The 72,089-nt window shown below is 40.4% G+C and overlaps 3 protein-coding genes across 3 annotated transcripts; 1 reads left to right on the forward strand and 2 right to left on the reverse strand.

Moving 5' to 3' along the window:
• Positions 1-543: 543 nt before the first annotated feature.
• LOC121476623 (olfactory receptor 52K1) lies at positions 544-1,495 on the reverse strand. The gene has a single exon (XM_041730741.1). The coding sequence runs from the start codon at positions 1,493-1,495 to the stop codon at positions 551-553; it is 945 nt and encodes a 314-aa protein (XP_041586675.1). The 3' UTR covers positions 544-550.
• A 31,108-nt stretch (positions 1,496-32,603) lies between these two features.
• LOC121476168 (olfactory receptor 52K1-like) lies at positions 32,604-33,548 on the reverse strand. The gene has a single exon (XM_041729899.1). It carries the CDS (start codon positions 33,546-33,548, stop codon positions 32,604-32,606), a length of 945 nt encoding a protein of 314 aa, XP_041585833.1.
• Positions 33,549-58,498: 24,950 nt separating this feature from the next.
• Positions 58,499-59,446, forward strand: LOC121475987 (putative olfactory receptor 52P1). Its single transcript, XM_041729685.1, has one exon. It carries the CDS (start codon positions 58,499-58,501, stop codon positions 59,444-59,446), a length of 948 nt encoding a protein of 315 aa, XP_041585619.1.
• The last annotated feature ends 12,643 nt before the right edge of the window (positions 59,447-72,089 follow it).

Raw genomic sequence — 72,089 nt, forward strand, 5'->3', positions numbered from 1 at the left:
TCTCTCTCTCTCTCTCTCTCTCTCTATCTATCTATCTATCTCATCTTTTTTTTTTTAGAAGTGGAGCTATCCAAATGTAGAGCCAATAACATTAGGTGGTGGTAGGCTAATAGAATGGCAGAGATCTGGATGTCAGTTAGAGAAGAAATGGAAGCAGCTTTAGTACAGAAGTGGCCATTAGGTCACAAAATTTGTGGTTCAATTCCTCATTCATAGTCTACACGAAGAGTTCAACAAAACCTCAACTTCTTGTGCCAGTCTCAGTCAATATTCCTATTATATTTCACCTAGATGGCAATAGCATTTTGGAAGCTTCTCTGCTTTCCTTCATTGTGAGATGAGTCTATGAGAATAGAAAGGTCAAATCTCTATCAGACAGGCTAAAGTTTGATCTGACCAGATCTGTGAAGAATGAAACCTCATTTTCCTTGCCATACTAAAGAATTACCAAACATGGAGGTTGCAGTTTTCCTACTTATGATGTTTCCCCTTCATCCCAATCCAGCATCCACTCAGTACTGAACTAGTAGGTAAGGAAGAAAGTATGCATCTACACTTTCTTTCTCTGGAACAGATTGAGCACATGATCACGAATCTGCTTGGTCTTGACACCATAGATGATGGGATTGATCATGGGTGGAAAAAGAAGATAGAAAATAGCAAGTAGTATGTGGACATGAGGGGCAGCCTGGCGAGCCACACGATGCATGACTGAGGAGATGACCACAGGTGTGTAGGTAGATAAGATGGCACCTATGTGAGACACACATGTCCCAAAGGCCTTGTAGCGGGCCTCTTGAGAGGCAAGCTGTAAAACTGCCCGAAGGATGAAGATGTAAGACAAGATAACAAACAGCAGGTCCAACACCACTATAAACATGGCCACAGCAATGCCATAGATATTGTTGAAGCGAGTATCCCCACAGGCCAGCCTCACCACAGCCATATGCTCACAGTAACAGTGGGCAATCATGGTGCCTCGGCAGTAGTGGAAGCGTCTGAGCAGAAAGGGGAGTGGAGTCATTAATGTCACAGCCCGAGCCACAGCTGCCATACCAATCTTGGTGATCAGGGGCCTAGTCAGGACTGTGGTGTAGTGCAATGGCTTGCAGATGGCCACATAGCGGTCAAAGGCCATGGCCAGCAGCACTGCTGACTCCATGATAGAGAAGGAGTGGAGAAAGAACATCTGGACCAGACAGCCATAGAAGCTGATCTCCCGATCTCTGAACCAAAAAATAGCCAGCATTTTGGGAAGTGTTGTAGAAGAGAGGACCAGGTCAATGGCTGCCAACATGGCCAGAAAGAAGTACATGGGCTCATGGAGGGCTGCATCAGCCTGAATAATGAAGAGAAGGGTGCAGTTGCCTAGCAGGGCCAGAGTATAGGCAAAGCAGAATGGAATGGAGATCCAGACATGCAATTGCTCCAAACCTGGAATTCCTACAAGCAGGAAGGAAGCTGGATGGGTTGTGGTGATATTGAATGCTGTCATAGTTTGTAGAAATTTTCCTTGTCCGTTTTCACGGGGCTGCTTCACCTTCTATATATATCTCCTTAGGAGAATTAGCTTTTGTTCCCATTGCTAGACCTTAAAATTAGTTAGTAGTCTTCTTTGATATAATTAAGCATAATCCATATTATCCTCAAGGGACTTTGAAATCATGGAGTAGATAGAACATTAAACATCATTAGAACTGATATCACAAGACAACTTACATAAAGGAATGGAGAAAAGGTAACGTTTTCTGTGTTCATGGTAACATCAGGAATACCCTGATAAAAGAAGTGAAAATGTTTACATTAATTCATTTCTTTAGAATATATTTGGGTATCATTCTACATGATAATTAAGCTAAGCTCACAATAACAAAAAACCATTTTCTGTCCTGAAATCTTAGGTTTCACATGTCTATATAAGTAAAATAAAGCTTGTAATTTCTAATGCCCCTATTAATCACAAAATCTGTTTTCTGTAGCTCTACTCTATTGGATATGGTTACCACTAGCCCCATGTGACTGTTTAAATTTGTTCAAAATTTTGTTTAAAATTATTCAATATCTCAGTCACACTTTTTAAGTGCTCAACAGCCACCATGACTAGTGATGACTACCATATTGGACTACTCAGATAAAATATTTCCATCACTTACAGAAAGCTCTACTAGAGAGAACTGCTCTGAAATATATCTTTCTGAGGGGGGCACTTATGGGATGAGCACTGGGTGTTATTCTATATGTTGGTAAATTGAACACCAATAAAAAATAAATTTATAAATTAAAAAAAGAATATCCTTGATGAAAGACTAAAACTAACTGATTTTATTAAATCCAAAAAATATCCTTCAGTTCCTTTCCACATCCACAAATCTCTGCCCTGCCTCCAGCTTAGAAAATACGGAGCTGTATCTTTTGCTTCTCTATCCAAATTCATGTTAAAATCCCTGTTCATGTGGCTCTCCCTCCACTCATTTTTATCTTTCCCTCTAGATCATTTTTTCTTTTTTCAAACCATTAAACATTGGAGTGCCCCAGTTTTTATGCAATCTTTTCTCTTACAAGATCTAGGTAATGTGGGCTTTTTTAAGCATTGAGATAATACTTAAAACATGATGTAGGTATCACTGAACAAAGTAAGTTCTGAAAAAAACTAGGTCTCTTTTCAATCTAAGAAAAGAAATTCCAAAAACTTAATATGTCTAAGATATCATAGTTAATAGGCAGCTAAAGGCTTTTCTAAAAAGCACTAAATTTCAATATTAATATGACAGAAATCATCACTGCATAATTTTATTGTTTTTTTCATGTTCATGATTTGATGACAGTTCAAACTCATGCTTAAAGATTGTATTGTGCAAATATCTGATATTTGTATTAAGATATTAAATATTACCAAAATTTCCAAAAAAAAAAATAGGCAGCTAAGTTTGAGTTCTAGATTTCTCCAATTCCAGTATCCTAAATAACTAGGCTATATTCTGCCTATCTAAATGCCAAATAAGTAACACACACTCAGCATATCCAAATTAAAAACTTATTTCTTCTCATGAGGTATGGAAGATTTTTAGAGCCTGAAGTTCTTGGATCAATTGACTTATACTTATTTTACTTATACTAATTGCATGACCTTGCACAAATCCCTTATCCCCAAGCCCTTGCTTCCCCCTCTACAAATGAGCAATAGCAATCCCCTTGTTTTATGTAAGGATCATAGGGGAGGATAATAAACAGGATTATGTATAATCCTGTTTACTTATACTAATTGCATGACCTTGCACAAATCCCTTATCCCCAAGCCCTTGCTTCCCCCTCTACAAATGAGCAATAGCAATCCCCTTGTTTTATGTAAGGATCATAGGGGAGGATAATAAACAGGATTATGTATAAAACCCTTTTGTTCAATTAGTGTTTGCTGAGCCTTATTTGTTTAAGTATATATTTAAGTATATATTATATTTAAGTATATCCATATAAAGTATGTAGTTCCATAGAACTACACTTTAAAAAATTAATTGCCTCTCTTCATAGAAAACATATAGAAAATACTTAAATACGAATTCAACCTTCTCTCAAATATCATTTGGTAATCAAACATATTCTAGTCTGTATTCCATTCTCATTACTTTCCCAAAACTGCTCTCATGGGGACCACCAAAAACCTTTATAATGATGGTGCCATTGTAACTTTCTTACTTTCATACCATTTGACTTCTCAGTAACTTTTATCTGAATTGACAATGGTCTTCTTAAAACCCTCTTTTCTCTTGGGTTGATACTACCATTTCCTACTTCATTAGCTTGTCATTTAAATCTCCTGTTTCTGCCTTACCTCTGAATATTGAGTTTCTTCATAGCTTAATATTGAGTTCCATTCCATTTTATATTCACAACATATTTAGTAAACTTATTCAATAAGTTTCTGAGAAGGGTTAAATATTTTTACTAAATTGGTTAAGGATAACTCTAAAAACAAAACAGGATGATGCCTTAGTAAAACACATTTACTCAAGGTTTGAAAAGGATAATAAAAGAACATAATTACTAAATTACATAGTATAATAGAAGGTATTTTTTTAAAAGGGGGAAGGTAAGAAGAAATCCTGAAGCTAGAAGAGAAAGAAGATAGCAATTTTAAATCAATCATAGTAGGCCTTATCTGGAAGGGAATTTAGGCAAAGATGAAATGAGGTAAGGAAATGGCTTGGTTTCTAGTCCAGGCAAAACCTGGGATTCCATATAGATAATTTTACTGGGGAAAAATGGGATGAAAGAATGAAACAGGAAAGCAGAGAATCCATCCAGGCATTATCTGTGAGCTGGGTAAATGCTGTGATCAACTCTGTCCAATTCCAAAAAAAGAACCACGTAGAAGGCACCTACATAGTTGTCTACTGGAGATATGAAAGAGCAGTATATTCATCCACATTCACCCCACCCAGGGCAAGTGTTGACCCAGAGGGTGTTAATTTCTTCACGCTTCCAGGTTCATACATGCATAAGCATAGCTGAGCAGTCAGTCTACTTCAGGTGCCCCATACAATGGAGCAGAGAAGCCCAGGGGCAGGATGCAGATGAGTAAGGTGAAGTCAGGCTATACCTGCACTAAAGTGGTTGTCACAGCATTGGCCAGAAAAAAAAAAGGTGAATGAGAAGAAATGAGGCATAAGAGATGAAAAATATAGAGAAATATCCCCCAGTGGCAAACTCTAAGCAAAAGAAACAGTAAGAACAAATGTTCTAAAAATATGCCTAATGTTCAAAGCTCAGCTATCAGGCCAGTGTGGTTAGATGGTGTGAATAAGTGAGAGATATATAGAGGTCATAAAGATAGAGCTAGACCACACAGAGCATTGAAGCCCTTTGCAGAGCTTGGCAAATGTTCATTTCCTTCAAAGACATCTTTAGAGCAAATAAATGACATATTTGACAAAGTTTACGTTTCCTCTGGCCTCCATGATGAAAATTGCATGAAAGTGTAAGGGTAAAAGTATAAAAGATTCTGGGGGCTATTCTAGAGATGAGGGAAGGGTGAATATTGGCTAAGAACCAGAATGTCCATGTATGTAGTAAGAAGCAATCAGATTTTGCATATATTTGAAAAAAGAGCTATGCAATCTAACCAACTGGGGAGGAGGGGCAAGATGGCGGAAGAGTAGGGTCCCCAAATCACCTGACCCCACCAAATTACCTAGATAACCTTCAAATCATCCTGAAAATCTACGACTTTGGCCTGAGATTTAAAGAGAGAACAGCTGGAACGCTACAGTGAGAGGAGTTCTTGCTTCTATCAAGGTAGGAAGACGGGAGAAAGAAATAAAGAAACAAAAAGCATCCAAGGGGGAGGGGCCCCGCGAGGAGCCAGGCTGAGGCCGGGGCGAGTGTCCCCAGGAAAGGAGAGCCCCGTCCCGGAGGAGCAGGAGCTGCACCAACCTTCCCGAGTGGAAAGGCGCCCGCAGGGAGTTAGAGCAGGACCCAGGAGGGCGGGGATGCCCTCGGGCTCCCTGGGACACTAACAGGCACCTGCGGCACGCAGGAGAGTGCCCCGAGCTCCCTAAGGGCTGCAGCGCGCGGCGGGCGGGATCCGGGAGCAGCTCTGAGGGGCTCCGGCGGCGGCTCCGCGGAGGGGGCTGCGGGGCGGGAGCGCGAATCCAACAGCGCAGGCCCCAGAGCACAGGGCGCCAGGACACAGCCCAGGATCCGGCCTCCCCCCGGGACAGGCAGAGGCCAGGAGGGCCCAGGACAGCAAGGACGCTCCTGCCCGGAGCTGAGCAGATCAGCGGCCCCACCCCGGAGCCTCCAGACGCTGCAGACAGAGAGCTCCGGAGATACTGCGGGAGCTGACTCCAGGGCTCCAGAGCTGCCCCGCTACTGTGGCTGCTCCTCCTGGGGCCTCACGGGGTAAACAACCCCCACTGAGCCCTACACCTGCCGGGGGCAGAGCAGCTCCCCCAAGTGCTAACACCTGAAAATCAACACAGCAGGCCCCTCCCCCAGAAGACCAGCTAGACGGACCAATTCCAGGGGAAGTCAAGGGACTTAAAGATACTCTCCCGTGTTTTTTCTTTGTTGTTGTTGTTTTTTTTCTTTTTAATTTCTCATTGCTTCCCCCACCCCCTTTTTTTACCTTTCTTTCTTTTTCTTCTCTTTTATCCTTTTTTCTTCCTTTTTTCTTTTTTCTTTTTCTCTTTTCCTTCCTTCTCCCTCTCTTTTTCTCCTTTTCCCAATACAATTTGTTTTTGGCCACTCTGCACTGAGCAAAATGACTAGAAGGAAAACCTCACCTCAAAAGAAAGAATCAGAAACAGTCGTCTCTCCCACAGAGTTACAAAATCTGGATTACAATTCAATGTCAGAAAGCCAATTCAGAAGCACTATTATACAGCTACTGGTGGCTCTAGAAAAAAGCATAAAGGACTCCAGAGACTTCATGACCGCAGACTTTAGATGCAATCAGGCAGAAATTAAAAATCAATTAAATGAGATGCAATCCAAACTAGAAGTCCTAACGATGAGGGTTAACGAGGTGGAAGAACGAGTGAGTGACTTATAAGACAAGTTGATGGCAAAGAGGGAAACTGAGGAAAAAAGAGACAGACAATTAAGAGACCATGAAGACAGATTAAGGGAAATAAACGACAGCCTGAGGAAGAAAAACCTACGTTTAATTGGGGTTCCCGAGGGCGCCGAAAGGGACAGAGGGCCAGAATATGTATTTGAACAAATCCTAGCTGAAAACATTCTGAATCTGAGAAGGGAAACAGGCATTCAGATCCAGGAAATAGAGAGATCACCCCTAAAATCAATAAAAACTGTTCAGCACCTCGACATTTAATAGTAAAGCTTGCAAATTCCAAAGATAAAGAGAAGATCCTTAAAGCAGCAAGAGACAAGAAATCCCTGACTTTTATGGGGAGGAGTATTAGGGTAACAGCAGACCTCTGCACAGAGACCTGGCAGGTCAGAAAGGGCTGGCAGGATAATTCAGGGTCCTAAATGAGAAGAACATGCAACCAAGAATACTTTATCCAGCAAGGCTCTCATTCAAAATGGAAGCTCTTTATCTCTCCTTCCAAGACAGGCAGGAACTGAAAGAATATGTGACCTAAACCAGCTCTGCAAGAAATTTTAAGGGGGACTCTTAAAATTCAGCTTTAAGAAGTTCAGTGGAACAATCCACAAAAACAAGGACTGAATAGATATCATGATGACACGAAACTCATATCTGTCAATAGTAACTCTGAACGTGAACGGGCTTAATGACCCCATCAAAAGGCGCAGGGTTTCAGACTGGATAAAAAAGCAGGACCCATCTATTTGCTGTCTACAAGAGACTCATTTTAGACAGAAGGACACCTACAGCCTGAAAATAAAAGGTTGGAGACCATTTACCATTCAAATGGTCCTCAAAAGAAAGCAGGGGTAGCCATCCTTATATCAGATAAATTAAAATTTACCCTGAAGACTGTAGTGAGAGATAAAGAGGGACAATATCTCATACTTAAAGGATCTATCCAACAAGAGGACTTAACAATATATAGGCCCCGAATGTGGGAGCTGCCAAATATTTAAACCAATTAATAACCAAACTGAAGAAATACTTAGATAATAATACACTTATACTTGGTGACTTCAATCTAGCTCGTTCTACCCTCGATACGTCTTCTAAGCACAACATCTCCAAAGAAACGAGAGCTTTAAATGATACACTGGGCCAGATGGATTTCAGATATCTACAGAACTTTACATCCAAACTCAACTAAATACACATTCTTCTCAAGTGCACATGGAACTTTCTCGAGAAGAGACCACATACTGGTCACAAATCGGGTCTGAACCGATACCAAAAGATTGGGATCGTCCCCTGCATATTCTCAGACCATAATGCCTTGAAATTAGAACTAAATCACAACAAGGAGTTTGGAAGGACCTCAAACACGTGGAGGTTAAGGACCATCCTGCTAATAGATGAGACGGTCAACCAGGAAATAAGGAAGAATTGAAAAGATTCATGGAAACTAATGAGAATCAAGATACAGCCGTTCAAAATCTTTGGGATGCAGCAAAAGCAGTCCTGAGGGGGAAACAAGCATCCATCCAAAAACTGGAAAGAACTCAAATACAAAAGCTAACCTTACACATAAAGGAGCTAGAGAAAAAACAGCAGATGGACCCTACGCTCAGCAGAAGAAGAGAGTTAATTAAAATTTGAGCAGAACTCAACAAAATCGAGACGAGAAGAACTGTGAAACATATCAACAGAACCAGGAGTTGGTTCTTTGAAAGAATTAATAAGATAGATAAACCATTAGCCAACCTTATTAAAAAGAAGAGAGAGAAGACTCAAATTAATAAAATCATGAATGAGAAAGGAGAGATCACTACCAACACCAAGGAAATACAAACGATTTTAAAAACATATTATGAACAGCTATACGCCAATAAATTAGGCAATCTAGAAGAAATGGACGCATTCCTGGAAAGCCGCAAACTACCAAAACTGGAGGAGGAAAAAATAGAAAACCTAACAGGCCAATAACCAGGGAGGAAATTGAAGCAGTCATCAAAAACCTCTCAAGACACAAGAGTCCAGGGCCAGATGGCTTCCCAGGGGAATTCTATCAAACGTTTAAAGAAGAACCCATACCTATTCTAGTAAAGCTGTTTGGAAAGATAGAAAGAGATGGAGTACTTCCAAATTCGTTCTATGAGGCCAGCATCACCTTAATTCCAAAACCAGACAAAGACCCCACCAAAAAGGAGAATTACAGACCAATATCCCTGATGAACATAGATGCAAAAATTCTCAACAAGATACTAGCCAATAGGATCCAATCAATAGCATCTCTATACACTAATAATGAGACTGAAGAAAGTGAAATTAAGGAGTCAATCCCATTTACAATTGCACCCAAAAGCATAAGATACCTAGGAATAAACCTGAGCAAAGAGGTAAAGCATCTATACCCTAAAAACTATAGAACACTTCTGAAAGAAATTGAGGAAGACACAAAGAGATGGAAAAATATTCCATGCTCATAGATTGGCAGAATTAATATTGTGAAAATGTCAGCGTTACCCAGGGCAATTTACATGTTTAATGCAATCCCTATCAAAATACTGTGGACTTTCTTCAGAGAGTTGGAACAAATTATTTTAAGATTTGTGTGGAATCAGAAAAGACCCCGAATAGCCTGGGGAATTTTCAAAAAGGAAACCATAGCTGGGGGCATCACAATGCTACATTTCAGGTTGTACTACAAAGCTGTAGTCATCAAGACAGTGTGGTACTGGCACAAAAACAGACACATAGATCAATGGAACAAAATAGAGAACCCAGAAGTGGACCCTGAACTTTATGGTCAACTTATATTCGATAAAGGAGGAAAGACTATCCATTGGAAGAAAGACAGTCTCTTCAATAAATGGTGCTGGGATAATTGGACATCCACATGCAGAAGAATGAAACTAGACCACTCTCTTGCACCATACACAAAGAGAAACTCAAAATGGATGAAGGATCTAAATGTGAGACCAGATTCCATCAAAATCCTAGAGGAGAACACAGGCAACGCCCTTTTTGAACTTGGCCACAGTAACTTCTTGCAAGATACATCCACGAAGGCAAAAGAAACAAAAGCAAAAATGAACTATTGGGACTTCATCAAGATAAGAAGCTTTTGCACAGCAAAGGATACAGTCAACAAAACTAAAAGACAACCTACAGAATGGGAGAAGATATTTGCAAATGACGTATCAGATAAAGGGCTCGTTTCCAAGACCTATAAAGAACTTATTAAACTCAACAGCAAAGAAACAAACAATCCAATCATGAAACGGGCAAAAGACATGAAGAGAAATCTCACAGAGGAAGACATCGACATGGCCAACATGCACATGAGAAAATGCTCTGCATCACTTGCCATCAGGGAAATACAAATCAAAACCACAATGAGATACCACCTCACACCAGTGAGAATGGGGAAAATTAACAGACAGGAAGCAACAAATGTTGGAGAGGATGCAGAGAAAAGGGAACACTCTTACACTGTTGGTGGGAATGTGAACTGGTGCAGCCACTCTGGAAAACTGTGTGGAGGTTCCTGAAAGAGTTAAAAATAGACCTGACCTACGACCCAGCAATTGCACTGTTAGGGATTTACCCCAAATGTTCTGATGCAATGAAACGCTGGGACACCTGCACCTAGATGTTTCTAGCAGCAATGTCCACAATAGCCAAACTGTGGAAGGAGCCTCGGTGTCCATCGAAAGATGAGTGGATAAAGAAGATGTGGTTTATGTATACAATGGAATATTACTCAGCCATTAGATATGACAAATACCCACCATTTGCTTCAATGTGGATGGAACTGGAGGGTTTTATGCTGAGTGAAGTAAGTCAATCGGAGAAGGACAAACAGTGTATGTTCTCATTCATATGGGGAATATAAATAATAGTGAAAGGGAATATAACGGAAGGGAGAAGAAATGTGTGGGAAATATCAGAAAGGGAGACAGAACACAGAGACTCCTAACTCTGGGAAATGAACTAGGGGTAGTGGAAGGGAGGAGGGCGGGTGGTGGGGGTGAATGGGTAACGGGCACTGAGGGGGACACTTGATGGGATAAGCACTGGGTGTTGTTCTGTATGTTGGTAAATTGAACACCAATAAAAAATTAATTTATTAAAAAAGGAATCTGACCAACTAAAATGTAGGTCATGAGAGAAGAAGGAATAAAAAATGTGAGATATTTGACTTGAGCACCAAAAAAAAGAATTGTTCTCAATTGAGATGGGGGAAGGTTGTGGAGAAGGGGATCAAGATGTTAACTTTGGACATGTTGTTTGAGAGGTTTTTATCAGAAATCTAAGTGAACATGTTACCTCATATATATCCTTATATATTTGGATATATAAGACTGGAGTGTGAGAGATTTTGGCTGCTGATATAAACTTGGGATCATTGGAAGCAGATACAATCTTGATGATCTCAGTCTCATAGATATTAAATGTTCATAAAGAGCAGAGAACCAAGGGCTCAATTACAACATCAAGAACTAGGGCAGAAAGATGGGGTACCTGAATGGACTTATTTTTCCACTGGCATATCATCAGAAGTGCCAAGAACAGTGCCTGCTGCATAACACTCTATATAAATGGTTAATGTTACCACATATCTGTTGCATCTTAACCCCCAGTAAATATGCAAAAACAAACAGTTCGCTTTACTTCTTAGTAAGCCAGAAGAATGTACAGACTATCTACCTTCTGAACATAACTGATGACCCTATGACCTAACCACCCTTCTCACAAAGAAAGTTATCTGTTTTATCCAGTTTCTTCCTCTAAATACAGGGTGTCCAACAGTGCCTGAACTCTATTTTTGTTGAAGCTCATCAAAAATCTACCTCTCTCAAAATCAGAATCTCAGAGTAGGAATATGAATGGAGCCAGTCCTCTTCCCCTACTATCCAGAACCCAGGAACCTGTTTTGTAGTGAATATTTTATCCTTTCTGTACTGTTTCAAGAGCCAAAATGTCGACACTAGACTACAGAACTTACCTGTCTTCTCCTGAAAGTGCTTAGATGGGTTTCCATACACATAAAGTACTCAGTTAATGCTTGCATTTATTTTGTAGGCAATAAAACATATATTAAAAAGATATCAGAATGATGAATTTGAAAGATTAAGACCCAGAGACAAGAAGATAGTCACTGACCTAAAGTCTTTCAAGGATGTGGCTTGTGGGAAAAGAACCTATAAGAAATGTATCCCTCTGTGCCATTCAAAAGGTGCCAGAATGATTATTACCCCATCAGCAATTCTGGAATAACTTGGAACTCAGAAAAATGAGGGGAAAAATAAAATTTTACAAAGTGTCTGCCTGCCTGCTCTAGGCAGGCCCTTGGGTATAGTAAAAGATTTTAAAGATTATGGATATTTTTATCTATATAATTTCAAGGGTATGGACTCAGTTTATACATGTAAGATGTTCACATGTTTTCTTGTCTTCAAGATTTAAAAATGTATTTCCAAGTATAAATATTGATGTATAAAATGATTGAATTCAGAGGCTATAGCAAAATGTGAGTTTTTATTAGAGAGGAATATGAGAAGGTAATTATCATTAGGAAGTATTTGGTAATGACCATTAAGCAAGAATCAAAGTTTACACTGTTGTGATTTATGCCCACTTCTGAAACCAGCTTCTGTTCTTTCAGTCTCTACCGTACAGTCTCCACTGTATCAAAATACCTCATGTGGATCTCTTTCAAAAAGAGTAGGAGACAGTCACATTTGTTTTCTTTCATTTCTTTGATTTATTTTGATGTATTATGAAAAATCTTGAATTTCCAGGAGTATATTCCTATTGCAAAGATTGTTTTGTCTCCATATATTTGAAATGACATTGCAAAATTATGTCCCGTAGAGCTTATCTCTGTGGCAGAAATCATTTTAAAGACTACTTTTTAAAATAATGAATGGATAAAGAAGATGTGGTTTATGTATACAATGGAATATTACTCAGCCATTAGAAACGACAAATACCCACCATTTGCTTTGACATGGATGGAACTGGAGGGTATCATGCTGAGTGAAATAAGTCAATCAGAGAAGGACAAACATTATATGGTCTCATTCATTTGGGGAACATAAAAAATAGTGAAAGGAAATAAAGGGGAAAGGAGAAAAAATGAGTGGTAAATATCAGAAAGGGAGACAGAACATGAGAGACTCCTAACTCTGGGAAACGAACTAGGGGTGGTAGAAGGGGAGGTGGGTGGGGGGTGGGGATGACTGGGTGATGGGCACTGAGGGGGGCACTTGACGGGATGATCACTGGGTGTTATTCTATATGTTTGCAAATTGAACACCAATAAAAAATAAATTTATAGATAAAAAAAGAAAGAATGGGCTCTTTTCCTCCCTACCTTAAGCTCCAAAAGAAACAAAGATAATAAATTGGCCAAATACTAAAAATAATACATTAATTAATTAATTAATGTCAAATAAATGGTTCCTTATCTTTTCCCTTAATACTTATTTCCTAGAAAGAAGAGACTGTTAGACAGTGGTCGAACCAGCATGTTTCAATAAACACATCATTATTCAAAAATATACATTTCTTACCTCTCCCTGTACCTTCCTAGTTCAGGCTTCATTTTCTCTCTTGATTAATCCAGAAGCTTCCTAATTGGGACAGGGATACTGGTGAGTTTGGGAGAAGAAATGACAGGTGAGAGGTGACAGTATCCACACAGAAATAATTAGCCAAAGTTTCTTGGAGGTGAACCAGTGTTTGGCATAGAAAGGAAACAGCCATCCTCTGTATTGGAGGGAGTTTCTGGAGTTTATAGACAGAATATTTGGATTAGACTGTTAGTACTAATACCTCCTCAGTTCAAGAGCCAAAATAGAGGCAATAAAGGAATTGGGGAGCGAGAGCAGGGAGCTGATGCCTAGGACCAAGACTAGCTGTGGGAGGAGATTAGGAGTGCCCTTTTTCTTTCTCACTCTCCATACCTGTCACCTCTTTCTTGTTTCCCTTAGTCCAGGCTCTTTTCCCAGTCCTCAGTTTGAAGTAGAATTCTTGGCTCTATCCATTAGCTTCATGCAACTTCAGTGGGAGGATTTAGAGGAGAGAGCTGGGAAGGGAGCAGCTGGCTTTATGTTTGTAAGCCTCTGATGATCTCTGAAAAGATTGTAGAAGCAGAAACTACTGCCACGAGGAGGGTCCTCAGGGGCTCATGGAAGGCTCTGACCTCTTCTTTAGGGGATTAACACAAGGGGACATCCCTGACCCAGGGCTTTCACCCCTGGAGTTTCCTGCAGCCCTGGCCACCTTCTTTTTTTGTGGTACAAACCATGCCTCCCAGGGGTCATGCTTAACTCCCCAGACACTGAGCACTTCAGGTAGATCTTGCTTGTGCCTCGGTCTTTCCACTTACCTCAACCTCCTCCTCGCAATGTGTCCCAATAAAAAGAGCCTCATACATATAAACTGCAACCAACTCTTGTCTAACTGTGACCTGGTGGGGCAGGAACTCCAACCTAACCAAGCAAAAATATCTGATAGATCTTATTTTGCATGCATCCTACATATTAACTGAAGCTAGGCATTGATTTCCAGCTTGTAACTTTGGAATGACCCTTCCCTGATCTCAGATCTGTTTCCTTATCTTAAAATAGAAATAATAATCCCAATGGTTGGGCAGCCCAGGTGGCTCAGTGGTTTAGCGCTGCCTTCAGCCCAGGGCGTGATCCTGGAGACCTGGGATCGAGTCCCATGTCGGGCTCCTTGCATGGAGCCTGCTTCTCCCTCTGCCTGTGTCTCTGCCTCTCTTTCTCTGTATGTCTCTCGTGAATAAATAAATAAAATATTTTAAAAAATAATCCAAATTGTTCCTATCAAGAAGCCATGATGATGAGGATGTGATTACTTATTTATAAATAATAAATAAATGTATTATTTATAAATAATATATTTGGGGATTATTAATAAGGAGTGATATTCTACCTACAACTGACTTCAGTGCTATTTTTCAAAGCTCGAAGAAGGAAAATAGTTTATACCAGGGTCTGCCATGGACTTTGCCGACTACAATTTTCCATAATATTTTCTTTAATTTTGAAAGATGCTCCTTTAATTTTGTCTTTATTTCATCTTTATTTTGTCTTACTGTGAAACTATGAGAGCTATCCTCTTAAGTGTCATTAACAAATTCTAAGTGTACAATACATCATTGACTATAGGTACAATTTTTGTACAGATTCATCTTAACTGAAACCTTATGCCTAACAACTCCCGATTCTCCCTTCCCACCCTTCCCCCCCACTCCCAGTTTCTGGTAACCATCATCCTAGTTCTTGATTTTATGAATTTGACTATTTTATATACTTCATATTAATGGAATCCTGCAGTGCAGTATTTATCTTTCTAGGGCTCGCTTGTTTCACTTAGCATAATATCCTCAAGATCTATCCATATTGTTGCATATTGCAGAATGTCTTTTTTTATAGATTTATTTTTTATTGGTATTCAATTTGCCAACATATAGAATAACACCCAGTGCTCATCCTGTCAAGTGCCCGTCACCCAGTCACCCCCACCCACCGCCCACCTCCCCTTCCCCCACCCCTAGTTAGCTTCCCAGAGTTAGGAGTCTCTCATGGTCTGTCTCCCTTTCTGATATTTCCCACTCATTTTTTATCCTTTACCCTTTATTCCCTTTCACTATTTTTTATATTGCCCAAATGAATGAGACCATATAATGTTTGTCCTTCTCTATTGACTTATTTCACTCAGCATAATACCCTCCAGTTCCATCCATACCAAAGCAAATGGTGGGTATTTGTCATTTCTAATGGCTGAGTAATACAGAATGTCTTTTTTAAGGTTGAATAGTATTCCATGAAATATGTATTCCACATTTTCTTTATCTGTTCATGGATAAAGGCCTCTAGGCTTTTTCCCACATCTTAGCTATTGTGAATGTGCTGAAACGAATGTGGGAGTGCCAATAATCTTTTCAAGACCCTGATTCCAGGGTAGTAGGATGGCTCAGTCAGTTAAGCATCTGCCTTCAGCTCAGGTCATGATTCCAGGGTCCTGGGATTGAGCCCCACATCAGGCTCCCTGCTCAGTGGGGAGTCTGCTTCTCCCTCTCCCTCTCACTCTGCCTGCAACTCCCCCTACTGTGTTCTCTCTGTCAAATAAATAAATAAAATCTTAAAGACCCTGATTACAATTCTATTGGATATATATCAAGAAGTGCTAGATCAGGAGGAGGGGCAAGATGGCGGAAGAGTAGGGTCCCCAAAATCACCTGTCCCCAACAAATTACCTAGATAACCTTCAGATCATCCTGAAAATCTACGAATTCGGCCTGAGATTTAAAGAGAGACCAGCTAGAATGCTACAGTGAGAAGAGTTCGCGCTTCTATCAAGGTAGGAAGACGGGGAAAAAGAAATAGAGAAACAAATGGCCTCCAAGGGGGAGGGGCCCCGAGGAGCCGGGCTGAGGCCGGGGCGAGTGTCCCCTGGACAGGAGAGCCCCGTCCCGGAGGAGCAGGAGCTGCACCGACCTTCCCGGGCGGAAAGGGGCCCGCAGGGAGTTAGAGCAGGACCCAGGTGGGCGGGGATGCCCTCGGGCTCCCGGGGACACTAACAGACACCTGCGCCCCCCTGGGAGAGTGCGCCGAGCTCCCTAAGGGCTGCAGCGCTCGGCGGGACCCGGAGCAGCTCGGAGGGGCTCGGGCGGCGGCTCCGCGGAGGGGGCTGCGGGGCGGGAGCGCGAATCCAACAGCGCAGGCTCCGGAGCACAGGGCGCCGGGACACAGCCCAGGATCCGGCCTCCCCCGGGACAGGCAGAGGCCGGGAGGGCCCAGGACAGCAAGGACGCTCCTGCCTGGAACTGAGCAGATCAGCGGCCCCGCCCGAGAGCCCCCAGGCCCTGCAGACGGAGAGCCCCGGAGCTACTGCGGGGGCTGACTCCAGGGTCCCAGAGCTGCCCCCGCCACTGTGGCTTCCTCCCGGGGCCTCATGGGGTAAACAACCCCCACTGATCCCTGCACCAGGCAGGGGCAGAGCAGCACCCCCAAGTGCTAACACCTGAAAATCAGCACAGCAGGCCCCTCCCCCAGAAGACCAGCGAGATGGACCAGTTCCAGGGGAAGTCAAGCGACTTAAAGTATACAGAATCAGAAGATACTCCCACGTCTTTTTTGGGATTTTCTTTGTTTGTTTGTTTGTTTTGTGTTTTTTTTTCTCTTTCTTTTTGATTTCTGAGTGCTTCCCCCACCGCCTTTTTTTTTTCACCTTTCTTTCTTTTTCTGTCTCTTTTTCTTCTCCTTTTTCCCCTTTTTTTCTTCTTTCTCTTTTTTCTTATTCTCTTCTCTTTCCTTCTCTCTCTCTTTTTCTACTTTTCCCAATACAACTTGTTTTTGGCCACTCTGCACTGAGCAAAATGACTAGAAGGAAAACCTCACCTCAGAAGAAAGAATCAGAAGCAGTCCTCTCTCCGACAGTTACAAAATCTGGAATACAATTCAGTGTCAGAAAGCCAATTCAGAAGCACTATTATACAGCTACTGGTGGCTCTAGAAAAAAAGCATAGAGGACTCCAGACACTTCATGACTGCAGAAGTAGATCCAATCAGGCAGAAAATAAAAATCAATTAAATGAGATGCAATCCAAACTAGAAGTCCTAACGGCGAGGCTTAACGAGGTGGAAGAACGAGTGAGTGACATAGAAGACAAATTGATGGCAAAGAGGGAAACTGAGGAAAAAGAGACAGACAATTAAGAGACCATGAAGACAGATTAAGGGAAATAAACAACAGCCTGAGGAAGAAAAACCTATGTTTAATTGGGGTTCCCAAGGGCGCCGAAAAGGACAGAGGGCCAGAATATGTATTTGAACAAATCCTAGCTGAAAACTTTCCTAATCTGATAAGGGAAACAGGCATTCAGATCCAGGAAATAGACAGATCCCCCCCTAAAATCAATAAAAAACCGTTCAACACCTCAACATTTAATAGTGAAGCTTGCAAATTCCAAAGATAAAGAGAAGATCCTTAAAGCAGCAAGAGAAAAAACGTCCCTGACTTTCATGGGGAGGAATATTAGGGTAACAGCAGACCTCTGCACAGAGACCTGGTAGGCCATAAAGGGCTGGCAGGATATACTCAGGGTCCTAAATGAGAAGAACATGCAACCAAGAATACTTTATCCAGCAAAGCTCTCATTCAAAATGGAAGGAGAGATAAAGAGCTTCTAAGACAGGCAGGAACTGAAAGAATATGTGACCTCCAAATCAGCTCTGCAAGAAATATTAAGGGGGACTCTTAAAATTCCCCTTTAAGAAGAAGTTCAGTGGAACAATCCACAAAAACAAGGACTGAATAGATATGATGACACTAAACTCATATCTGTCAATAGTAACTCTGAATGTGAACGGGCTTAATGACCCCATCAAAAGTCGCAGGGTTTCAGACTGGATAAAAAACCAGGACCCATCTATTTGCTGTCTACAAGAGACTCATTTTAGACAGAAGGACACCTACAACCTGAAAATAAAAGGTTGGAGAACCATTTACCATTCAAATGGCCCTCAAAAGAAAGCAGGGGTAGCCATCCTTATATCAGATAAATTAAAATTTACCATGAAGACTATAGTGAGAGATGAAGAGGGACACTGTCTCATACTCAAAGGATCTATCCAACAAGAGGACTTAACAATCCTCAATATATATGCCCCGAATGTGGGAGCTGCCAAATATTTAAACCAATTAATAACCAAACTCAAGAAATAGTTTAATAATAATACACTTATACTTGGTGACTTCAATCTACCTCTTTCTACCCTCGATACGTCTTCTAAGCACAACATCTCCAAAGAAACGAGAGCTTTAAATGATACACTGGACCAGATGGATTTCACAGATATCTACAGAACTTTACATCCAAATCAAACTGAATACACATTCTTCTCAAGTGCACATGGAACTTTCTCCAGAATAGACCACATACTGGGTCACAAATCGGGTCTGAACCGATACCAAAAGATCGGTATAGTACCCTGTATGTTCTCAGACCATAATGCCTTGAAATTAGAACTCAATCACAACAAGAAGTTTGGAAGGACCACAAACACCTGGAGGTTAAGGACCATCCTGCTAAAAGATGAAAAGGTCAACCAGGAAATTAAGGAAGAATTAAAAAGATTCATGGAAACTAATGAGAATGAAGATACAACCGTTCAAAATCTTTGGGATGCAGCAAAAGCAGTCCTGAGGGGGAAATACATCGCAATACAAGCATCCATGCAAAAACTGGAAAGAAATCAAATTCAAAAGCTCACCTTACACATAAAGGAACTAGACAAAAAGCAACAAATAGACCCCACCCCCAGCAGAAGAAGACAGTTAATTAAAATTCGAGCAGAACTAAATGATATCGAGACCAAAAGAACTGTGGAACAGATCAACAGAACCAGGAGTTGGTTCTTTGAAAGAATTAATAAGATAGATAAACCATTAGCCAACCTTATTAAAAAGAAGAGAGAGAAGACTCAAATTAATAAAGTCATGAATGAGAAAGGGGACTTCACTACCAACACCAAGGAAATACAAACGATTTTAAAAACATATTATGAACAGCTGTACGCCAATAAATTAGGAAATCTAGAAGAAATGGACGCATTCCTGGAAAGCCACAAACTACCAAAACTGGAGCAGGAAGAAATGGAAAACCTGAACAGGCCAATAACCAGGGAGGAAATTGAAGCAGTCATCAAAAACCTCCCAAGACACAAGAGTCCAGGGCCAGATGGCTTCCCAGGGGAATTCTATCAAACGTTTAAAGAAGAAATCATACCTATTCTACTAAAGTTGTTTGGTAAGATAGAAAGAGATGGAGTACTTCCAAATTCGTTCTATGAGGCCAGCATCACCTTAATTCCGAAACCAGACAAAGACCCCACCAAAAAGGAGAATTACAGACCAATATCCCTGATGAACATGGATGCAAAAATTCTCAACAAGATACTAGCCAATAGGATCCAACAACACATTAAGAAAATTATTCACCATGACCAAGTAGGATTTATCCCCGGGACACAAGGCTGGTTCAACACTCGTAAAACCATCAATGTGATTCATCATATCAGCAAGAGAAAAACCAAGAACCATATGATACTCTCATTAGATGCACAGAAAGCATTTGACAAAATACAGCATCCATTCCTGATCAAAACCCTTCAGAGTGTTGGGATAGAGGGAACTTTCCTCGACATCTTAAAAGCCATCTACGAAAAGCCCACAGAAATATCATTCTCAATGGGGAAGCACTGGGAGCCTTTCCCCTAAGACCAGGAACAAGACAGGGATGTCCACTCTCACCCCTGCTATTCAACATAATATTGGAAGTCCTCGCCTCAGCAATCAGACAACAAAAAGACATTAAAGGCATTCAAATTGGCAAAGAAGAAGTCAAACTCTCCCTCTTTGCCGATGACATGATACTCTACATAGAACCCAAAAGCCTCCACCCCAAGATTGCTAGAACTCATACAACAATTTGGTAGCATGGCAGGATACAAAATCAATGCCCAGAAATCAATGGCATTTCTATACACTAACAATGAGACTGAAGAAAGAGAAATTAAGGAGTCAGTCCCATTTACAATGGCACCCAAAAGCATAAGATACCTAGGAATAAACCTAACAAAGAAGTAAAGGATCTATACCCTAAAAACTATAGAACACTTCTGACAGAAATTGAGGAAGACACAAAGAGATGGAAAAATATTCCATGCTCATGGATTGGCAGAATTAATATTGTAAAAATGTCAATGTTACCCAGGGCAATTTACACGTTTAATGCAATCCCTATCAAAATACCATGGACTTTCTTCAGAGAGTTAGAACAAATTATTTTAAGATTTGTGTGGAATCAGAAAAGACCCCAAATAGCCAGGGGAATTTTAAAAAAGAAAACCATATCTGGGGGCATCACAATGCCAGATTTCAGGTTGTACTACAAAGCTGTGCTCATCAAGACAGTGTGGTACTGGCACAAAAACAGACACGTAGATCAATGGAACAGAATAGAGAACCCAGAAGTGGACCCTGAAATGTATGGTCAAATAATATTCGATAAAGGAGGAAAGACTATCCATTGGAAGAAAGACAATCTCTTGAATAAATGGTGCTGGGAAAATTGGACATCCACATGCAGAAGAATGAAACTAGACCACTCTCTTGCACCATACACAAAGATAAACTCAAAATGGATGAGAGATCTAAATGTGAGACAAGATTCCATCAAAATCATGGAAGAGAACACAGGCAACACCCTTTTTGAACTTGGCCACAGTAACTTCTTGCAAGATACATCCACAAAGGCAAAAGAAACAAAAGCAAAAATGAACTATTGGGACTTCATCAAGATAAGAAGCTTTTGCACAGCAAAGGATACAGTCAACAAAACTAAAAGACAACCTACAGAATGGGAGAAGATATTTTCAAATGACATATCAGATAAAGGGCTAGTTTCCAAAATCTATAAAGAACTTATTAAACTCAACACCAAAGAAACAAACAATCCAATCATGAAATGGGCAAAGACATGAAGAGAAATCTCACAGAGGAAGACATGGACATGGCCAACATGCACATGAGAAAATGCTCTGCATCACTTGCCATCAGGGAAATACAAATCAAAACCACAATGAGATACCACCTCACACCAGTGAGAATGGGGAAAATTAACAAGGCAGGAAACCACAAATGTTGGAGAGGATGCGGAGAAAAGGGAACCCTCTTACACTGTTGGTGGGAATGTGAACTGGTGCAGCCACTCTGGAAAACTGTGTGGAGGTTCCTGAAAGAGTTAAAAATAAACCGGCCCTACGACACAGCAATTGCACTGTTGGGGATTTACCCCAAGGATTCAGATGCAATGAAACACCGGGACACCTGCACCCCGATGTTTCTAGCAGCATTGTCCACAATAGCCAAACTGTGGAAGGAGCCTCGGTGTCCATCGAAAGATGAATGGATAAAGAAGCTGTGGTTTATGCATACAATGGAATATTACTCAGCAATTAGAAACGACAAATACCCACCATTTGCTTCAACGTGGATGGAACTGGAGGGTATTATGCTGAGTGAAATAAGTCAATCGGAGAAGGACAAACAGGGAATGTTCTCACTCATTTGGTTAATATAAATAAGTGAAAGGGAATATAAAGGAAGGGAAAAGAAATGTTGGGAAATATCAGGAAGGGAGACAGAACATAATGACTCCTAACTCGGGGAAACGAACTAGGGGTGGTGGAAGGGGAGGAGGGCGGAGGGCGGAGGGATATGGGTGACCGGCATGGAGGCGGAAAATTGACAGGATGAGCACTGGGTGTTTCTCTGTATGTTGGTAAATTGAACACCAATAAAAATTAATTTTAAAAAAAATAAATAAAATAAAATAAAATGTCACAACCAGAAAAAAAAAAAGAAGTTCAGTGGAACAATCCACAAAAACAAGGACTGAATAGATATGATGACACTAAACTCATATCTGTCAATAGTAACTCTGAACGTGAACGGGCTTAATGACCCCATCAAAAGGCACAGGGTTTCAGACTGGATAAAAAAGCAGGACCCATCTATTTGCTATCTACAAGAGACTCATTTTAGACAGAAGGACACCTACAACCTGAAAATAAAAGGTTGGAGAACCATTTACCATTCAAATGGCCCTCAAAGGAAAGCAGGGGTAGCCATCCTCATATCAGATAAATTAAAATTTGCCCCGAAGACTATAGTGAGAGATGAAGAGGGACACCATATCATACTCAAAGGATCTATCCAACAAGAGGACTTAACAATATATAGGCCCCGAATGTGGGAGCTGATAAATATTTAAACCAATTAATAACCAAACTGAAGAAATACTTAGATAATAATACACTTTATACTTGGTGACTTCAATCTACCTCTTTCTACCCTCGATACATCTTCTAAGCACAACATCTCCAAAGAAAGGAGAGCTTTAAATGATACACTGGGCCAGATGAATTTCACAGATATCTACAGAACTTTACATCCAAATCCAACTGAATACACATTCTTCTCAAGTGCACATGGAACTTTCTCCAGAATAGACCACATACTGTGTCACAAATCGGGTCTGAACTGATACCGAAAATTGGGATCGTCCCCTGCATATTCTCAGACCATAATGCCTTGAAATTAGAACTAAATCACAACAAGGAGTTTGGAAGGACCTCAAACACGTGGAGGTTAAGGACCATCCTGCTAAAAGATGAGAGGGTCAACCAGGAAATTAAGGAAGAATTAAAAAGATTCATGGAAACTAATGAGAATGAAGATACAACCATTGAAAATCTTTGGGATGCAGCAAAAGCAGTCCTGAGGGGGAAATATATCGCAATACAAGCATCCATTCAAAAACTGGAAAGAACTCAAACACAAAAGCTAACCTTACACATAAAGGAGCTAGAGAAAAAACAGCAGATGGACCTTATGCCCAGTAGAAGAAGAGAGTTAATTAAATTCGAGCAGAACTCAACAAAATCGAGACCAGAAGAACTGTGAAACAGATCAACAGAACCAGGAGTAGGTTCTTTGAAAGAATTAATAAGTTAGATAAGCCATTAGCCAACCTTATTAAAAAGAAGAGAGAGAAGACTCAAATTAATAAAATCATGAATGAGAAAGGAGAGATCACTACCAACACCAAGGAAATACAAACGATTTTAAAAAACATATTATGAACAGCTCTACGCCAATAAATCAGGCAATCTAGAAAAATGGACGCATTCCTGGAAAGCCACAAACTACCAAAACTGGAGCAGGAAGAAATAGAAAACCTGAACAGGCCAATAACCAGGGAGGAAATTGAAGCAGTCATCAAAAACCTCCCAAGACACAAGAGTCCAGGGCCAGATGGCTTCCCAGGGGAATTCTATCAAACGTTTAAAGAAGAAATCATACCTATTCTACTAAAGCTGTTTGGAAAGATAGAAAGAGACGGAGTACTTCCAAATTCGTTCTATGAGGCCAGCATCACCTTAATTCCAAAACCAAACAAAGACCCCACCAAAAAGGAGAATTACGGACCAATATCCCTGATGAACATGGATGCAAAAATTCTCAACAAGATACTAGCCAATAGGATTCAACAACACATTAAGAAAATTATTCACCATGACCAAGTAGGATTTATCCCCGGGACACAAGGCTGGTTCAACACTCATAAAACCATCAATGTGATTCATCATATCAGCAAGAGAAAAACCAAGAACCGTATGATACTCTCATTAGATGCACAGAAAGCATTTGACAAAATACAGCATCCACTCCTGATCAAAACACTTCAGAGTGTTGGGGTAGAGGGAACATTCCTCAACAGCTTAAAAGCCATCTACGAAAAGCCCACAGCAAATATCATTCTCAGTGGGAAAGCACTGGGAGCCTTTCCCCTAAGATCAGGAACAAGACAGGGATGTCCACTCTCACCACTGCTATTCAACATAGTACTGGAAGTCCTCGCCTCAGCAATCAGACAACAAAAAGACATTAAAGGCATTCAAATTGGCAAAGAAGAAGTCAAACTCTCCCTCTTCGCCGATGACATGATACTCTACATAGAAAACCCAAAAGCCTCCACCCCAAGATTGCTAGAACTCATACAGCAATTTGGTAGCGTGGCAGGATACAAAATCAATGCCCAGAAATCAATGGCATTTCTATACACTAACAATGAGACTGAAGAAAGAGAAATTAAGGAGTCAATCCCATTTACAATTGAACCCAAAAGCATAAAATACCTAGGAATAAACCTAAGCAAAGAGGTAAAGCATCTGTACCCTAAAAACTATAGAACACTTCTGAAACAAATTGAGGAAGACACAAAGAGATGGAAAAATATTCCATGCTCATGGATTGGCAGAATTAATATTGTGAAAATGTCAATGTTACCCAGGGCAATTTACACGTTTAATGCAATCCCTATCAAAATACCATGGACTTTCTTCAGAGAGTTAGAACAAATTATTTTAAGATTTGTATGGAATCAGAAAAGACATCGAATAGCCTGGGGAATTTTAAAAAAGAAAACCATAGCTGGGGGCATCACAATGCCAGACTTCAGGTTGTACTACAAAGCTGTGGTCATCAAGACAGTGTGGTACTGGGACAAAAAAGACACATGGATCAATGGAACAGAATAGAGAACCCAGAAGTGGACCCTGAACTTTATGGTCAACTAATACTCGATAAAGGAGGAAAGACTATCCATTGGAAAAAAGACAGTCTCTTCAATAAATGGTGCTGGGAAAATTGGACATCCACATGCAGAAGAATGAAACTGGACCACTCTCTTGCACCATACACAAAGATAAACTCAAAGTGGATGAAAGATCTAAATGTGAGACCAGATTCCATCAAAATCCTAGAGGAGAACACAGGCAACACCCTTTTTGAACTTGGCCACAGTAACTTCTTGCAAGATACATCCACAAAGGCAAAAGAAACAAAAGCAAAAATGAATATTGGGACTTCATCAAGATCAAAAGCTTCTGCACAGCAAAGGATACAGTCAACAAAACTAAAAGACAACCTACAGAATGGGAGAAGATATTTGCAAATGACATATCAGATAAAGGGCTAGTTTCCAACATCTGTAAAGAACTTATTAAACTCAACACCAAAGAAACAAACAATCCAATCATGAAATGGGCAAAAGACATGAAGAGAAATCTCACAGAGGAAGACATGGACATGGCCAACATGCACAAGAGAAAATGCTCTGCATCACTTGCCATCAGGGAAATACAAATCAAAACCACAATGAGATACCACCTCACACCAGTGAGAATGGGGAACATTAACAAGGCAGGAAACAACAAATGTTGGAGAGGATGCGGAGAAAAGGGAACCCTCTTACACTGTTGGTGGGAATGTGAACTGGTGCAGCCACTCTGGAAAACTGTGTGGAGGTTCCTGAAAGAGTTAAAAATAGACCTGCCCTACGACCCAGCAATTGCACTGTTGGGGATTTACCCCAAAGATTCAGATGCAATGAAACGTCGGGACACCTGCACCCCGATGTTTCTATCAGCAATGGCCACAATAGCCAAACTGTGGAAGGAGCCTCGGTGTCCACCGAAAGATGAATGGATAAAGATGTGGTTTATGTATACAATGGAATATTACTCAGCAATTAGAAACGACAAATACCCACCATTTGCTTCAACGTGGATGGAACTGGAGGGTATTATGCTGAGTGAAATAAGTCAATCGGAGAAGGACAAACAGTGTATGTTCTCATTCATTTGGGGAATATAAATAATAGTGAAAGGGAATATAAAGGAAGGGAAAAGAAATGTTGGGAAATATCAGGCAGGGAGACAGAACATAAAGACTCCTAACTCGGGGAAACGAACTAGGGGTGGTGGAAGGGGAGGAGGGGGGGGGGGATGGGTGATGGGCACTGAGGGGAACACTTGACGGGATGAGCACTGGGTGTTATTCTGTATGTTGGTAAATTGAACACCAATAAAAATTAATTTATTAAAAAAAAGAAGTGCTAGATCATTTGGTAGTTCTTTTTTTTTAAATATATTATTTTTTTAATAAATTTATTAAAAATTCAGTCATTGCATCTGAATCTTTGGGGTAAATCCCCAACAGTGCAATTGCTGGGTCGTAGGGCAGGTCTATTTTTAACTCTTTCAGGAACCTCCACATAGTTTTCCAGAGTGGCTGCACCAGTTCACATTCCCACCAACAGTGTAAGAGGGTTCCCTTTTCTCCGCATCCTCTCCAACATTTGTTGCTTCCTGTCTGTTAATTTTCCCCATTCTCACTGGTGTGAGGTGGTATCTCATTGTGGTTTTGATTTGTATTTCCCTGATGGCAAGTGATGCAGAGCATTTTCTCATGTGCATGTTGGCCATGTCCATGTCTTCCTCTGTGAGATTTCTCTTCATGTCTTTTGCCCATTTCATGATTGGATTGTTTGTTTCTTTGGTGTTGGGTTTACTAAGTTCTTTATAGATTTTGGAAACTAGCCCTTTATCTGATATGGTTCTTTGAAAGAATTAATAAGATAGATAAACCATTAGCCAACCTTATTAAAAAGAAGAGAAAGAAGACTCAAATTAATAAAATCATGAATGAGAAAGGAGAGATCACTACCAACACCAAGGAAATACAAACGATTTTAAAAACATTTTATGAACAGCTGTACGCCAATAAATTAGGAAATCTAGAAGAAATAGACGCATTCCTGGAAAGCCACAAACTACCAAAACTGGAGCAGGAAGAAATAGAAAACCTGAACAGGCCAATAACCAGGGAGGAAATTGAAGCAGTCATCAAAAACCTCCCAAGACACAAGAGTCCAGGGCCAGATGGCTTCCCAGGGGAATTCTATCAAACGTTTAAAGAAGAAATCATACCTATTCTGCTAAAGCTGTTTGGAAAGATAGAAAGAGATGAAGTACTTCCAAATTCGTTCTATGAGGCCAGCATCACCTTAATTCCGAAACCAGACAAAGATCCCACCAAAAAGGAGAATTACAGACCAATATCCCTGATGAACATGGATGCAAAAATTCTCAACAAGATACTAGCCAATAGGATCCAACAACACATTAAGAAAATTATTCACCATGACCAAGTAGGATTTATCCCCGGGACACAAGGCTGGTTCAACACTCGTAAAACCATCAAGGTGATTCATCATATCAGCAAGAGAAAAACCAAGAACCGTATGATACTCTCATTAGATGCAGAGAAAGCATTTGACAAAATACAGCATCCATTCCTGAGCAAAACCCTTCAGAGTGTTCAACAAATGTTGGAGAGGATGCGGAGAAAAGGGAACCCTCTTACACTGTTGGTGGGAATGTGAACTGGTGCAGCCACTCTGGAAAACTGTGTGGAGGTTCCTCAAAGAGTTAAAAATAGACCTGCCCTACGACCCAGCAATTGCACTGTTGGGGATTTACCCCAAAGATTCAGATGCAATGAAACGTCGGGACACCTGCACCCCGATGTTTCTATCAGCAATGGCCACAATAGCCAAACTGTGGAAGGAGCCTCGGTGTCCATCGAAAGATGAATGGATAAAGAAGATGTGGTTTATGTATACAATGGAATATTACTCAGCAATTAGAAACGACAAATACCCACCATTTGCTTCAACGTGGATGGAACTGGAGGGTATTATGCTGACTTTTGCTTTTGTTTCCTCTACTTTAGATGTCCTATCCATGAAATCATTGCCAAGTCTAGTGTCATGAAGATTTTCCCCTATATTTTCTTCTAAGAATTTTATAACTTCAGGTCTTATGTTTAAGTTTTTAATCCATTTTGAGTTGATATTTTTTGTATATGCTGTAAAAGATAAGGATACAATTATCTTTTTGTATAGATGCCTAGTTTTCCCTACACCATTTGCTGAAGAGAAGGGATGTATTCTTGACACCTCTGCCAAGGATCAATTGATCATATATGTGGATTTATTTCCGGATTTTCTTTTCGTTCCATTGGTCTGCCTATCTATATTTATGCCAGTTCCATATCATTTTGATTTACTGTAGCTTTTTAATATATTTTGAAATCTAGAAGTGTGCTGACACCAGCTTTGTTTTTCTTAACATTGGTCTTAACATTGTTTTTCTTAGCATTTCTTAGCATTTCTTAGCATTGTTTTTCTTAGCATTATTCATGGCATTTTGTAGTTCCATGTGGATTGTGGAATTCTTTCTCTATTTCTATAACCCATTGAATCTGTAAGTTGCTTTGAGTAGTATGGACATTTTAATAAGTCTTCCAGTCCATGAATATGAGAGGTCTTTCCATTTTGTGTGTGTGTGTCTTTAATTTCTTTCAATGATATTTTATAGCTTTTGGTATTTAAATCTTTCACCTCATTAGTTTATTCCTAAGTGTTTTATTCTTTTTGGCGCCATTGTATATTGGATTTTTGTCCTAATTTCAAGACAGTCAGTGTATAGAAATAAAACTAATCTTTATATGTTGATTTTTGTATTCTGAACTTACTGACTTGTTTTAATTCTAACAATATTTTTAAGGAGTCTCTGTGATTTATTATATATAAGATTTGTAACTGACAAAAGGATAATTTTACTTCTTCCTTCCCAATTTGGATACCTTTTATTTCTTGTTTAATTGCTTTGGCTAGGACTTCCAATACTACATTAAATAGAAATAGCAAGAGTGGGCATTCTTTTTTATTTATTTAAATTCAATTTGCCAACATATACTATAACACTCAGTGCTCATCCCATCAAATGCCCTCCTCAGTGCCCATCACCCAGCTACCCCATCCCCCCCTTCCACAACCCTTTGTTTGCTTCCCAGAGTTAGCAGTCTCTCATGGTTTGTCTCCCTCTCTAATTTTTCCCACTCAGTTCTCCTTTCACTTATGATCCCTTTCCCTATTTCTTATATTCAAGAGTGGGCATTCCTGTCTTATTCATTTCACATTGAGAATGTCAGTTACAGACTCTTCATATACAGCTTTTATCAAATTGATGTATTTTCCTTTTAATCTGAACTTGAAATTGTCATGGAAGGATATTGAATTCTTTTGAATGCTTTTTCTGCATCTATTGAGGTGATTATGTGAATTTTTTAATCCCTTATCCTGTTAATGTGGCATATACTTAATTGATATATATGTATAAATTTATTGAAGAACCCCAGGGATAGGGATCCCTGGGTGGCGCAGTGGTTTGGCGCCTGCCTTTGGCCCAGGGCGCGATCCTGGAGACCCGAGATCGAATCCCACGTGGGGCTCCTGGTGCATGGAGCCTGCTTCTCCCTCTGCCTGTGTCTCTGCCTCTCTCTCTCTCTCTGTGACTATCATAAATAAATTTAAAAATTTTAAAAAAAGAAGAACCCCAGGGATAAATCCCTGTCAGTTGTGGTGTATGATCCTTTTAATGTATTGTTGGATTTGGTTTGTTGGTATTTTATTGAGGATTTTCATATCTATACTTATCAGAGATATTAGCCTCGTTTTCTTGTGATATCTTTGTCTGGCTTTAATATCAGGGTAATGCTGGCCTCATAAAAGGAGTCTGAAAGTACTCCTTCCTTTTATTTTTTTTATTTATTTACAAATTTCAGAAGGAGTAGTGTCAATTCTTTAAATATTTGGTAGAATTTACCAATGCAGCCCTCTGTTCCTGGATTTTTCTTTAATGGGAGGCTTTTGATTACTGATTCAGTCTTCAACTAGTTATGCTTAGGCTTTCTAATTCTTCATGATTTAGTTTTGGTAGATTTATATGTTTTAAAAGCAATCTCAGAGCTCTACACCCCAGCTATACATATTCCCTTTTGACAAAAGTATACTGGATCTAACTTTACCTCTCCTAACTATTGGCCTCAGCACTTTCCCATGATGGATGATTGCCTGGGATATTGAGACAAAGTGGGATTTCTACATAACACTTTTTTTTTATTTATTTTAGAGACAGTGTGTACAAGCAAGTGAGCAGGTGGGGAGGCAGAGGAGAGAGAGAATCTCAAGTGGACTCCCTGCTGAGCACAAAGCTTGACTTAGGGCTCTATCCCAGGGTCATGAGATCATGACCTAGGCAAAATAAAGAGCTGGATGCTTAATCAACTGATGCACACAGACATCACTCTACATTACACCTTTAAATCTGGAGCTTTAAATTGGCTAAGCACAGCAAGACTGAAGCAATACAGACTCTATGGAGAGAAATTGACCAAAACCCTAATGTGGCAAAAGTTAGTGTTAGGCAAATTACAGATAAGACAGAAAAAAGTCAGCTTTGGATTGAGAGAAGGCTAATGATGGAACAAGACACACTGTTGAGTTAGACATGTCATGCTTATAAGAAATAGGACTCTAGAGCCATGGCCAGGGAGGCTGAGATAACATACTTAATGAAGAAGACTATAGTTTACAGTCAGAACACCCAGATAAGAGCCAGATAAAGTAGGCACGATGTGAAGGAGCAAAGTATCTAACTTTGCTTGACTCTGCTCTGCAGGGATAAAAAGCACATGTTGTGCAGAATGACCATAGCTTAGATAACTATTTTAAAAGTAACTGGTAGATTATTAGAATGCTTCAACTCGATTCCATTTGCTTTTCAGTTTTTTGTGCAGTCCATATTCATTTATATTTATTCACATATTTAGTTTTTCTGATGTACTTCAATCCCTCCTACAATTCTGTGTTTTCTCTCTGGCTCATTTTCCTTCATCCTGAAGAACTACTTTTAGTTTTGCTTTAAGTGCAGGCCTAATATTGACACATTCCATCAGTTTTTGTTGGCAAAACTCATTCTTTCATCTTTATTGTTGAAGGATATTTTCATTAGCACTAGAATTCTAGAGTGCTAATTCTTTTACCCATTTCAAGATATAACTTGCTGTTTGTGACTAATTCTGGTGGTTCTGACATTAGATGTATTACCTGGCTGTGGGATCTTTATAATATTGGACTTATGATGGAAATAAAATCATTCACTCCTCACTAGGGATAGTTATGATCTCTATAGGCTGGTGACATTCCTTGTGTAAGTCATCAGGAAGATCAGAAGCCCTCTGTTTTGGAAATAGCTTCTTTTGAGGTATGCTACTCTGTTTGTGTTGTTCATATTTGCTGTTTTTAAGCTTTCCACGTGTCTCACCTATGCTCACAAGAAACAAGAGGTTTTTAATCATACAGGAACTAAAAGTAGAATATCACTTCTGTGTGTGTGTGTGTGTGTGTGTGTGTGTGTGTGTGTGTGTATGTTTTGGTATCAGAGGGAATTATAAAAGCAGAGATCAGAAGCAAGCATAGGACTCTGGGTTCTTGCTATAGCTTCCCTTATTTGAAACTTCCAGCTTTCCATACCCCCCTGGCACTGGCCCAGATTCTTTCAAAGCTAAATAATATGTAGAGACAGAGACAGAAATGGAGTCAGAATAAGATAGAGATATAATTTCTAAACAGTAGTCTGAGGAAATAAGGGAATCACAAAATAAAAGAATGCATTTGTGGAAGATGGTATATGAGGGTTTGTGTGACCACACGAATTCTACTTGTCAGGATTAACATTAAGGGAATTTTCTAGAATGTAACTTTGTATTGGACAGAAGAAAAGAAAGTACAGGTCAATATGCCTATTTCCCATCTGCTTTGCCTATCTATTTCTTTTATGACACTGGGCCTTGGGATAGGCAGGTCAGAGGTCACAACCTATTGTGTTTAGCATTTCCTTCTTTGACTTAGGACTTAAGTGTAACATGCCCACCCTAACAAAATATGTATTCCCAGCACCTAGCACAGATTTGGTACTCCATGTGTTGGGACTGGATTATTAAGTAAATGAAAAATTCACATTCTTGGTGGAAAATGAGCAAAGAAAGAGTTGCATGATGTATAATGAAATGTCAGAGGACATGTTCTACCAAAGTTTTTAATGAGAGGGATTGGCCATGAGAATATAGAGGTCAAAATAAGTCAACTGAAGAAATAAATTTTAACATGCAAGACTGTCTGATTCGGAACCTGTAGTTCTAGAAGATCATGAGCTCCCCTAAACTAGTAGTGTTTAGCTAGATACTAGACATCAGTTCCCAAACTATATAGGTACTGTTGCCTCAGACGAAATTTTGGTCCTTCCCAGGTCCTGATTCCAATGAATCTGGATAGAAACATTCTCACAGTCTTAGTAAATGAACTTGAAATCATCTTTGTGTCTTTAGATGACCTTACCAAGAGGAGGGTGGGTCAAGCCTTTGTCAAACTTCTTGATAGAGTAGGCTCTTTGGAGAAGACAGCAAAGTCAGCAGTTTGAATCCAAAGGCTACCAAAGGATATAGCCCCATCAATTCTGATCAGACTGGTGACTGAGTTTCAGGATATCATTTAGTTTTTTCATTATACCAGGAAATCATTTAGTTATTTTCATTATACATGGAAACTCTGTCATCCATCCATTTCCTCTCATACCCCGGACCCTACTCCAGAATTTAATCTGTCCCGTTCTTTCTCCACCTTTCCCTCACTCTCCACTTATGCATCCTTTCTTTGGAATAGTCCTAAGACCCGCTCACGAATCTGCTTGGTCTTGACACCATAGATGATGGGATTGATCATGGGCGGGAAGAGCAGATAGAAATTAGCAAAAAGTATGTGAACATGAGGGGCAGCCTGGCGAGCCACACGATGCATGACTGAGGAGATGACCACAGGTGTGTAAAAGGCTAAGATGGCACCTATGTGAGACACACATGTCCCAAAGGCCTTGTAGCGGGCCTCTTGAGAGGCAAGCTGTAAAACTGCCCGAAGGATGAAGATGTAAGACAAGATAACAAACAGCAGGTCCAACACCACTATAAACATGGCCACAGCAATGCCATAGATATTGTTGAAGCGAGTATCCCCACAGGCCAGCCTCACCACAGCCATATGCTCACAGTAGCAGTGGGCAATCATGGTGCCTCGGCAGTAGTGGAAGCGTCTGAGCAGAAAGGGGAGTGGAGTCATTAATGTCACAGCCCGAGCCACAGCTGCCATGCCAATCTTGGTGATCAGGGGCCTAGTCAGGACTGTGGTGTAGTGCAATGGCTTGCAGATGGCCACATAGCGGTCAAAGGCCATGGCCAGCAGCACTGCTGACTCCATGATAGAGAAGGAGTGGAGAAAGAACATCTGGACCAGACAGCCATAGAAGCTGATCTCCCGATCTCTGAACCAAAAAATAGCCAGCATTTTGGGAAGTGTTGTAGAAGAGAGGACCAGGTCAATGGCTGCCAACATGGCCAGAAAGAAGTACATGGGCTCATGGAGGGCTGCATCAGCCTGAATAATGAAGAGAAGGGTACAGTTGCCTAGCAAGGCTAAAGTATAGGCTGAGCAGAAGGGAATGGCGATCCAGTTATGCAAGTGCTCCAGGCCTGGGATCCCCATCAACATGAAGAGTGCCGGATGGGTTGAGCTGATATTGGAGGCTGACATGGCCATTGGAAATTCTCCCTCTATTGTCTATTTCCACAAGGTTCTTCCAGAGAGTATTCAGTGTCAGAATTATGGCACTCAAGTTGAAATTCTGAACATTCCTGTTGAGGGATTAGCACTTGATCTTCTTTCTAAACCTTAAATTAGAAAATAATCCTAATATACACTTGAAACACACATGATCTCTGCCCTCAAGGAGCTTAAAAATCATTAGGTGATCAGAACATTAAATACCAATTGAGCTAGTATCACAGGGAAATTTTCATTGAGGAATTGAGTGGAAAAAGAGTTTTCTGTGGTCTGTGCGGCCAAGGACCACTTTGTAAAAGATGTAGATCCCTTTTATGTTCAAACCTTACCCAAAACATTCACTGTCTTCCTGTTGCCTTCAAACTCAAGCTGCATCTCTAATTATGAAAGGAGTGTCTCTCTTCTTTAGGTGTATAGCTTGGCTGTATGAAAAATAATTAAGCTTAGCATCTTCTAATAATTGACTTTCCTCTGAGTTCTATAAATTTTTCTCTAACATGGATTCCATGGGTCTTTATTTGATACTCAGTAATCTCACCAACTAAAGCCCTACTTCCAGCCAACTTGAGAATATGAAAAGACCTATCATTGTTTTCCTTCACTTAACTTTAACTTCCATTTCTACAAGCTTCTACCTTCACCCACTTTCCTTTCTAGCATCCAGACCATTCAGAGGAAGAAATGCTCCATTCTCACCTTTTTGCAAGACTGACCCCTGAGAGACAGAACATGAGAGACTCCTAACTCTGGGAAATGAACAGGGGGTGGTGGAAAGGGAGGTGGGCGGGAGGTGGGGTGCCTAGGTGACGGGCACTGAGGGGGGCACTTGATGGGATGAGCACTGGGTGTTATGCTATATGTTGCCAAATTGAACTCCAATAAAAAAATTAAAAATTAAAAAAAAATAAAGACAACTTGGGCAGAAAAAAAAAGACTGACCCCTGAATTTCACATCATTCTTTTTCCTTCTAGGACCCCTTATTTTTCTATTTCCTTTTTATACCTTTCATCATTCTCTTTGAGAAAACTTAAACATCTGTTTTCCAGAATTTTTATCAGTGTTTCTTTCTTTTTTCTCAGTTTATATATTAGTTTCTTCTGAGAATTGAGATGTTGTAAAACAATTAGCATAATGGATGAATGGATAAAGAAAATGTGATCCACACAGGAATATTATCCAGCCATACAGAAGGAAATCTTACCATTTGCAGCAGGATAGATGGAATTTGGGAGCATTATGTGAACAAGAGAAATAAGTCAGATAAAAATACTGTATGATCTCACTTTTAAATATAACCTTTAAAAATGAACTGATAAAAAAAGGAACCCTCATGCACTGCTGGTAGGAATGCAAACCGGTGCAGCCACTCTGGAAAACAGCATGGAAGATCATCAAAAAATTAAAAATAGAACGACCCTATGATCATGTTAATTACACTATATAAAGAATACAAAAACACTAATTCAAAGGGATACATGCACCTGTTTATTGCACATTATTTATAATAGCTAAATTAGGGAAGCTGCCCATGTGTCCATATAGACAAATGGATAAAGAATATGTGTATATATACAATAGAATATTATTCAACAATAAAAAAGAATGAAATCTTGCCATTTGCAAAACCATGAATGGGTCTAGACAGTATAATGGTAACTGAAACAAGCCAATCACAGAAAGACAAACACCAAATGACATCATTCAAATGTAGAATTTAAGAAACAAAACCAATGAATAAAGGAGAAAAAAGAAAAACCAAAAAAGACTCTTAACTATAGAGCTCAAATGGTTATGGGAACAGAGGCGGTGGAGGATGGATAAAATAAATGAAGGGGATTAGAATTCTCTTAGGAGGGTGGGGGTGACTGGGTGGCGGGCACTGAGGGGGGCACTTGACAGGATGAGCACTGGGTGTTATACTATATGTTGGCAAATTGAACACCAATAAAAAATTTATTATAAAAAATGAGCACTGAGTAATATATGAAATTGTTGAATCACTATATTGTATACCTGAAACTAATATAACACTGTGTTAGCTACACAGAAACAAAACAGATTTGTGGCTGCTAGGGGCAGGAAAAATAGGCCAAAGTAGTCAAAAGGTACAAACTTCCAGTTATAAGTTCTTGGGATGTTCTATACAGCATGGTGACTATAGTTAACAACATTAGAGCATATATTTGAAAGTTGCGAAGAAGGCAGCTCTTCAAAGTTCTCATCACCAGAAAAATATTGCAGCTATGTGAGGTGATGAATTGCTAGCTATATTTATTGTGATAACCATTCTGCAATATACATATCAAATCATTATTGAACACATTCATTTGGAGTCTCCAAATGAATGAGAACATATAATGTTTGTCCTTCTCCGATTGACTTACTTCACTCAGCATAATACCCTCCAGTCCCATCCACGTCGAAGCAAATGGTGGGTATTTGTCGTTTCTAATGGCTGAGTAATATTCCATTGTATACATAAACCACATCTTCTTTATCCATTCATCTTTCGATGGACACTGAGGCTCCTTCCACAGTTTGGCTATTGTTCCATTTTCTATTCTGTAGCCAAATAATCCATTTAAAAGGCAAATTATACCATGCCAAGGCTTGTCTCAAGACCTCATGGAATTATCATTTGATGAGGATAAAAGCCACACTCCTAATGCTGGTTTATAAGTTCCTGCATGGTCTGGCCCCTACTCACTATTCATCTTTATCCCTTCCCACCTCTCCTCTCATTATGCTCCAGTCACAGAGACTTCTATCAGATGCCAAAGCTTCTAGGGATTTCAGTCAGTGATACTCCCCCACCTTTATCCAGCCCCTAAATTGTCTCCCATGCTGCTTTTCTCCTTTCTATGCCTTTTGTCTTCCCAAATTCACATCATCTCTGGCCTGTATCACTATAATGACCTCCCCTTCAAAGATATTGAAATGACACAAACAGAAAGATATTCTATGCTCATGGATTAGAAGGTGAATTAATTAAAATGTACATACTATCCAAAGCAATCTACAGATTCAATGCAATTGAGGTATCACAATCCTAGATTTCAAGATATATTACAGAGCTGTAGTAATAAAAACAGTGTGGTATTGGCACAAAAATAGACACATAGATCAATAGAACAGAATACAATCCAGAAATAAACTCACACTTTTATGGTCAATTAATCTATGAGAAAGGAGACAAGAATATGCAATGGGAAAAAGTCTCTTCAACAGGTGGTATTGGAGGGACACCTGTGTTGCTCAGTGGTTGAGCATCTGCCTTTGGCTCAGGGCATGATTCTGGAGTCCCAGGCTTGAGTCCCATATCAGGCTCCCTGTGGGAAGCCTGCTTCTCCCTCTGCCCATGTCTCTGCCTCTCTTTCTGTGTCTCTCATGAATAAAGAGATAACATCTTTTTTTAAAAATGGTATTGGAAAAACTAGACTACTTTCTTCACCATATGCAAAAATAAACTCAAAATGGATTAAGACCTAAACATGAGACCTGAAAACATAAAATTCCTAAAAGAAAACAAAGGCAATAATTTAACATCAGCCATAGAAACCTCTCTTTAAACCTGTCTCCTCTGGTAAGGGAAACAAAATCAAAAACTATTGGGACCACACCAAAATGAAAGGGTTTTATACTAAAGGAAACTATCAACAAAACAAAAAGGCAACCTACTGAATGGGAGAACATATTTGCAAATGATATATCCATAAAGGGCTAATATCTAAATGATATATAAAGTATTTATTCAACATCAAAAAAAGCAATCTGGTTTTAAAAATGGATAAAGGACCTGAATAGACATTTTTCCAAAGAAGACCTATAAATGATCAATGGACACATGATTAGTGATGTTCAACATCTTTTCACCAGAAGAATCCAAATAAAAACCACAATGAAAAAAAAAAATAAAAATAAAAATAAAAACCACAATGAGATATCATTTTATACCTGTCAGAGGAGCTAAAATTAAAAAAAAATGTTGGTGAGGATGTGGGAAAAAAAGGAAGCCTTGTGCACTGTTGTTGGAAATGCAAATTGGTGCAGGCACTGTGGAAAATTGTATGCAAGTTTCTCAAAAAATTAAAAGTAGAATTACTGTATGACCCAGTAAATCCACTATTAGGTATTCACCAAAAGAAAATGAAAACGTTGGCAAATCAAACTCTAATAAAATATATATATATATACAAAAAAGTAAATAAAATCTTAAAATATAAAAAAAGAAAATGAAAACACTAATTCAAACAGATATACACCCCAATGTTTATTGCAGGATTATTTCAATAACCAAGACGTAGAAGCAACCCAACTGTCCATCATAGATGAATAGACAAAGATGTGATATGTATACACACCACACAGTATGGAATATTACTTAGCCATAAAAAGAATGTGATCTTGCCATTTGCAACACATGGATGGACCTAGAAAGCATAATCCCAAGTGAAATAAATCAGAGAAAGACAAATACCATGTGATTTCACTTATCTGTGGAATTTCAGAAACAAAACAAAACAAAAAAAAAAATCTAGAGTCCTAAATGCAGAGAAAAATTGGTAGTTGCTAGAAGGGAGGTGGATGGGAGGATGGGAGAAATAAGGGAATTAAGTGTATGTGCATCATGATGAGCACTGAGTAATATATAGAATTGTTGAATCATTCTGTTGTAGACCCGAAACTAACGTCAAACTATGTTAATTATATCTGAATAAAAAACCTCCTCTTTAGTCTTCTACCCCTATTCAACGTACCACTACAATGTGACCAACCACATGTTCTATCCCTACTGAAAACCATTTATGAGACCTTCCTGCTACCAGGAAAATTCAAAACTACTCAACATACTTACAGACTTGTTTCTGCTTAAATTATTAGCCTCACTTCTTACCCATTCCCTTGAACATTCATCCTGGTTTTAGCCACACTGGATTATCTGTCACTTTGTGAAAGACATGCTTATAGCTTATACTGTTTATCTGGAATGCTTTTCTCAGTGTTGTCAATAAGGACTCATAATGCACTGAATTAAATAACACAAGTAGAGTATGATCCATGTTGCCAGTGCATGTGTCTGTCTGTTCACCAGACTGAGTACTTCTAATATAAGGCCTATGACTGCCTTCTATATTCACAGACTCTACTAAACATTATTGATTCTCAATAAGTGCCTTTTAAATAAGTATATTAATGATTCTCTGAAGAAATTCTCTCCTCTCCTGCTGGTGTATATTACCATCTAATTCAAACTGAAGCTTACTATCTCCCAATGTTAGGCACATTCACAGATGGAAATTCTATGAAATGAAATTCTTCATCAATTTTAGTTACATAGGGGCATCTGGGTTGCTCAGGTGGTTAAGCCTTTGCCTTTGGCTCAGGTCATGATTTCAGGGTCCTGGAATCGAGCCTCACATTGGGCTCCCTGATCAGTAGGGAGTCTGCTCCTCTCTCTCCCTCTACCTGATGCTCCTCCTGCTTGTGCTCTCTCTGTGTGTCAAATAAAATCAAATAATTTTAGTTGCGTAGATCAGAGTGAAAGTCCTCTTATTAGAAACTTTTCCAAGTCCAATGTGTATCTGCATTTCCTCTAAAACAGCACTGGGATGGACAGTGTGGAAGCCCAAAACAAAACAGAACTGTGGGGTTTTAAAATATTTACTCCCACTGTCTTTATGGAATTCAGAAAACCATTCCTTCTCAGAATTTGGACACTCAGAGAGGGAGGAAAGGAACTTGCCAAATATTTCCTAAATGAATGAAAGAATATCCTCTTTTCTGAGAAAAATGAGTAGGAAATATCAGAAAGGGAAACAGAACACGAGAGACTCCTAACTGTGGGAAATGAACTAGGGGTGGTGGAAGGGGAGGTGGGCGGGGGGTGGGGGTGACTGGGTGACGGGCACTGAGGGGGGCACTTGACGGGATGAGCACTGGGTGTTATTCTATATGTTGGCAAATTGAACACCAATAAAAAATAAATTTATATAAAAAAAGAATATCCTCCTTTCCGTGTTGCTACCCTTATCCTAAGTGAATATGCTTTTCCTTTTTTTTTTTTTTTGAATATGCTTTTCCAATTCCAAACATCTCTCTCCTCTTCCCTGAGTGCCTACCTAGAGTATTCAGTCAGTATTATAAACTCCCTGGTAGGCTATACATTTTAACTTTAGAGGGCTTTAGAAAGGTGTAATTGGGAAACTGAGTACCCAAATGATCATGGAGGAAGTAACTAGCAGAGCTGGGACTAAATTCACAACTTCTGACTCCCCTTCAGGGTTCTGTTTACAGGACCATGCTGCAAAGATACAGCTAGTTGTTGCTAAAACCGTTGATAAGCAAGTGTAATTAAACTGTCCCTTATATCTCCCTATTTCAGATTTTTCCTTTTTTTTCCTAGGACTATTATATTAGTTATGACTATGGTGAGGCCAGAATGTGAAGTAGAAGGAAAGCAAGTGGCATCAATAAGGGATTAACTAACCTGGTCTGTGTTACTTAGTTAAGGCTTCCTTGAAGTGGTTCCCAATGCACAACACAGGAGCACAGGCCTGGGAAGCAGAAAAGGATTTCTTCTAATGGTGGCATGGAAGGATATGAAATTTGTAGAATATAATGCCTTTAGGAGGATAGAAAGCAGGTCCTTTGTTCGATAAACAGACATACAGGTTGAGAAAGCTAGAAGACAAAAGAATCAGGAGGTAAGAAATAATGCCAGAGACAAGGATAAATTGAGCATGAGAGGTACTGAGGAAGGGACACTGCCCATGCCCTCCTGGGCTCACCTCCACACACATGCTGTAGCCTATTCCTCTGAAACATTACACACCCTTCTCCTAGTGGCTCTCCACTCAGCCTTCAGGTATTCCCTCTAATCATTACTATTTTCAGTCTGATTTCTCCCATTATCCTGGCTATTCTAGTTTTGTGAGCCCATAAGTTCCCCACTCCGGTCTTCTTTCCTCTCACCCCATTCGTGCCACCTCCCTGACTGTGCCCTGTGTACGTCTGGTCTTCCCTACCATCATGAGCCTGATGTGTTCTCACCCCCCAGCCAGAGGCTCAATTCATTTTCTTTTGGTTTTAGGAAAAACTGATGTGGTTTTCCTCTTAGTGAGAGAAGGCTGGGAAAGAGAAAGATGGAAAGGAGAGGTCTGGCTATATCCTCATAATTACCCACTCTTTTCCCAAAAGAAAAAGAAACAGCCAGCCTATCCCTGAGGAACATTCTGAAAGTGACCGAAGATGGGCATGATGCCTTCTCTGCAGGTCACTCTAGAGACCTTTGTCCCACTCTCTGGTCTTCTGGGGTTCCTGCTCCTGGCTTCCTACAGACCATACTCCACCATTCTGTGGCATTCAGTGCCTCTCTTGAGGCAGAATATAATCCAGTTTTGGCAATCACTAAGCTTCTTTCCACCCTCACCTTCCTTCCCTGTAGTGCCTGCCTACTGAGAAATAAAGCCTCCTCAGAATGTGAAAATGGATGCCTACTGTGTGTGCTTGGATTGTGACTTAGCTGAAGTTCAGTTACAATTAGGTCAAAGTCATCTGTTTATTTGGTTTGAAGTTTTGATGTTTTGCTTCATTTTGTAGACAGAGCTGAGTTAAAGTTTTATGAGTGGTAGTGGTAGTTAGGTTTAAATCCCAGTTTGTGACCTTGATGAGGCACTCAATCTGTTTCTTGGATTGTTTCCTTATCTCTCATGTGGAGACACTTATCCCAGTCCTGCCTACCTCTCACAATCTGGAGAGGATCCAGTGAGATCATTGAGCTATAATTATCCATGTTATTACTCAATAACTATCAACTGTTAATAACAATGTCAAAGGGAATGCTTTCCTCCTATGACTGGTCTCAGCATCTGCTATTTGCCATAGTCCTGAGAGGGGAAGTTGGTTTTCACAAGGGCTGCTTTGTTGTTTAATCTGAATTAATTCTCCATGATACATCCCAACAGCTCCTACTGAGACTATATACTTCTGGCTTTTCCTCTCATCCCACAGAAACATCCAGATTCTGTATTAGAGGTGCTAAGTCTTGCTTTCAGGAACACTCAACTCTCTTACTCTTTTCACCTGGGGTCTCCAGAACACATTGGGTTAGATGAGACTTTTACACAGAGCTTATGGTGTTGAAATCTGAGTTAGACTGAGGAGACAGAGACTATGTAGAGGTGGTGATCATGACTTGAGGTTCACAAGCTGATGCTGGGAGCAGTCAGAAAGGAAGATACCCAGGTTGAATTAGGGAAAGATCATGGCAATTTTACTTTAATTTTTTGTGTGTGTGAGGAACTGCCATACACTTTTCCACACCAGTTGTACCATTTTGCTTTCCCATCAAACAAGGTGCAGGATTCCTGCTTCAACACCTCATTAACACTTAGTATTGTCTGGGTTGTTGTTTGTTTGTTTTTTTTAATAATAGCCATCCTAGTGGATGGTAGCTCAGTGTTTTTATTTGCTTTCCCCTAAAGATTAGTGATGAGCATCTTTTCTTGAGCTAATTGGCCATTTGTATATCTTCTTTGGAAAAATGTCCATTGACATCCTTTGCCCATTTTGAATTGCATTGTTTTTTGTTGAGTTGTAGGAATTCTTTATATATTCTAGATATCAATCCCTTATCAGATATGACTTGTAAACACCTTCTCCTATTCTCTCTTGAGAGTGTCATTTGAACAAAAGGTTCTAATTTTCATGAAGTTCAATTTATTTTCTTGCTTGTTTTTAGGTATTCTATTCAAGAAATCATTGCCAAATCCAATGTCATGAATTGGATTTTACCTCTGCTTTATTCTGTGAGTTTATAATTTTTTATAATTTCTTAGATATCTAGTTTTTCCAGCATCACATATTGAAAACACCAATAATCAATGTTCTATCTTTATTGAGGTGTAATTGGGAAAAATTGTATGTTTAAGGTGTACAATTTGATGTTTTGATATACATCAACACTGTGAAATAATCTTCACAATCTAGCAACATTGTTACCTTTTTTATGATAAAAACACAAGAGCTACCATTTAGCAAATTTCAAGGATAGAACACAGATTTATAATAATCAGTAATCAAATTTTTTTATTCTGACACATAATATTTTATGGTAATAATTGGAATTACTACTGGTAACATTATACTAAGACATATTCGATTACTAGGAACTTCATATAATTTGTAGAACACCTATACAACATGAAGAAGGCTTAATATTATTTTTGACAGTGCTCCCCGTGTAATTTAGTGTATCAAGCCTAATTATAATATCCCTTTTAATGAGAAAAAAATCTTTTTTGTGTGATTTTCTAGGAACCTTTTAGAATATCCTGTTACTAGGGCGCCTGGGTAGCTCAGTGGTCCAGCATCGGCCTTTCGGCTAAGGTTGTGAGCCCAGGGTCCTGGGACTGAGTCCTGCATCAGGCTTACTGCAGGGGGCCTGCTTCTCCCTCTGTCTACATCTCTGCTTCTTTCTGTGTGCCTCTCATGAATAAATAAATAAAATCTTTTTTTAAAAAAGAAAATCCTGAGAGGAGGGGCAAGATGGCAGAAGAGTAGGGTCTCCAAGTGACCTGACCCCACCAAATTACCTAGATAACCTTCAAATCATCCTGAAAATCTACGAATTCAGCCTGAGATTTAAAGAGAGACCAGCTGGAATGCTACAGTGAGAAGAGTTCGCGCTTCTATCAAGGTAGGAAGACGGGGATAAAGAAAAAAAGACACAAAAGGCCTCCAAGGGGAAGGGGCCCGCTAGGAGCCGGGCTGAGGCCGGGGCGAGTGTCCCCAGGACAGGAGAGCCCCGTCCCGGAGGAGCAGGAGCTGCACCAACCTTCCCGGGCGGAAAGGGGCCCGCAGGGAGTTAGAGCAGGACCCAGGAGGGCGGGGATGCCCTCGGGCTCCCGGGGACACTAACAGGCACCTGCGCCCTGGGAGAGCACGCCACACCCCTCAGCCGAGCTCCCTAAAGGGCTGCAGAGCGCACAGCTGGACCCTGGAGCAGCTCGGAGGTGCTCGGGCGGCGGCTCCGTGGAGGGGGCTGCGGGGCGGGAGCGCGAATCCAACAGCGCAGGCCCCGGAGCACAGGGCGCCGGGACACAGCCCAGGATCCAGCCTCCCCCGGGACAGGCAGAGGCCGGGAGGGCCCAGGACAGCAAGGACGCTCCTGCCCAGAGCTGAGCAGATCAGTGGCCCCACCCCAGAGCCTCCAGGCCCTGCAGACGGAGAGCCCCAGAGTTACTGCGGGGGCTGACTCCAGGTTCCCAGAGCTGCCCCCGCCACTGTGGCTTCCTCCCGGGGCCTCACGGGGTAAACAACCCCCACTGAGCCCTGCACCAGGCATGGGGCAGAGAGGCTCCCCCAAGTGCTAACAACTGAAAATCAGCACAGCAGGCCCCTCCCCCAGAAGACCAGCTAGACGGACCAGTTCCAGGGGAAGTCAAGGGACTTAAACTATACAGAAACAGAAGATACTCCCCCGTGTTTTTTTATTTTCTTTTTGATTTCTGTTTGCTTCCCCCATCCTTTTTTTTCCCTTTCTTTCTTTTTCTGTCTCTTTTTCTTCTCTTTTTTCTTCCTTTTTTCTTTTTTCTTATTCTCTTTTCTTTCCTTCTCTCTCTCTTTTTCTCCTTTTCCCAATACAACTTGTTTTTGGCCACTCTGCACCGAGCAAAATAACTAGAAGGAAAACCTCACCTCAAAAGAAAGAATCAGAAACAGTCCTCTCTCCCACAGAGTTACAAAATCTGGATTACAATTCAATGTCAGAAAGCCAATTCAGAAGCACTATTATACAGCTACTGGTGGCTCTAGAAAAAAGCATAAAGGACTCCAGAGATTTCATGACTGCAGAATTTAGATCCAATCAGGCAGAAATTAAAAATCAATTGAATGAGATGCAATCCAAACTAGAAGTCCTAATGACGAGGGTTAACGAGGTGGAAGAACGAGTGAGCGACACAGAAGACAAGTTGATGGCAAAGAGGGAAACTGAGGAAAAAAGAGAGACAATTAAAAGACCATGAAGACAGATTAAGGGAAATAAACGACAGCCTGAGGAAGAAAAACCTACATTTACTTGGGGTTCCCGAGGGCACTGAAAGGGACAGAGGGCCAGAATAAGTACTTGAACAAATCCTAGCTGAAAACTTTCCTAATCTGGGATGGGAAACAGGCATTCAGATCCATGAAATAGAGAGATCCCCCCTAAAATCAATAAAAACCGTTCAACACCTCGACATTTAATAGTGAAGCTTGCAAATTCCAAAGATAAAGAGAAGATCCTTAAAGCAGCAAGAGACAAGAAATCACTGACTTTTATGGGGAGGATTATTAGGGTAACAGCAGACCTCTCCACAGAGACCCGGCAGGCCAGAAAGGGCTGGCAGGATATATCCAGGGTCTTAAATGAAAAGAACATGCAACCAAGAATACCAGCAAGGCTCTCATTCAAAATGGAAGGAGAGATAAAGAGCTTCCAAGACAGGCAAGAACTGAAAGAATATGTGACCTCCAAACCAGCTCTGCAAGAAATTTTAAGGGAGACTCTTAAAATTCCCCTTTAAGAAGAAGTTCAATGGAACAATCCACAAAAACAAGGACTGAATAGATATCATGATGCCACTAAACTCATATCTGTCAATAGTAACTCTGAATGTGCATGGGCTTAATGACCCCATCAAAAGGCGCAGGGTTTCAGACTGGATAAAAAAAACAGGACCCATCTATTTGCTGTCTACAACAGAGTCATTTTAGACAGAAGGACACCTACAGCCTGAAAATAAAAGGTTGGAGAACCATTTACCATTCAACTGGTCCTCAAAATAAAGCAGGGGTAGCCATCCTTATAGCAGATAAACTAAAATTTACCCCGAAGACTGTAATAAGAGATGAAGAGAGACACTATATCATACTTAAAGGATCTATCCAACAAGAGTACATAACAATCCTCAATATATATGCCCCGAATGTGGGAGCTGCCAAATATATCAATCATTTAATAACCAAAGTGAAGAAATACTTCGATAATAATACACTTGGTGACTTCAATCTAGCTCTTTCTACACTCAATACGTCTTCTAAGCACAACATCTCCAAAGAAACGAGAGCTTTAAATGATACACTGGACCAGATGGATTTCACAGATATCTACAGAACTTTACATCCAAACTCAACTGAATACACATTCTTCTCTGCACATGGAACTTTCTCCAGAATAGACCATATACTGGGTCACAAATCGGGTCTGAACCGATACCAAAAGAGTGGCATAGTCCCCGGCATATTCTGAGACCATAATGCCTTGAAATTAGAACTAAATCACAACAAGAAGTTTGGAAGGACCTCAAATACGTGGAGGTTAAGGACCATCCTGCTAAAAGATGAGAGGGTCAACCAGGAAATTAAGGAAGAATTAAAAAGATTCATGGAAACTAATGAGAATCAAGATACAACCGTTCAAAAGCTTTGGGATGCAGGAAAAGCAGTCCTAAGGGGGAAAGACATCACAATACAAGCATCCATTCAAAAACTGGAAATACATCAAATACAAAAGCTAACCTTACACATAAAGGAGAAAGAGAAAAAACAGCAAATGGATCCTACGCCCAGCAGAAGAAAAGAGTTAATTAAGATTCTAGCAGAACTCAATGAAGTCGAGACCATAAGGACTGTGGAACAGATCAACAAAACCAGGAGTTGGTTCTTTGAAAGAATTAATAAGATAGATAAACCATTAGCCAGCCTTATTAAAAAAAAGAGAGAGAAGACTCAAATTGATAAAATCATGAATGAGAAAGGAGAGATCACTACCAACACCAAGGAAATACAAACGATTTTAAAAACATATCATGAACAGCTATATGCCAATAAATTAGGCAAACTAGAAGAAATAGACGCATTACTGGAAAGCCACAAACTACCAAAACTGGAACAGGAAGAAATAGAAAACCTAAACAGTCCAATAACCAGGGACGAAATTGAAGCAGTCATCAAAAACCTCCCAGACACAAAAGTCCAGGGCCAGATGGTTTCCCAGGGGAATTCTATCAAACGTTTAAAGAAGAAATCATACCTATTCTACTATAGCTGTTTGGAAAGATAGAAAGAGATGGAGTACTTCCAAATTCGTTCTATGAGGCCAGCATCACCTTAATTCTAAAACCAGACAAAGACCCCACCAAAAAGGAGAATTACAGACCAATATCTCTGATGAATATTGATGCAAAAAATCTCAACAAGATACTAGCCAATGGGATCCAACAGTACATTAGGAAAATTATTCACCATGACCAAGTAGGATTTATCCCTGGGACACAAGGCTGGTTCAACACTCATAAAACCATCAATGTGATTCATCATATCAGCAAGAGAAAAACCAAGAACCATATGATCCTCTCATTAGATGCAGAGAAAGCATTTGACAAAATACAGCATCCATTCCTGATCAAAACTCTTCAGTGTAGGGATAGAGGGAACATTCCTCAACATCTTAAAAGCCATCTACAAAAGCCCACAGCAAATATCATTCTCAGTGGGGAAGCACTGGGAGCCTTTCCCCTAAGATCAGGAACAAGACAAGGATGTCCACTCTCACCACTGCTGTTCAACATAGTACTGGAAGTCCTCGCCTCAGCAATCAGACAACAAAAAGACATTAAAGGCATTCAAATTGGCAAAGAAGAAGTCAAACTCTCCCTCTTCGCCAATGACATGATACTCTACATAGAAAACCCAAAAGCCTCCACCCCAAGATTGCTAGAACTCATACAGCAATTTGGTAGCATGGCAGGATACAAAATCAATGCCCAGAAATCAATGGCATTTCTATACACTAACAATGAGACTGAAGAAAGAGAAATTAAGGAGTCAATCCCATTTACAATTGCACCCAAAAGCATAAGATACCTAGGAATAAACCTAACCAAAGAGGTAAAGGATCTATACCCTAAAAACTATAGAACACTTTTGAAAGAAATTGAGGAAGACACAAAGAGATGGAAAAATATTCCATGCTCATGGATTGGCAGAATTAATATTGTGAAAATGTCAATGTTACCAGGGCAATTTACACGTTTAATGAAATCCCTATCAAAATACCATGGACTTTCTTCAGAGAGTTAGAACAAATTATTTTAAGATTTGTGTGGAACCAGGAAAGACCCCAAATAGCCAGGGGAATTTTAAAAAAGAAAACCATATCTGGGGGGATCACAATGCTAGATTTCAGGTTGTACTACAAAGCTGTGGTCATCAAGACAGTGTGGTACTGGCACAAAAACAGACACAAAGATCAATGGAACAGAATAGAGAACGCGAAGTGGACCCTGAACTTTATGGTCAACTAATATTCGATAAAGGAGGAAAGACTATCCATTGGAAGAAAGACAGTCTCTTCAATAAATGGTGCTAGGAAAATTGGACATCCACATGCAGAAGAATGAAACTAGACCACTCTCTTGCACCATACACAAAAAGAAATTCAAAATGGATGAAAGATCTAAATGTGAGAGAAGATTCCATCAAAATCCTAGAGGAAAACACAGGCAACACCCTTTTGAACTCGGCCACAGCAACTTCTTGCAAGATACATCCACAAAGGCAAAAGAAACAAAAGCAAAAAGGAACTATTGGGACTTCATCAAGATAAGAAGCTTTTGCACAACAAAGGATACAGTCAACAAAACTAAAAGACAAACTACAGAATGGGAGAAGATACTTTCAAATGACCTATCAGATAAAGGGCTAGTTTCCAAGATCTATAAAGAACTTATTAAACTCAACAGCAAAGAAACAAACAATCCAATCATGAAATGGGCAAAAAACATGAACAGAAATCTCACAGAGGAAGACATAGACATGGCGAACATGCACATGAGAAAATGCTCTGCATCACTTGCCATCAGGGAAATACAAATCAAAACCACAATGATATACCACCTCACACCAGTGAGAATGGGGAAAATTAACAAGGCAGGAAACCACAAATGTTGGAGAGGATGTGGAGAAAAGGGAACCCCCTTACACTGTTGGTGGGAATGTGAACTGGTGCAGCCACTCTGGAAAACTGTGTGGAGGTTCCTCAAAGAGTTAAAAATATATCTGCTCTATGACCCAGCAATTGCACTGCTGCAAATTTACGCCAAAGATTCAGATGCAATGAAACGCCAGGACACCTGCACCCCGATGTTTCTAGCAGCAATGTCCACAATAGCCAAACTGTGGAAGGAGCCTCGGTGTCATCGAAAGATGAATGGATAAAGATGTGGTCTATGTATACAATGAAATATTCTTCAGCCATTTAAACGACAAATACCCACCATTTGCTTCAACGTGGATGGAATGGGAGGGTATTATGCTGAGTGAAGTAAGTCATTCGGAGAAGCACAAACATTATATGGTCTCATTCATTTGAGGAATATAAAAAATAGTGAAAGGGAATAAAGGGGAAAGGAGAGAAAATGAGTGGAAATATCAGGGGAAATATCAGAGAGGGTGAAGGCACATGAGAGACTCCTAACTCTGAGAAACGAACAAGGGGTAGTGGAAGGGGAGGTAGGCGGGGGGGTTGGGGTGACTGGCTGACAGGCACTGAGGGAGGCACCTGATGGGATGAGCACTGGGTGATATGCTATATGTTGGCAAATGGAACTCCAATAAAAAAAAATCAAAAGAAAAAATAAATAAATAAATAAATAAATAAATAATAAAAAAAAGAAAATCCTGTACTTTTAAATCAAAATACTTCATTTAGAATTTGATTTGGAGGGATCCCTGGGTGGCGCAGCGGTTTGGCGCCTGCCTTTGGCCCAGGGCGCGATCCTGGAGACCCGGGATCGAATCCCACGTCGGGCTCCCGGTGCATGGAGCCTGCTTCTCCCTCTGCCTGTGTCTCTGCTTCTCTCTCTCTCTCACTGTGTGCCTATCATAAATAAATAAAATTTAAAAAAAAAAAAAAGAATTTGATTTGGAGAAATTTGTAAAAAAATCAAAAATTTTTAAAGCACTTGGTCAAATAGAATCATAGATCATTTTGAAAACAGTACTCCATTTCTCAATTTAGCCAAGTGAAAATTAGAAGCTTCATAAGGTAAGGACCAAAAATTATATAGTTATGTTTTTTGAAAAAAACTTGGCTTCTAGTAGAGAATTGGCTTCAAGTAATCAAATACCTGATGAAATCAGTGTGAAGCACAGTTGGTAAGATGCAAAATCTTTGTTTGCTAATTAGATCACAAAATCTTTGTTTGCTAATTAGATCACAAAAATTTCTGGATTGGATCACAGAAAAATTTTATTTTCTTTTTAAAAAAAGAAATTTTTTTATTGGAGTTCCATTGGCCAACATATAACACCCAGTGGTCATCCCGCCAAATGCCCCCCTCAGTGCCCATCACCCAGTCACTCCGACCCCTTGCCCACCTCCCCTTCCACTACCCCTTGTTCATTTCCTAGAGTTAGGTGTCTCTCATGTTTTTTCACCCTCACTGTGATGAGAAAGGAGTGATATTTTCACTCATTTTCTCTCCTTTTATTCCCTTTCAATAATATTTATATTCCCCAAATGAATGAGACCATATAATGTTTGTCCTTCTCCGATTGACTTATTTCACTCAACATAATACCCTCCAGGTCCCTCCACATCGAAGCAAATGGTGGGTATTTGTCGTTTCTGATGGCTCAGTAATATTCCATTGTATACATAGACCACAGCTTCTTTATCCATTCATCTTTCAATGGACACCGAGGCTCCTTCCACAGTTTGGCTATTGTGGACATTGCTGCTATAAACATTGGGGTGCAGGTGTCCCGGTGTTTCACTGCATCTGTATCTTTGGGGTAAATCCCCAGAAGTGCAATTGCCACATTATAGGGCACATCTATTTTTCACTCTTTGAGGAACCTCCACACAGTTATCCAGAGTGGCTGCACCAGTTCACATTCCCACCAACAGTGCAGTAGGGTTCCCCTTTCTCCACATCCTCTCCAACATTTGTGGTTTCCTGCCTTGTTAGTTTTCCCCATTCTCACTGGTGTGAGGTGGTATCTCATTGTGTTTTGATTTGTATTTCCCTGATGGCCAGTGATGCGGAGAATTTTCTCATGTGCTTTTTGGCCATGTCTATGTCTTCCTCTGTGAGATTTCTGTTCATGTCTTTTGCCCATTTCAGGATTGGATTGTTTTTTTTCTCTGCTGTTGAGTTTAATAAATTCTTTGTAGATCTTGGAAACTAGCCCTTTACCTGATAGGTCATTTGCAAGTATCTTCTCCCATTCTGTAGGTTGTCTTTTAGTTTTGTTGACTGCTTCTTTGGCTGTGCAGAAGCTTTGGATCTTGATGAAATTCCAAAAATTCATTTTTTCTTTTGTTTATTTTGCCTTCATGGCTGTATCGTGCAAGAAGCTGCTGTGGCCATTTCAAAAAGGGTGTTGCCTGGGTTCTCCTCTAGGATTTTGATGGAATCTTCTCTCACATTTAGATCTTTCATCCATTTTGAGTTTATCTTTGTGTATGGTATAAGAGAATGGTCTAGTTTCATTCTTCTGCATGTGGCTGTCCAATTCTCCCAGCACTATTTATTGAAGAGACTGTCTTTTCTGATTCCACACAATCTTAAGATGATTTGTTCCAACTCTCTGAAGACAGTCCATGGTATTTTGATAGGGATTGCATGAGATGTGTAAATTTCCCTGGGTAACATTCACATTTTCACAATATTAATTCTTCCAATCCATGAGCATGGGATATTTTTCCATCTGTTTGTGTCTTCCTCAATTTCTTTCAGAAATGTTCTATAGTTTTTAAAGTATAGATCCTTTTCTTCTTTGGTTAGGTTTATTCCTAGGTATCTTATGCTTTTGGGTACAATTGCAAATGGGATTGACTTCTTAATTTCTCTTTGTTCATTATCATTGTTAGTGTATAGAAATGCCACTGATTTCTGGGCATTGATTTTGTATCCTGCCACACTGCCGAATTGCTGTATGAGTTCTGATCAGGAATGGATGCTGTATTTTGTCAAATGCTTTCTCTGCATCTATTGAGAGGATCATATGGTTCTTGTTTTTCTCTTGCTGATATAATCAATCACATCGATTGCTTTGCGAGTGTTGAACCAGCCTTGCATCCCAGAGATAAATCCCACTTGGTCATGGGGAATAATCTTCTTAATGTACTATTGGATCCTATTGGCTAGTATCTTGTTGAGAATTTTTGCATCCATATTCATCATGGATATTGGTCTACAATTCTTTTTGGTGGATTCATTGTCTGGTTATGGAATTAAGGTGATGCTGGCCTCAAAGAAAGAGTTTGGAAGTACCCTTCTCTTTCTAACTTTCCAAACAGCTTTAGTAGAATAGGTATAGTTTCTTCTTTAAACGTTTTATAGAATTCCCCTGGGATGCCATCTGGCCCTGGACTTTTGTGTCTTGGGAGTTTTTTGATGACCTCTTCAATTTCTTCCCTGGTTATTGGCCTTTCGGGAGTTCTATTTCTTCCTGTTCCAGTTTTGGTAGTTTGTGGTTTTCTAGAAATGCATCCATTTCTTCTAGTTTGCCTAATTTATTGGCGTATAGCTGCTCATAAGTTTTTGAAATCTTTTGTATTTCCTTGGTATTGGTGGTGGTCTCTCCTTTTAAATTTGTGATTTTATTAATTTGAGTCTTTTCTCTCTTTCTAATGAGGCAAATAGACGGGTCTTGCTTTTTTAACCAGTCTGAAACCCTGTGCTTTTTGATGGGGTCATTAAGCCCATTCACGTTCAGAGTTACTATTGAAAATATGAATTTAGTGTCATCATAATACCTATTCAGCCCCTGTTTTTGTGGATTGTTTCCTTGGACTTCATCTTTCTTTTACAGAGTCCCCCTTAATTGTTCTTGCAGAGCCAGTTTGGTGGTCACATATTCTTTCAGTTTCTGCCTATCTTGGAAGCTCTTTGTCTCTCCTTCTATTCTGAATGAGAGCAGGTTCTTCTCATTTAGGACCCTGAATACATCCTGCCAGCCCTTTCTGGCCTGCCAGGTCTCTGTGGAGAGGTCTGATGTTAACCTGATACTTCTCCCCATAAAGTTTAGGCATTTCTTGTCTCTTGCTGCTTTAAGGATCTTCTCTTTATCTTTGGAATTTGCAAACTTCACTATTAAATGTCGAGGTGTTGAACGGTTTTTATCAATTTTAGGGGGGGATCTCTCTATTTACTGGATATGAATGCCTGTTTCCCTTCCCAAGTTAAGGAAGTTTTCGGCTATGATTTGTTCAAATACACTTTCTGGTCCTCTGTCCCTTTCGGCACCCTCGGGAACCCCAGTTAAACGTAGATTTTTTCCTTCTGAGGCTGTTATTATATCCCTTAACCTATCCTTATGATCTTTTAATTGTTTTTCTCTTTTTTCCTCTGTTTCCCTCCTTTTCAACAACTTGTCTTCTATGTTTCTCACTCATTCTTCTACCTCGTTAACCCTCGTCATTAGGACCTCCAGTTTGGATTGCACCTCATTTAATGGATGTTTAATTTTGACGTGATTAGATCTAAATTCTGCAGTCATGAAGTCTCTTGCATCCTTTATGCTTTTTTATAGAGCTACCAGTAGCTGTATAATAGTGCTTCTGAATGGCCTTTCTGACATTGAATTGTAATCCAAATTTTGTAACTCTGTGGGAGGGATAACCTTTTCTGATTCTTTCTTTTGTGGCTAGTTTTTCCTTCTAGTCATTTTGCTCAGTGCAGAGTGGCCAAAAACAAGTTGTCCTCAATAGAAGCGCAAACTCTTCTCACTGGAGCATACCAGCTGTTCTTTCTTTAAATCTCAGACCAAATTCGTAGATTTTCAGGATGATTTGAAAGTTATCTAGGTAAGTTGGTGGGGACAGGTGACTTGGGGACCCTACTCTTCCGCCATCTTGCCTCTAAATCACACCAATAAGATTTAAAAGACAGTGTCACACAAAATAGCATTTGATAAAATGTCATATGGATGAGAGAAAGGATACTCAGCTGTGGCTCAGAGTATCTCTTAAGATTTTATTTATTTATTTGAGAGAGAGAGCAATCAAGAGAGAGAGTGAGAGGGGAAAAGAGAATACAAGCAGGGGGAGGAGCAAAAGGAGAGGATGAAGCAGATTCTTTACAGAGCAGGGAGCCTGATGCAAGGCTAGATCCCAGGACCCTGGTATCACAATCTGATCTAAAGGCATATGCTTACTGACTGAGCCACCCAAGTGACCCTCAGAGTATCTTTGATTTGCATTTCCCTAATTAGTGATAGGAGCACATTTCCATGTGTCTGGCCATCTGTATTTCTTCTTTGAAAAATGCCTATTCAGGTTCTCTGACTATTTTTAATTGGATTTTTTTCTGTGTTGAGTTGTATAAGTTCTTCATGTGTTTTAGATATTAACCCCTTATTGGATATATCATTTGTAGATTTCTTCTATTCAGTAGGTTGTTGTTTGTTTTGGTAATTTCTCTCACAGTACAAAATATTTTTATTTTGTTGTAGTCTCAATGTATTATTTTCACTTTTGTTTCTCTTGCCTTAGGAGAAATGCCTATAAAAATGTTTCTATAGTCAATGTCAAGTTATTGCCTTTGTCCTTTTCTAGGATTTTAATGGTTTCAGGTCTCACATTTAGGTCTTTATTTCATTTTGAGTGTAGTTTTGTGTCTGGAGCTAGAAAGTGGTATAGTTTCAGTCTTTTGCATGTAGCTGTCCAGTTTTCTCAGCACCACATATTGAAGAGACTCTCTTTTCTCCATTGTATATTCTTATCTCCTTTGTAGATGTATTATGTAAGCATGAGTTTATTTCTGGACTCTGTTCTTTTGGGTTAGAGGGAGAGGGTAGGCAAAATGGGTGAAGAGAGGGGGAGATTCAGGGTTGAATAAGTTACTATAGTCTCCTATGTTCTGCTTTATACCTGTATTGTAATAGTGTTGTATGGTGACAGATTGTAGCTACACTTGTGGTGAGCATGCCATAATGTATAGAGATGTTGAATCACTATATTGTACACTTAAAATTAATGCAACATTGTGTGCCAACAATAGTCAAATTTTTCAAAATGTTAAATGTCAACTTTGAACTGGGCTTCAATGGTTGCCAAAAAAATACCCATTATCCCTTATCTGCTACATTTTACACCTGTTGTATTCTCTCCTTCATGTGTCCCTTCCTCCAACCCTACATTCTATTTCTGAATCTTTGACTAAGTTTTACAGCACTAACCGCTTTTCTGCCAAATGATTCTGTCTTTTTTTATATCTATAAGTCTTTTATTGAATTATAACTAAGTTTTATGTCCACACATCCCAAACCAGACTATGAGCAAAGGTGTGATCCTTCAACTCTTTGCCCTAACATCTAGCATAGTTCTTTGAGTATAGTAGAAGCTCAGCCAACGATCATTGAATTAGACAAAAATAATAAAAACTTTTTACCAAGTGCTTGGCACATACCAGGCAAAATAATAAATGTCTTACATATATCATCTCATTTAATATTCATTGCTTTCCATTTACAAGGGGGAAGCTTAAAGGCTAACATTCAGAGAAGCTAAGTAGTTTAACCAAAAGAAACATTGAGAAACATATTTGGGACACATAGAAAGGGCCAGGAGAAAACGCAAAATCAGTACAATTTTCTAAACTGTGTTCTTATGCCAGAAAACCTTTAAGATTATTTGTGTGCAGGGGTCTATCCACCTACCCTTTTCCTATCCACTCTGAGCTCTCAGGGTAGGTCTTCCCTATTATCCTGTTCTTTCCCCCACCTTACCCAATCAAGGCCCAAATATCATAGCTTCAATTTTCTGCCTCTTTCCAGAATCCCAGAGGTCTTTTTAAATGCCTTCATCCCCAGGGAATTTTTAAGTTAGGGCCTTAATAATAGGATAAATATTCCAGCCTTTTTGCTCCACACACTAATCCCTGCAGGACCTGACACTTTACTACCGCTCCCTGCCCCAGACCTGGTAAGTCTGTCTGTGCATTCAGCCCTACAATAAGCACACTGCTAACAGACTAGAGATATGGCTGCACTAAGATCATTTTCTCTACTTCAGATAAAAAAGACTTACAAATAAATCATACTTTTTGATCACTGCTATATACCATGTAGTGCTCTTCAGATGAATGACTCCCATAAGAATTCCTTACAGTAGATTCTGAAGTAGGAATCAACCTCTCCAGCTCACAGATGAAGAAGAAGGATGACAGAGGTTAGGTGACTTGACTGAGATCACACAGTTGGTGAGGTCATAGAGCTGAGATTTGAAATTGACTGCTCTTATTCATCCACTAACAAAAGTTGAATCCTTGGTGGGTAGCTTCCCAGATGTTCAGGAGCACTTCCAGCAATTGACAACTTATTCCTTTCCTCATGAGACAGCTTTGTTCCTCTACTTGAGCTCCTGTTCTAACACATCTTAGGGCCTTTTTTATACCAAATGCTAACATAATTCAGAACAAAGAGAGGAGACATAAAGTAGAGTTATTCTGGGTAAGTCATATGGAAAAGGCTGAGAGACTCTCCTTGCCATATCTCTGGAGGTAGATGAATCAGAAGAAAATAACAGTATAGCAGAAGATCATTTACAGGTAGAGAAAAAAGCTGTAAGAGTCTCTAGCCATTCATCTCCACCATGGAGAAGGTTCTGCAGCCATGACATTCATCTCCCAGCCCACAGCCTAGAGATCATTTCATCAAAAGTGGCAAGAGCTTCTTTGAATGCAGACAATGATAATCCATCTCCTGCCTTGCATTACTTTCCAGTGACCTACAATCTTCTACTACTGGACATTTTTCATGAAATCTAACTCAATATTATCGAGGGCAGAAAATGATGATCCCAAAGCCTTCACCTTGATCTCTCTTAGAATCTGGGCATACTATGATCAACATAAGCTTTTCCAACTTTATTTTCTCTATCTGTGCAAATGGGGCTGAGGCAAGGGGAACATGCAGTCATTGTGCTATGTAACTACAAAGATAGAGTGAACATACTTTGAGAGGCAACTCAGAGGCTAAGGAAATTTGATTCAATTATTAAGAGCCTGAGTGGAAGATAAAAAAGGAAGCAAGGTTGTCCCATTAATGTCTGGATTCTTCCACTCTCAATTTTCTGCACACCAAAGAAAGAGCATTGAAGTATGCCCCAAAACAATGTTTTAACTAAATGTATGCACCTGTGTCTTCTGAGTATGGTCTTGTTCATGCATTTTATACAGCAACATATATACATGCTGCACTAAGCACATAGAGTTCCCATTCATAGAAAGAACCATTTTACATATACCATTTTACAAGAACCTAACATCCAGATTTTTCTGCCCCTGACTCTTCAGCCACCACCAATACTGAAATATCCCCTGGATATACTTGGTCCCAAGCTGAAAAGTAGAAATCCAGGGAGGGGAAATAGCACAAAAGAAAAAATAAGAAACACATGGAAGAAGGGATGATGAAACATAAATAAACAAGATGATTGTCTCAATATCACAGTGACAGCCACAGCTGGCACTGAGATAGCATCCAGTCTGGTGTTCCTTCACCCAGACCACATTAGAAGACCTTACCCTTTCTTTTCTTGCCTCTTTTTTTTTCTGGGTATGGATAGCTGATGGAAGGGATTATAAGGATATTGCAACTTATGTTTAGGGATATAAATGAGCTATCTCCAGAGGGCTCAACTAGTTCCACACTCTGTCCCAGCTAGCAACCAGAGCACAGTCACAGCCCATTATATATTATTATTATATTAAAAATCAGTGTGAGAATGGCACTCTTCTCTCTCCTATGTGTATTCCTGGTTCTTGTTCTCAACTTTTCTTTTCATCCTCTTCTCCCTCTCCTGTCCCCTTCCTGACTTTTTTACTTAATTCTTTCTCAAATTCTCAATTAATAGCTGGCTAGTAGATAAGAGAGTAATGAGAAGGTACATGTAGGTAAGGGAAGATCAGAAGATATAGAAAATGTAGATAATAGACAAATAAGTGCAGTGGATATTGTTAACATTTGCTTACAGTTAACAGTTGCATTCCTAGTGATTAAAAGTCCATTCTCATACCATCTTTATGTACCTTTGATTTTTATGAGACTGTTTTCATCCCTCAAGAACTTTATCAGATCACATATTATGGCCAAATTAGCCTGACCTCTACAATTGATTAATTCTGCATGATCCCACTTGTTTCTACCAGTATCCATACAGACACCTACAGCAAGCACAGGATCCTAGTATTAACATAAGGCAGGCAATATAGCCTGCTAAAGCCCTAGGGACTCAGATTCTCACCATATGGTGGTGGTTCTGAGTCAAAAGCCAGGTTCTGAGCCTCATCTATGAGTAATCATGGGTTTAATGGCCTGAAAAACCTATCGAATATCCCCCCACTTTCCTTTCTCTTCCCAGTCCTGATCTTCCCCCTCTTGAAAAGTAACCACATTTGAGTCCTCCATCCAATCTTCCTGACCTTTAATCATTACATTACCCCTTTATTGTCATATAGGCAGATGGGTCAGAAAGAAATGAGAGTATAGATGCGATAAAATTCACAGGCAGAGGGAAGACTGGTAAGAGTCTCTAGTCACTTACCTTCACCATAAAGAGCTCCATAGCCATGCCATTCACCCTACAACTCCAGCCTAGACATCACGGATTCAGACACAAGTGGAAAGGGCTCCTTTTATCCCTGGTAATGATAACTTCACCTCCTGCCTTACATCACTTCCCAATGCTCTACAACCTTCTTATCCTGGATGTTTCTTATGAGAAATAACTCAAATATTTTCTGTTGCCCCATTCTGTTTCAGCCACAGCAAAATAATGAATCCCAATGGCTTCATCTCTCAAGGCTTCCTAGAGTTCATAGCAGGGCAGTAAGGTCTTGTCTACCCACCCTACCTGGACCTAACCATGCAGTTCACAAACTACAGCCATCAGAACCCAAACTCTTTTCTGCTCATGGGAATTCCTGGCCTAGAGGCATCTCACTTTTGGATTGCATTTCCCTTCTGCTCCATGTATGCACTAGCAGTGTTTGGCAACATGGCAGTGCTGCTGGTGGTGCGATCGGAGCCTGCTCTGCACCAGCCCATGTACCTATTCCTATGTATGCTGTCCATCATTGACCTGGTACTCTGCACTTCTACTGTGCCCAAGCTCCTTGCACTTTTTTGGACAAATGATACTGAGATCAACTTTGGGGCCTGTGCTACCCAGATGTTCTTTATCCATGGCTTTTCAGCTGTTGAATCTGGTATCCTGCTAGCAATGGCCTTTGACCGCTACTTGGCCATCTGCCAGCCACTCCACTATGGGTCATTGTTGCCTCCAGAGGCTGTGGGCAAGCTGGCAGCTGCTGCTGTGTTTCGTGGCTTGGGGCTCATGACCCCACTCACCTGCTTACTGGCAAGACTGAGCTACTGTAGCCGAGTGGTGGCCCATTCCTACTGTGAGCATATGGCTGTGGTAAAGCTGGCATGTGGGGGCACACGGCCAAACAACATCTATGGCATCACTGCTGCCACACTAGTTGTGGGCACAGACTCCATTTGCATCGCTGTCTCCTATGCGCTCATCCTCCGGGCTGTGTTAGGCCTCTCCTCCAAAGAAGCAAGGGCTAAGACATTTGGTACTTGTGGCTCCCACCTGGGTGTCATTCTTCTCTTCTATACACCAGGACTCTTCTCATTCTACACACAACGCTTTGGCCAGCATGTGCCCCGGCACATCCACATCCTCCTGGCTGACCTCTACCTTGTTGTACCACCCATGCTCAACCCTATCATCTATGGCATGAAGACCAAACAGATCCGGGTTGGAGCCCTCCGACTGCTGAAGCGGGGCATTGTTCAGTCTTAAGTCTTCAACCCCACCCTGGAGCCCTATCTTCTTCCCTGAGGCTTTGGGCAATTGTTGGAATAGGCCATTGAGAGGATGTGACCATCAGTTAACATGTGAACTGGTTTGGGGGAATTGGAGGTTGTTATCCCCTCCCCTATCCTTAGGATATACATTCTGCCCGTCATCCCCACAGTGAGCACTGTTCCAAATACACAACCTTGAGAGAGTAAGGTGATGTTGAGCCCATTTGGACAGTATACATGACTGAACCCAGTTAAGGCCTCTATATAAACTTTTAATATTTGGCAGGTGGGTACCTGTCCTGTGGCCACCAAAGCAAATCTCATAAGTTCCCTTGCTTTTTAAACCTGCCATCTACCTGTCTGGAGTGGCCTGCCTCTTTCCTTGGTCTCTTCTTTCTGTGTATGGGTGCTAATTTGTGAACCAATGGTAATATTTAAGAGACCAGCATTTCCCATCACGGTGGAAAGAGAGAAACCCGTACTCAATAGTATCCTTACTTTGATGAGGAGATATAGCACAAGTCTGATGGGTTAAGAATCATCAAATATTTCCCACTTGTGATGTAAATATGGTTCCAAAGCCTAGGGATCCCCTGTCTATTGGGAAACATGGCAATCAAGCTGATGATTGCCTCCCAGGGAATTCCACACTGCCTTTCTGACATGGCTGCAACCTTCTAGGAGACCTTGATAAAATGAGAAAGATATGCCTGATGATCCGACAAGGAAAAATAACCCTCATCTACAGTCAGGTGTTCCTACTCTGATACAAACACACGAATACCTCCTCAGTGAACTTCAAGTCTGACAGGAGAAACACCTACACAGAGAAGAGAAGCCAAAAGTTGGAGATGGAGCACTCAGCAATGGGCCACAAGGACAACTATGTCCATTGTACAGAGGAATAAGCAACAAGGTATAATGTCAATCTAAGAAGGTTCTCTGAAAAGCGAGAATTTTTGTCTTTTCACTGAGTTTGCACTATGCTAAAATCTAGGGATATGGACTTGATTAGGTAAAAAGTCCTTATGAAGACTGCTCCCTTAGAGAACTACAAATATGGAGAAAACAGTGAAACCAAATTAGTGTAATTAGCCAAATTAAGCAAATGTGATTAAGATAAGCATGGGGACCACACTTGCTCAGGAAAAAGAAGTCCCTCGTCCCATTCCACCTCTATATGGGTAAGAAACCTGCTTTCTTAGAAGACTTCAACTATGCCTAGGTGTAATGTGTGGGGACAAAGCCTCAGGCTAGATGATATCAAGTCTTCTGTTCCCTGGAAGTGGCCATATGGAGCTTCACCAAGCCTCAAAGCTCCAGAGAAAAGACCAAACCCCTTCTTTGGAGAGAAAATTAGAAAAAACAGTCTCATTTAACCTTCTGAGTAGGTTTTAAAAATGAAAGTAGTAGCTGTGATTAGAAGACCCATTAGGATCCAGAAGTTCTCAGAGTCTCTGACATCCCTGCTCAGAATCTGCATGCAGATTAGAAGGGAGTTAATAGGTATTTGGCTCAGGCAAAATATGCTAATAAGTTAGGGAAGAGCTTGCACAGGAGAAGGCCACTAGCAACTCAGGAAGACCTAGGTCATCAGAACTTTTGGTTACAGCAGTGGATTAGCTTAACACTGCAGTGCCTCATGAGGATGTGCATTACCTTCTTGTAGTCTTATAACCATCTGATGAGGAGCAAATAATTATCCCCACTTTAAGAGCCAGAGGCAGAAGATTAGGAAGGTAATGATTTGTCCAAGAAATCAAGTAAATATCAGAGACAGAATTCAGATCTTGTTAACTTTAAATTCTGTGTTGTTTACCACTTACCAGGTGAGTTCCTATAAATCTATTAGCTGGAACCAAAAATCTAATAAAATTTAATCTAGGAATGAGGGGATAATTATTTTCCTAATATCATTGACATTTCTGAGGATATGCAACATGCCAAACACCGTTCTAGGGTTTGGAAATTTAATGGTGATTCAGGAAGATCTATCCCTGGTGACAACTTGAATAGGAGACCTCAGCAAACCTCAGCCCCTCACCCATGTACTCTGTGACTCCTGTCTCACCATAATAATTCTTCCTTCACACTAGGGCTCAAAATTAGTATTTTTAATTTGCCCACAAATAGCCCAGGTTGCTAGGTAACTAGAGACCACATATTGGCCAATAAATTCTAGTCCCCAGAATATTCAAATTATGGTAGAAATCAAGAATAACAGCTATACTCTATTTGGGATCATTGGTTACAGTTGGATTTATTTTTCCAAAACTATTTTTAATGAGGTATAATTTACCTAAAATAAAATGCATTTGTTAAATATATAGTTAGATGAGATCTGACAAATGTGTGCATCAGTATAACCACCATCTTAAGATACAGAATATTTTTATAATTCCAGAAAGTTCCCAGTGCTCTTTCTAGGTAATACTGTTAGAGGACCCCATGGAGAAAACCACTGTTTGATTTTTGATCACCTTGGATCAAACTTACTGTTCTAGAAGTTCCTATAATTGGAATTATACAATATATATTTTATGTGTCCAACTTCTTTGGTCCAACATGTTTTTGAGATTCATTTGTATCATTTTGTGCATCAGCTGTTGATTCTTTTTTATTTGCTAATATTTCATTGCATGAATATGCCACACTTTAACTATTTTGGAACACTTGAGTTACTTCCCTTTTTTATTTGGCTATTATAAATAAAGCTGCTATGAATATTTCTTAAACTAAAAGTAGAATTTCTGCGTTCTAAGGTACGTTTAATAGAACCTGCCAAATGGTTTTCCAACGTAATTGTACCATTTTATACTCTCGCCAGTGATATGACACTTCTGAGTTGTTCTGCATCCTGATCAACACTTGAAACTATTTTTTTTATTTTAACTATTCCAATATGTGTAAAATGGTAATTTGTGAGTTTAATTTGCATTTTCTGATGACTGACAGTAAGCAACCTTTTATGTTTACTGTTCATGAATACACATTCTATGAAATGTCTGATAATGTCTTTTGTCCATTTTTAATTGAATTCCTTGCTTATTGATTTGTACTAGCCATTTATATACTCTGAACACAAGTCATTTGTTATACAAAAATAATGAAAATACTGGCTAATTTTGTGATTTGCCTTTTGATTTCTTCTAGGTGTCTTGATAAAAAGAAAATTTTAATATGATAAACTCAATTAGCAATCCTATTCATAGTTAGTGTTTTGTTTTACAGATTTAACTTTTAATTTTAGCTCTGTGATCCAATGCAAAAAAATAATTGTATATGGTGTGAAGTAGAAATTAAGATTTATTTTTTCATGTATGGATATTCAGTTCCAGAATTTTTTGAGAAGACTCTTTTCAAATTGAATTGCCTTGGCAGCTTTGTCAAATATCAGTCAACTATATGTATGGATGTATTTCTGGATTTTCTTTTCTCTTTCATTAATCTATTTGACTATCATATCAATCTCATTCTCCTATCAACACCATCTTTATAACTTTATAAGTCCTCCGACACTGTACTTCTACTGTGACTCTGTTCCATGTTCTTTGCATTCCTATATATATTTTGAAATCAATTTGTTAAAAAATATATTATCTAAAATCTAGCAACAATTCTTGTAGAAATTTTTTAAATAAAAAAAGAAATTTTTTTCTGATCTCATGCTAAGACCTCTGATACAATATTTAATAGAATTAGGCAGTCTTGCCTTGTTTCTGATCTTAATTATGAAAGATTGAATAGTTTCCTCTTTTATAATATTTTATTTATTAGACAGAGCAAGAGAGCACAAGCAGGGGGAGCAGCAGAGGGAGAGGGAGAAGCAGGCTCCCTGCTGAACAGGGAGCCTGATATGGGGGCCAATCCCAGGAGCCTGGGATCATGACCTGAGCCCAAGGTAAGATGCTTAACCTACTGAGCCAACCAGACACCCCAAAAACTTTCCTCCTAAGTATCATATTAACTGTAGGTATTTCATAGGTATCCTTTACCAGGGTTGAAAGTTATCCAGATGGTGTTGAATTTGGTCATAATTTTTTCCATATACTTAGGTAATCATGATTTTTCTCCTTCATTCTATTGTTAGAGTGTACTAATTGACTTTTTTATTTTATAAATTTATTTTTTATTGGTGTTCACTTTGCCAACATACAAAGTAACACCCAGTGCTCATCCCATTAGTGCCCACCTCAGTGCCCGCCACCCAGTCACCCCCACCCCCCGCCCACCTCCCCTTCCACCACCCCTTGTTCGTTTCCCAGAGTTAGGAGTCTCTCATGTTCTGTCTCTCTCTCTGATCTTTCCCACACATTTTCCCTCCTTTCCCCTTTAATCCCTTTCACTATTTCTTTTTTAAAAAAGATTTATTTATTTATTTATTTATGATAGACATAGAGAGAGAGGGGAGAGAGAGGGAGGGGAGAGAGAGAGAGAGAGAGAGAGAGAGAGAGAGAGAGGCAGAGACACAGGCAGAGGGAGAAGCAGGCTCTATGCGGGGAGCCCAACGCGGGACTCGACCAGGGGACTCCAGGATCGCGCCCTGGGCCATAGGCAGGCGCCAAACCGCTGAGCCACCCAGGGATACCCCCTTTCACTATTTCTTATATTCTCCTGAATGAATGAAACCATATGTTTGTCCTTCTCCAATTGACTTACTTCACTCAGATTAATAATCTCCAGTTCCATTCACGTTGAAGCAAATGGTGGGTATTTGTCCTTTCTTTTTATATATATATATATTTTTTTATTGGTGTTCAATTTGCCAACATATAGAATAACACCCAGGGCTCATCCCGTCAAGTGCCCACTTCAGTGCCCATCACCCAGTCACCCCCACCCCCAGTCCACCTCCCCTTCCACCACCCCTAGTTCGTTTCCCAGAGTTAGGAGTCTTTCATGTTCTGTCTCCCTTTCTGATATTTCCCACTCATTTTTTCTCCTTCCCCTTTATTCCCTTTCACTATTTTTTATATTCCCCAAATGAATGAGACCATATAATGTTTGTCCTTCTCCTATTGACTTATTTCACTCAGCATAATACCCTCCAGGTCCATCCACGTTGAAGCAAATGGTGGGTATTTGTCGTTTCTAATGGCTGAGTAATATTCCATTGTATACATAAACCACAGCTTCTTTATCCATTCATCTTTCGATGGACACCGATGCTCCTTCCACAGTTTCCGAGAGTTGTCTCTTATGGTTTGCCTCCCTCCCTGTTTTCATCTTATTTGAATTGACACTTTTAGTATTATAAAATGATCCTCTTTATCTTGAGGAGTAATCTGCTTTTTTAAAAAAAAGATTTTATTTATTCATGAGAGACAGAGAGAGAGAGAGGCAGAGACACAGGCAGAGGGAGAAGCAAGCTCCATGCAGGGAGCCCAATGTGGGACTCGATCCCAGGACTCCAGGATCATGCCCTGGGCCGAAGGCAGCACTAACCCGCTGAGCCACCCAGGGATCCCCGAGTAATCTGCTTTTAAGTTAATTTTGCCTGATATTATACAATCAACTTTCTTCTTTATAGTACATCATTTTGCATCTTTTTACATTGAAACTATCAATGGCTTTACATTTAGTTAACTGTAAAGACCAAAACGTTGAGCCTTACTTAAATATCTAGTCTGACAAATTCTGTTTAACTGGAATATGTAGTGTTGTTTACATTTAAGATTATAATATACTTGGGTTTAAGTCTATCATACTGTTTGTTTTGTATTTGCCTTCTTTGTTCCTTTATTTCTCCTGTATCAAATTTTGGGGGATGGGGTTAATTGGACATACTTTGAAATACCATTCTATTCCTTCTACTTATGTTTAAAATACTTCATGTTCATGTGTGGGAAATATCAGAAAGGGTGACAGAACACAAATACTTCTAACTCTGGGGTGGTGGAAGGGGAGGAGGGCGGGGGGGTGGGGGGAGAATGGGTGACGGGCACTGAGGGGGACACTTGTCGGGATGAGCACTAGGTGTTTTTCTGTATGTTGGTAAATTGAACAGCAATAAAAATTAATTTATTAATAATAAATTTATTATTTAAAAAATAAAAATAAAATAAAATATTTCATGTTCATGTAAGTACCTCTAGGATTATATATCCCTAATTTATCACAATCTTCCTTGAATTAATGTTATAATATTCTTCTATTTTACATCAAGTGATATAACAGTTCAGTTCCATTTACTGTCCTTCATGCTATTTTTACATGTATTTTACTAAAATACATGTACATGTATTTTGTGTGGTTTGGGGGGGTTTTTTGTGTTTTTTTATTGGAGTTCAATTTGCCAACATATAACTTATCACCCAGTGCTCATCGCATCACATTACCCCCTCAGTGCCCATCACCCAGTCACCCCAACCCCCTGCCCACCTCCCTTTCTACCACCCCTTGTTCATTTCCCAGAGTTAGGAGTCTCTCATGTTCTGTCACCCTCACTGATATTTCCCACTCATTTTCTCTCCTTTCCCCTTTATTCTCTTTCACTATTTTTTTATATTCCCCAAAGATACAGATGCAGTGAAAGGCTAGAACACCTGCACCCAATGTTTATAGCAGCAATGTCCACAATAGCCAAACTGTGAAAGGAGCCTCAGTGTCCATCAAAAGATAAATGGGTGAGGGGGGAGGAGCAAGATGGCGGAGGAGCAGGGTCCCCAGGTCACCTGTCCTCAGCAAATTACCTAGAAAACCATCCAATCATCCTGAAAACCTACGAATTCGGCCTGAGATTTAAAGAGAGACCAGCTGGAACGCTACAGTGAGAAGAGTTCGCGCTTCTATCAAGGTAGGAAGACGGGGAAAAAGAAATAAAGAAACAAAAGGCCTCCGAGGGGGAGGGGCCCCGCGAGGAGCCGGGCTGAGGCCGGGGCGAGTGTCCCCAGGGCAGGAGAGCCCCGTCCCGGAGGAGCAGGAGCTGCACCGACCTTCCCCGCGGAAAGGGGCTCCCGGGAATTGGAGCAGGATCCCCAGAAAGGCGGGGACGCCCTCGGGCTCCCTGGGACAGTGACAGAGGAACTGCGCCCCGGGAGATGCGCCGAGCTCCCTAAGGGCTGCAGCGCTCGGCGGGACCCGGAGCAGCTCGGAGGGGCTCGGGCGGCGGCTCCGCGGAGGGGGCTGCGGGGCTCCGGGAACAGCTCAGCGGCGGCGGCTCGGGCGGAGGAAGAAGCTCCGCGCGGAGGGGGCTGCGCGGCTCCGGGAACAGCTCAGCGGCGGCGGCTCGCGCAGAGGAAGAAGCTCCGCGCGGAGGGGGCTGCGCGGCTCCGGGAACAGCTCGGAGGGGCTCGGGCGGCGGCTCCGCGGAGGGGGCTGCGCGGCTCCGGGAACAGCTCAGCGGCGGCGGCTCGCGCAGAGGAAGAAGCTCCGCGCAGAGGGGGCTGCGCGGCTCCGGGAACAGCTCGGAGGGGCTCGGGCGGCGGCTCCGCGGAGGGGGCTGCACCGCCGGGAGCGCGAATCCAACAGCGCAGGCCCCGGAGCACAGGGCGCCGGGACACAGCCCAGGATCCGGCCTCCCCCGGGACAGGCAGAGGCCGGGAGGGCCCAGGACAGCAAGGACGCTCCTGCCTGGAACTGAGCAGATCAGCGGCCCCGCCCCGGAGCCCCCAGGCCCTGCAGAAGGAGAGCCCCGGAGCTACTGCGGGGGCTGACTCCAGGGTCCCAGAGCTGCCCCCGCCACTGTGGCTTCCTCCCGGGGCCTCACGGGGTCAACAACCCCCACCGAGCCCTGCACCAGGCAGGGGCAGAGCAGCTCCCCCAAGTGCCAACACCTGAGAATCAGCACAGCAGGCCCCTCCCCCAGAAGACCAGCGAGACGGACCAGTTCCAAGGGAAGTCAAGGGACTTAAACTACACAGAATCGGAAGATACTCCCCCGTGGTTTTTTTTGTTTTTTGTTTTTTTTTTTGTTTTTGTTTTTGTTTTTTTTTTTTTGTTTTGTTTTGTGCTTTTTTTTCTCTCTTTCTTCTTGATTTCTGATTGCTTCCCCCACCCCCCCTTTTTTCTTTTTTCTCCTTTCTTTCTTTTTCTTTCTTTTTCTTCTCTTTTTCCCCTATTTTTTTCTTCTTTCTCTTTTTTCTTTTTCTCTTTTCTTTCCTTCTCTCTCTTTTTCTCCGTTTCCCAATACAACTTGTTTTTGGCCACTCTGCACTGAGCAAAATGACTAGAAGGAAAACCCCTCAAAAAAAAGAATCAGAAACAGCCCACTCTCCCACAGAGTTACAAAATATGGATTACAATTCAATGTCAGAAAGCCAATTCAGAAGCACTATTTTACAGCTACTGGTGGCTCTAGAAAAAACCATAAAGGACTCAAGAGACTTCATGACTGCAGAATTTAGATCTAATCAGGCAGAAATTAAAAATCAATTAAATGAGATGCAATCCAAGCTAGAAGTCCTAACGACGAGGCTTGACGAGGTGGAAGAACGAGTGAGTGACATAGAAGACAAGTTGATGGCAAAGAGGGAAACTGAGGAAAAAAGAGACAGGCAATTAAAAGACCATGAGGATAGATTAAGGGAAATAAATGATAGCCTGAGGAAGAAAAACCTACGTTTAATTGGGGTTCCCGAGGGCGCGGAAAGGGACAGAGGGCCAGAATATGTATTTAAACAAATCCTAGCTGAAAACTTTCCGAATCTGGGAAGGGAAACAGGCATTCAGATCCAGGAAATAGAGAGATCCCCCCCTAAAATCAACAAAAACCGTTCAACACCTCGACATTTAATAGTGAAGCTTGCAAATTCCAAAGATAAGGAGAAGATCCTTAAAGCAGCAAGAGAAAAAAAGTCCCTGACTTTTATGGGGAGGAATATTAGGGTAACAGCAGACCTCTCCACAGAGACCTGGCAGGCCAGAAAGGGCTGGCAGGATATATTCAGGGTCCTAAATGAAAAGAACATGCAACCAAGAATACTTTACCCCGCAAGGCTTTCATTCAAAATGGAAGGAGAGATAAAGAGCTTCCAAGACAGGCAGGAACTGAAAGAATATGTAACCTCCAAACCAGCTCTGCAAGAAATTTTAAGGGGGACTCTTAAAATTCCCCTTTAAGAAGAAGTTCAGTGGAACAATCCACAAAAACAAGGACTGAATAGATATGATGACACTAAACTCATATCTATCAATAGTAACTCTGAATGTGAACGGGCTTAATGACCCCATCAAAAGGCGCAGGGTTTCAGACTGGATAAAAAAGCAGGACCCATCTATTTGCTGTCTACAAGAGACTCATTTTAGACAGAAGGACACCTACAACCTGAAAATAAAAGGTTGGAGAACCATTTACCATTCAAATGGTCCTCAAAAGAAAGCAGGGGTTGCCATCCTTATATCAGATAAATTAAAATTTACCCCGAAGACTATAGTGAGAGATGAAGAGGGACACTATCTCATACTCAAAGGATCTATCCAACAAGAGGACTTAACAATCCTCAATATATATGCCCCGAATGTGGGAGCTGCCAAATATTTAAACCAATTAATAACCAAACTCAAGAAATACCTTGATAATAATACACTTATACTTGGTGACTTCAATCTAGCTCTTTCTACCCTGGATAGGTCTTCTAAGCACAATATCTCCAAAGAAACGAGAGCTTTAAATGATACACTGGACCAGATGGATTTCACAGATATCTACAGAACTTTACATCCAAACTCAACTGAATACACATTCTTCTCAAGTGCACATGGAACTTTCTCCAGAATAGACCACATACTGGGTCACAAATCGGGTCTGAACCGATACCAAAAGATCGGGATAGTCCCCTGTATATTCTCAGACCATAATGCCTTGAAATTAGAACTTAATCACAACAAGAAATATGGAAGGACCACAAACACGTGGAGGTTAAGGACCATCCTGCTAAAAGATGAAAAGGTCAACCAGGAAATTAAGGAAGAATTAAAAAGATTCATGGAAACTAATGAAAATGAAGATACAACCGTTCAAAATCTTTGGGATGCAGCAAAAGCAGTCCTGAGGGGGAAATACATCGCAATACAAGCATACATTCAAAAACTGGAAAGATCTCAAATTCAAAAGCTCACCTTACACATAAAGGAACTAGAGAAAAAGCAACAAATAGACCCCACCCCCAGCAGAAGAAGAGAGTTAATTAAAATTCGAGCAGAACTCAATGATATCGAGACCAAAAGAACTGTGGAACAGATCAACAGAACCAGGAGTTGGTTCTTTGAAAGAATTAATAAGATAGATAAACCATTAGCCAACCTTATTAAAAAGAAGAGAGAGAAGACTCAAATTAATAAAATCATGAATGAGAAAGGGGACATCACTACCAACACCAAGGAAATACAAACGATTTTAAAAACATATTATGAACAGCTGTACACCAATAAATTAGGAAATCTAGAAGAAATGGACGCATTCCTGGAAAGCCACAAACTACCAAAACTGGAGCAGGAAGAAATAGAAAACCTGAACAGGCCAATAACCAGGGAGGAAATTGAAGCAGTCATCAAAAACCTCCCAAGACACAAGAGTCCAGGGCCAGATGGCTTCCCAGGGGAATTCTATCAAACGTTTAAAGAAGAAATCATACCTATTCTACTAAAGCTGTTTGGAAAGATAGAAAGAGATGGAGTACTTCCAAATTCGTTCTATGAGGCCAGCATCACCTTAATTCCGAAACCAGACAAAGACCCCACCAAAAAGGAGAATTACAGACCAATATCCCTGATGAACATGGATGCAAAAATTCTCAACAAGATACTAGCCAATAGGATCCAACAACACATTAAGAAAATTATTCACCATGACCAAGTAGGATTTATCCCTGGGACACAAGGCTGGTTCAACACTCGTAAAACCATCAATGTGATTCATCATATCAGCAAGAGAAAAACCAAGAACCATATGATACTCTCATTAGATGCAGAGAAAGCATTTGACAAAATACAGCATCCATTCCTGATCAAAACCCTTCAGAGTGTTGGGATAGAGGGAACTTTCCTCGACATCTTAAAAGCCATCTACGAAAAGCCCACAGCAAATATCATTCTCAATGGGGAAGCACTGGGAGCCTTTCCCCTAAGATCAGGAACAAGACAGGGATGTCCACTCTCACCACTGCTGTTCAACATAGTTCTGGAAGTCCTCGCCTCAGCAATCAGACAACAAAAAGACATTAAAGGCATTCAAATTGGCAAAGAAGAAGTCAAACTCTCCCTCTTCGCCGATGACATGATACTCTACATAGAAAACCCAAAAGCCTCCACCCCCAGATTGCTAGAACTCATACAGCAATTTGGTAGCGTGGCAGGATACAAAATCAATGCCCAGAAATCAATGGCATTTCTATACACTAACAATGAGACTGAAGAAAGAGAAATTAAGGAGTCAATCCCATTTACAATTGCACCCAAAAGCATAAGATACCTAGGAATAAACCTAACCAAAGAGGTAAAAGATCTATACCCTAAAAACTATAGAACACTTCTGAAAGAAATTGAGGAAGACACAAAGAGATGGAAAAATATTCCATGCTCATGGATTGGCAGAATTAATATTGTAAAAATGTCAATGTTACCCAGGGCAATTTATACGTTTAATGCAATCCCTATCAAAATACCATGGACTTTCTTCAGAGAGTTAGAACAAATTATTTTAAGATTTGTGTGGAATCAGAAAAGACCCCGAATAGCCAGGGGAATTTTAAAAAAGAAAACCTTAGCTGGGGGCATCACAATGCCAGATTTCAGGTTGTATTACAAAGCTGTGGTCATCAAGACAGTGTGGTACTGGCACAAAAACAGACACATAGATCAATGGAACAGAATAGAGAACCCAGAAGTGGACCCTGAAATGTACGGCCATCTAATATTCGATAAAGGAGGAAAGACTATCCATTGGAAGAAAGACAGTCTCTTCAATAAATGGTGCTGGGAAAATTGGACATCCACATGCAGAAGAATGAAACTGGACCACTCTCTTTCACCATACACAAAGATAAACTCAAAATGGATGAGAGATCTAAATGTGAGACAAGATTCCATCAAAATCCTAGAGGAGAACACAGGCAACACCCTTTTTGAACTTGGCCACAGTAACTTCTTGCAAGATACATCCACGAAGGCAAAAGAAACAAAAGCAAAAATGAACTATTGGGACTTCATCAAGATAAGAAGCTTTTGCACAGCAAAGGATACAGTCAACAAAACTAAAAGACAACCTACAGAATGGGAGAAGATATTTGCAAATGACATATCAGATAAAGGGCTAGTTTCCAAAATCTATAAAGAACTTATTAAACTCAACACCAAAGAAACAAACAATCCAATCATGAAATGGGCAAAAGACATGAAGAGAAATCTCACAGAGGAAGACATGGACATGGCCAACATGCACATGAGAAAATGCTCTGCATCACTTGCCATCAGGGAAATACAAATCAAAACCACAATGAGATACCACCTCACACCAGTGAGAATGGGGAAAATTAACAAGGCAGGAAACAACAAATGTTGGAGAGGATGCGGAGAAAAGGGAACCCTCTTACACTGTTGGTGGGAATGTGAACTGGTGCAGCCACTCTGGAAAACTGTGTGGAGGTTCCTCAAAGAGTTAAAAATAGACCTGCCCTACGACCCAGCAATTGCACTGTTGG

Source organism: Vulpes lagopus, chromosome 15, assembly GCF_018345385.1.
Source record: "Vulpes lagopus strain Blue_001 chromosome 15, ASM1834538v1, whole genome shotgun sequence".
Classification (NCBI taxonomy): Eukaryota; Metazoa; Chordata; class Mammalia; order Carnivora; family Canidae; genus Vulpes; species Vulpes lagopus.

What these genes read in the sequence shown, in the direction of transcription:
- LOC121476623 (XM_041730741.1), bottom strand. Translation starts at nt 1,495, where the DNA reads ATGACAGCATTCAATATCACCACAACCCATCCAGCTTCCTTCCTGCTT.
- LOC121476168 (XM_041729899.1), bottom strand. Translation starts at nt 33,548, where the DNA reads ATGTCAGCCTCCAATATCAGCTCAACCCATCCGGCACTCTTCATGTTG.
- LOC121475987 (XM_041729685.1), top strand. Translation starts at nt 58,499, where the DNA reads ATGCAGTTCACAAACTACAGCCATCAGAACCCAAACTCTTTTCTGCTC.